General features: G+C 38.8%; 4 protein-coding genes, 3 long non-coding RNA genes and 1 pseudogene across 15 annotated transcripts in view; 1 reads left to right on the top strand and 7 right to left on the bottom strand.

The window, feature by feature from the left end:
• LOC149117266 (uncharacterized) overlaps window positions 1–5,695 on the bottom strand; it is a 24,589-nt gene extending 18,894 nt beyond the window's left edge. The window contains exons 1-5 of one of the 4 annotated variants that reach the window (XM_089276947.1): window positions 5,603–5,695; window positions 4,526–4,598; window positions 2,906–2,959; window positions 1,999–2,064; window positions 1,193–1,270 (exon numbers count right to left, since the gene is read on the bottom strand). In XM_089276947.1, the coding sequence (XP_089133073.1) occupies window positions 1,193–1,270; window positions 1,999–2,062 (142 nt within the window). In that variant the 5' untranslated portion in view covers window positions 2,063–2,064; window positions 2,906–2,959; window positions 4,526–4,598; window positions 5,603–5,695. The remainder of the gene's footprint in view (window positions 1–1,192; window positions 1,271–1,998; window positions 2,065–2,905; window positions 2,960–4,525; window positions 4,599–5,602) is intronic. The other 3 variants (XM_089276961.1, XM_089276968.1, XM_089276954.1) reach the window with 3 other exon arrangements.
• LOC110048234 (uncharacterized) overlaps window positions 1–10,116 on the bottom strand; it is a 150,747-nt gene extending 140,631 nt beyond the window's left edge. The window contains exon 1 of the mRNA XM_089276911.1: window positions 9,977–10,116. The gene's annotated coding sequence lies outside the window, so the exon portion shown is untranslated. The remainder of the gene's footprint in view (window positions 1–9,976) is intronic.
• A 23,463-nt stretch (window positions 10,117–33,579) lies between these two features.
• Window positions 33,580–42,584, bottom strand: LOC149117263 (uncharacterized). Of its 5 annotated transcripts, none has more exons than XR_016203579.1 (4): window positions 42,124–42,584; window positions 35,945–35,989; window positions 34,851–34,951; window positions 33,580–33,749 (listed from the first exon to the last, which is right to left on the bottom strand). It is a non-coding gene; the product is annotated as an uncharacterized LOC149117263 (long non-coding RNA). The 5 variants fall into 5 exon arrangements; XR_016203578.1 differs by having other exon boundaries at window positions 34,851–34,947; XR_016203572.1 differs by lacking the exon at window positions 35,945–35,989 and having other exon boundaries at window positions 34,851–34,947; window positions 42,124–42,157; window positions 42,198–42,583.
• LOC149117265 (uncharacterized) lies at window positions 37,636–38,928 on the bottom strand. Its single transcript, XR_016203600.1, has 2 exons — window positions 38,800–38,928; window positions 37,636–38,041 (listed from the first exon to the last, which is right to left on the bottom strand). It is a non-coding gene; the product is annotated as an uncharacterized LOC149117265 (long non-coding RNA).
• LOC149117264 (uncharacterized) lies at window positions 39,046–40,990 on the top strand. Its single transcript, XR_016203601.1, has 2 exons — window positions 39,046–39,405; window positions 39,847–40,990. It is a non-coding gene; the product is annotated as an uncharacterized LOC149117264 (long non-coding RNA).
• Window positions 42,585–46,940: 4,356 nt separating the features above from the next.
• LOC149117262 (uncharacterized) lies at window positions 46,941–55,829 on the bottom strand (annotated as a pseudogene). Its single transcript, XR_016203470.1, has 13 exons — window positions 55,597–55,829; window positions 54,880–54,956; window positions 54,086–54,266; window positions 53,479–53,588; window positions 53,072–53,209; window positions 52,804–52,945; window positions 52,151–52,277; window positions 51,321–51,393; window positions 50,859–50,966; window positions 50,266–50,349; window positions 49,611–49,722; window positions 48,870–49,127; window positions 46,941–48,130 (listed from the first exon to the last, which is right to left on the bottom strand). The product of XR_016203470.1 is annotated as an uncharacterized LOC149117262 (transcript).
• A 462-nt stretch (window positions 55,830–56,291) lies between these two features.
• On the bottom strand, window positions 56,292–63,250 carry LOC149117261 (protein mono-ADP-ribosyltransferase PARP12-like). The gene is made up of 5 exons (XM_089276986.1): window positions 62,531–63,250; window positions 61,560–61,769; window positions 61,027–61,183; window positions 60,323–60,559; window positions 56,292–59,955 (listed from the first exon to the last, which is right to left on the bottom strand). The coding sequence occupies exons 1-5, from the start codon at window positions 63,180–63,182 to the stop codon at window positions 59,541–59,543; spliced, it is 1,671 nt and encodes a 556-aa protein (XP_089133112.1). The 5' UTR covers window positions 63,183–63,250; the 3' UTR covers window positions 56,292–59,540.
• Window positions 63,251–65,585: 2,335 nt separating this feature from the next.
• LOC149117260 (protein mono-ADP-ribosyltransferase PARP12-like) lies at window positions 65,586–66,338 on the bottom strand. The gene has a single exon (XM_089281175.1). The coding sequence runs from the start codon at window positions 66,336–66,338 to the stop codon at window positions 65,586–65,588; it is 753 nt and encodes a 250-aa protein (XP_089137301.1).
• Window positions 66,339–72,089: the final 5,751 nt, after the last annotated feature.

The following is a 72,089-nucleotide window of genomic DNA, read 5'->3' as shown; positions in this document are numbered from 1 at the left end:
TAAAAATACCGTTTACCGTATGCAGATATCTGCATTAGTTCTGGTGATGTTTTTAAAAGTTTGAAAATGTGTTAACTACGCAAATGAGAGGACTGATGACGTCATACACTCAACCAAATATTACATCAAGTATGTAAGTAGAGCTATCTCGGTCCAATTGCAGCAAAAACCATTGAAACTTGGTAAGCTATTTGTTCTACATGCAACGCACTTATGACTATAATAGTTTCAGTTCCCACTGAAACCCACTCTTTTCCAGTTCCCTCCAGCCTAATTTCAATATTTTAGTGATTTTTAGTTCGAAAAACGTTAAACAAGGCCATGAACTCCACCTAAGATATTTATATGCCAGCTAGATCATATTGATCCGGTACCATTGGCAAATATCAATACAGAACGCTACAGATGGCCAGAAAAGCCTTCAATATCAGGGAGACCTGGAACCAGTATGTTGCCATGGTAACAAATATGTTAGGTTCATATTGTGGAGCACCTATATTAGAATCGTACTGCCAAGAATCAAACATTACTGATTAAACCTAGCTGAGATATCTTTGTTCAGCACATTTGATCAAAATATGGTTGAGTTTATGACGTCACCACTTAGCCAATTTGCATATCTTAAAAACTTGAATGTCTCTGGAACGAAAAGAGATATTTGAAAATAGTAAACAGCGTTTTTCTTCTCGCAAAGACTACTTGTCTAAGTTTTAAAAATAGCTTAAATAGGAAGGATGCGATTTTCTTCATAGTACCACTTAAATGCTTAATTGTACCTTTTTGGTACACTTCAGCTTCGGCGATATGGCAGCCCGTATGATCTCGTCAATAACTAATCAAAAAAATATTATTATTTTTTGTTATCCAAGGGTTCCCCCGGCGATCCAACCGCTGACCGCGGGGCTTCGTTCGTTAGCCATTGGCCATTTCCGCATCTCCCATAATACACCTTGTTTGCCCCCCAAATTTCTGCGTAACCTTTGTTTCCCCTCTCTCCTGGGTATTACAGTCGTCCCAAGAGAAACTGAAGCCAATACTTATGCAAAATTTTGGGGAGCAAACAAGGTGTATTAAGGGGGATGTGGAAATGGCGAATGGCTCAAACTCCCACCAAAACTTACCCAACAGGTTCGATTTGGTGTAAAACTACTAATGTGTTATATAATAAACTAATCGGCATTTATTTTCTTACCTCTTAGAGTATCATGATCAAAATCAAGTTTTTCATCAGAAGGGCCTGGGCCTGGAGCTGGGCCTTGGGCTATGACTGCTAATACGTCGGGAAAGGAAACTTCACTTTTTTATTGAAAAACTCTTTTATAGAGCGGTTTTCATTTGAGTGTTGAAAAGTAATTGGTTTTGTATAACTATACCCTACACGATTGGCTGAAGAAACTTGTGCCACTTTTACAGCCAATCAGAAGAGAAACCAAAACCAATCCTTATTCGTTCGCACACGTTTTCCCGCGCTTTGCTTCAGTTACATGTTTTTACTTAGTTTTGATTGGTTCACTGGATTGTCTGTGACCTTTGTAATTGGCTAGAGTGATTACTTTGGTTTAGGTTTAGTAACGATACTCAATTGAAAGCTGCTCTATTTCATAACTACCAGCAATAACTTAAAACACAATTAACATTAATGACAATTACTAACAAATAACGTTGCAAAGCAGCAAAATAGTTCTGTAAAAGAAGGTCTGGGGTCTGTCTTTTGTCTTGTTTCGCCTCATTACATCTTAAGTTATTTTTCTTTTTTACCGTTTCCAGGTATTAAGGGCATCCAAGCCTCGTAAATTACAGTGGATGATATTAGATTTCCACAGTCTGCATTGTAGACCTTGTTCACTCCAAGATAACATTGCGCTTCAAGTTCCACGACTATTTTAAAACCAGTTAGTTTGCTTTGAAATATTTCATACGTTTACACCAGCCGCACACTGAAACTGACGATAAATACTCCATTTCTTGTCAAATGTATATCCAGTTTTGCCTTCTTACCTGCTAAAACATCTTCATCAAAATTCACTTTTGCTTCACGTGACTTAATTTCACTTTCCGCCATGACTAAAATACAAAGGAAAACAAATATTCGTATTCTTTTTGTTCACATTATCGAATCTAGCCATATTAGTCTTTTTCTAAACCTCACTACCAAACACCATTTATGAACATGACTGTCTTGAACTTGCTTAAAGTCAAACAATCCCGTTTCAATAATCTTTCATGACAGCAGCCCGCCAGACTCGGTCAGTTACAAAGATGTCAATTTGCTTGTTAAGAGCGTGTACAAGGGAAACAATTCTAGAGCGCTGATTTCTACAATAGTAAAAATAGGTCAGGCGATAGGGGTGCACCTAGTATTTAAAACATCGATGTGCCTCGTGACCATACGAAAGTATGACCGTAGTACACGTGACAGAACGTTCTATAAGAGCACGATGAAAGTTTCCAGCAGAGCCGTCAAAAAATTGTATTTAGCCTTTGGCAAGAAAGGCCAAGTTTTGATTGTAACGGTTGCCTGACCTGCATAGAAGTCACAAGTAAGAGTTTATACTTAACTAAGGTGGTCGTTTTCAAACACAAAACCGAAATAGAAGTTACTTTTACCTTGATTCATAACATTTACATCGGCACGGACAATCAGGCGTAAAAGAGGTAAGATTAAAGAAAGAAGTCAAAACGTATTTCTTCGAACACGCAGAAAGTTTGCACCAGCGCCCCCCCACCCCCCCCCCCCCCACAAATTCAGTAAACACGGTTGACTAAACGTTTTGCATATGCATTCTTAATACCGGCGAAGGAGACTGCAATTCTGCATCTTCGCTGTCGTCCGTTGTATATTTTTTTTTATCTCGACAGAGGGTTCAAATCAGAGAGCTAAGCAATAATCATATAGAATACCTACCTCAGGCCTTCAGCTGGGCTAAACAGAAAACTATAATTCAGATGACTCGCTAGCCTATGGAGAAAAGTTTACAGCAATTACTGCACGGGTCCGTGAGAAACATTGAAGGAGCTTGAGTTTCTGAATCTTCGAAACTTCTGCAAAACGTACGTTACCATGCATTGTAAAACGACTGAACGTGAAACCAAAAGTTTAAGTACAAATAATCAAATAGGGGTTTTTCCCTCATTCCATGAAAGATCAGCACATCTGGCTCGTGACCTAAGCTGGCGTGTACACGTGATGAATAGTGTATGGGAAAGGATTCGACAAGTCACCTGTATGTTACTTACTTGATTACTTGGTATTTTTTGTTAGTTTTTCATCTTTGATTACGAAAACAACTTTATTGCACAAGTGTTTAAACACCAAATGACTATAAGCTATGTCAATCCGTGACACATGCTGACTAGTTCCCCTTGTTCTCCTCTCCCCACCCTGCTCAGAAGAGCTGTAAAGCCAGTTTCCTCGCAGGCTACTTTGCGAATATCACAAAAACCCCTAGAACAGCGGAAGTCTATCACAGTTTATGCATCAGTCAATTCCAGCAGTGCCCATCCCCCCCTGGGCAACCGCGGGGCATTTGCTCACGTTGTCAGTCTCGGGGGTGGGGCATCCGCAATTTTAACGCGGCCCGGGAGCTGGGCATTTGCTTACCCGGGGCGACCCCCGGGCATTCGACAAACGTGTTTTGGAAAGTGCCATGGATGAGTTCATTGGGAAAGACGAGGCATTTGTCGAACAATGGCTTGTCCGTCAGGGACTAGAGAAACTTGCAAATGTTTTTTAAGGTATGTTTTCTCAATTTTAGATATTTCTTCATTACTTGTAAGCATATAAATGTAAGCGACAAGGTGAACTATATTTTGTTTATCACAAAACAATCACTGCCGTGAACACGACTATTTCGCATTTCGCATTCAAAACTAGCCGCCGCAATCCAAGCTATCCCCTAGCAAACTGTTAAAAACAAATAAAGAAATTAATATAACCAGAATCAACTAACACGTACTGTTGTCCTTGACGTCTTACCGTTGCATTAAAATACTGAACAGTTGACCGTTTTATTCACTGATTAATTAAAAAACTGCAGAAGTGTTGGAAGGCGACGATCCCAGGGGCGGGACATTTGCCCTCATTCTTCGTCCCCACCCCGGGGCATTTAGACAGCTTATACATTAACACCGCTAAAAGTCGGATACGACATAGCTCCACTAAGATCACCTAACTTGGCTCCTTCCCTTTGAAAAACACACAGTCGCCCTTCGAAAAATGACTACGAAACAATTGAATCATCGGCTATAAAGTTGAGGCCGGAAAGCACGTTTGATACGGGAAGTTGAATAACCTTCAATAAACTTCAGTGAAATCAAGTGATCAGTGTCGCAATTTCTGGATATTTTATACATATGACTGAGTAACGTTGAGAAACAAGCACACACAACAGCAGCATTTTGAAATATTAAGCAAAATTTGAATACTTCATTGCCCACGAGAAACCAGATCTAAGATACAGACAATGCATATGGATTCAAAATGCGTCAACAAAGATTATGCATCTATTATGTATCGAATACGTACCTCAGCTCAGACCTTCACCTCAGCTGATCAGACAGAAAACTATGATTCAGATGGTCTCAGATGACTTGCTAGGCTATGGCGAACAGATTACAGCAATTACTACACGAGTCCTTGAGAAACATTGGAAAAGTCTGAGTTTCTGAATCGACTAGGTCCTTACCGTGTATAGAAAATGACTGACAGCAAAACCAAAAGTTGAATTACAAATAATCAAATAGGGGTTTTTCCCTCATTCCATAAAAGATCAGCGCATCTGGCTCGTGGCCTCATAGTATTAATCTGGTTTGTACACGTGATAAATAGTGTAAAAGAAAGGATTCGAAAAGTCGCCTGTATATTAATTACTTGATTTTTTGTTAGTTTTTCATCTTTGATTACGAATACAACTTTATTGCGCAAGCATTTAAACACCAAATGACTATCAGTTATGCCAATCCATGACACATCCTGATGCTCTCCCTTACCTCACCCTGCTAAGAAGAGCTGTAAAGACAGTTTCTTCGCAAGCTACTTCGCGAATATCACAAAAACCCCTACAACAGCGCAAGTCTATCACAGTTTACTGTTCTCGTTCAGACATTTTCTTTTTCACACTTGATTACTTTTAAGGATTAATATCGTGACAATGAGCAATTTTCTGTCACCAGCGAGTAACGTCATCAACAAAACACACATTACCACCGCTAAAAGTCACAGATGACATAGCTCCACTAAGATCACCTAACTTGCCTCCTTCCCCTTTGAAACACACACAGTCGCCCTTTTAAAAGTGAATACGAAACAATTGAATATTCGGCTATAAAGTTGAGGCCGGAAAGCACGTTTGATACGGGAAGTTGAATGACCTTTAATAAACTGCAGTGATATCAAGTGATCAGTGTCTCAATTTCTGGATATTTTATACAAATGACTGAGTAACGTTGAGAAAAAACACATACAACAGCAGCATTTTTAAATATTGAGCAAAATTTGAATGCTTTACTCCTCAGGAGAAATCAGATCTACAATAAAGACAAGGCATATGGATTCAAAATGCGTCAACAAAGATTATGCATCTATTATGTATCGAATACGTACCTCAACTCAGACCTTCACCTCAGCTGATCAGACAGAAAACTATGATTGAGATGGTCTCAGATGACTTGCTAGCCTATGAAGAATAGATTACAGCATACACGAGTCGTTGAGAAATATTGGAAAAGTCTGAGTTTCTGAATGGACTAGGCCCTTACCGTGTATAGAAAATGACTTAAAGCGAAACCAAGAGGTTTAAGTACAAATAATCAAATAGGGAATTTTCCCTCATTCCATGAGATCAGCGCATCTGGCTCGTGACATCCTAATATTAATCTGGCTTGTACACGTGATCAATGCAATAGTGTAAGAGAAAGGATTCGAAAAGTCGTCTGTATGTTGCTGACTTGATTACTTGGCATTATGTGTTAGTTTTGCATCTTTGATTACGAATACAACTTTATTGCGCAAGTATTAAACGCCAAATGACTATCAGTTATGTCAATCCGTGACACATCCTCTCTTGTTCTCCTTGCTCTCACTTACCCCACCCTACTCAGAAGAGCTTTAGAGACAGTTACCTCGCAGACTACTTCGCGAATATCACGAAAGCCCCTACAACAGCGGAAGTCTATCACAGTTTACTGTTCTCGTTCAGACATTTTCTTTTTCACGCTTGAATAGTTTTAAGGATTTTTATCTTAACAATGAGCAATTCTCAGTCACCAGCGAGTAAAGTCATCAACAAAGTACACATTAACACCGCTAAAAGTCGGATACGACATAGCTCCACTAAGATCGCCTAACCTGCCTCCTTCCCTTTGAAAAACACACAGTCGCCCTTTGAAAACTAAATACGAAACAATTGAATATTCGGCTATAAAGTTGAGGCCGGAAAGCACGTTTGATACGGGAAGTTGAATGATCTTTAATAAACTTCAGTGATATCAAGTGATCAGTGTCTCAGTTTCTGGATATTTTATACATATGACTGAGTAACGTTGAGAAAAAACACATACAACAGCAAGATTTTTAGATATTAAGCAAAATTTGAATACTTCATTCCACACGAGAAACCAGATCTAACACACAGACAGTGCATGTGGATTCAAAATTCGTCTTGTGTATCGAATACGTACCTCAGCTCAGACCTTCACCTCAGCTGATCAGCCAGAAAACTATGATTGAGATGGTCTCAGATGACTTGCTAGCCTATGGAGAGTAGATTACAGCAATTACTACACGAGTCGGTGAGAAACATTAGAAAAGTCTGAGTTTCTGGATTCAAAATGCGTCAACAAAGATTATGCATTTATTATGTATCGAATACGTACCTCAGCTCAGACCTTCACCTCAGCTGATCAGACAGAAAACTATGATTCAGATGGTCTCAGATGACTTGCTAGCCTATGGAGAACAGATTACAGCAATTACTACACGAGTCCTTAAGAAACATTGGAAAAGTCTGAGTTTCTGAATCGACTAGGCCCTTACCGTGTATAGAAAATGACTGACAGCAAAACCAAAAGTTTTGTTCACAAGAAACATTTTATTGACCGAAACCCGAATAGAGAGAGAGCAAAAATCTTTTTATACCCGAACGTAATAAACCTAAATTTACATAAATATCAAACAAAGAAGCGTGAAACCGAAACTATGCTAGAATAGAAAAACAAAAAGACAAAGGATACAGGATGACATAACCAAGGATGACATAACCAAAATCTCACGCAAACACACAAATCAATAAGCCAAATTCCCTCGTGTCCAAGTTTTAAGTACAAATAATCAAATAGGGAATTTTCCCTCATTCCATGAGACATCAGCGCATCTGGCTCGTGACCTCATAATATCAATGTGGCTTGCACACGTGATCAATAGTGTACGAGAAAGGATTCGAAAAGTCGCCTGTATGTTACTTACTTGATTACTTGGTATTTTTTGTTAGTTTTTCATCTTTGATTACGAAAACAACTTCATTGCACAAGTATTTAAACACCAAATGGCTATCAGCTATCCGTGACACATCCTGTCTAGTTCTCTTCGCTCTCCCTTACCCCACCCTGGTCAGAAGAGTTGTAAAGACAACTTCCTCGCAAGCTACTTCGCGAATATCACAGAAACTCCTAGAACAGCGGAAGTCTATAACAGTTTACTGTTCTCGTTCAGACATTTTCTTTTTCACACTTGATTACTTTTAAGGATTAATATCCTGCCAATGACCAATTCTCAGTCACCAGCAAGTAACGTCATCAACAAAATACACATCAACACCGCTAAAAGTCGGCTGATACGACATAGTTCCACTAAGATCCCCTAACTTGCCTCCTTCCCCTTTGAAACACACACAGTCGCCCTTTAAGAAACGACTACGAAACAATTGAACATCCGGCTATAAAGTTGAGGCGGGAAAGCACGTTTGATACGGGAACTTGAATAACCTTCAATAAACTTCAGTGATGTCAAGTAATCAGTGTCTCAATCACTGATTCTGATATTTTATACATATGACTGAGTAACGTTGCGGAAAAAAAAACATATAACAGCAGCATTTTTAAATACTAAGCAAAATTTGAATACTTCATTCCCCACGAGAAACCAGATCTAAGATACAGACAAGGCATATGGATTCAAAATGCGTCAACAAAGATTATGCATCTATTATGTATCGAATACGTACCTCAACTCAGACCTTCACCTCAGCTGATCAGACCACAGAAAACGACTTTCATTAAGATGGTCTCAGATGACTTGCTAGCCTATGGAGAACAGATTACAGCAATTATTACATGAGTGGTTGAGAAACATTGGAAAAGTCTGAGTTTCTGAATCGACTAGGCCCTTACCGTGTATAGAAAATGACTGAACGCGAAACCAAAGTTGAATCACAAATAATCAAATAAGGGAATTTTCCCTCATTCCATGACAGATAAGCGCATCTGGCTCGTGACCTCATAATAATAATCTGGCTTTCACACGTGATCAATAGTGTAAGAGAAAGGATTCGAAACATTGGAAACGTCTGAGTTTCTGAATCGACTGGGCCCTTACCGTGTATAGAAATGACTGAAAGCGAAACTAAAAGTTAAATTAGAAATAAAAAATAAAAATAAATAAATATACATTTATATAGCGCCATTTTCCACTAATTGTCCATGGCGCTTTACAATACTTTAAAATTAAAATCGTAATTCTTTAAAAACCTAAAATCCTAAATCCTAAAAGTTAAAATCCTAAGAATTAAATACGCTATATAATACAATTAGGCTACAAATAAAAAGTAAAAACTACAAATCAAATACACGCTTAAAAAGATAAGTCTTAAGATTAGCCTTAAAAACTGCCTCTGATGATGAAAGTCTGATCTGGAGGGGTAGCTTATTCCAGAGCCTTGGTGCCGCCACGGAAAAAGCCCTTTCACCATACGTTTTAAGATTTGCTCTAGGCTCATCAAGCAACCTGTTGTTTGAAGATCTTAGTGTCCGACCAGAAATGTTAAATCGCAGTAGGTCTCTAATGTAATCAGGGGCCAGTCCATTCATTATAATCAAATAGGGAATTTTCCCTCATCTCATGACAGATGAGCGCATCTGGCTCGTGACCTCATAATAATAATCTGGCTTTTACACGTGATCAATAGTGTAATAAAAAGGATTCGAAAAGTCTTCGGCTGTATGTTACTTACTTGATTACTTGGTATTTTTTGTTAGTTTTTCATCTTTGATGACGAATACAACTTTAAAGCACAAGAATTTAAACACCAAATGACTGTCAGCTATGTCAATTCGTGACACATCCTAACTAGTTCCCCTTGCTCTCCTTTCCCCACCCTGCTCAGGAGAGCTGTAAAGGCAGCTTCCTCGCAGGCTGCTTTGCGAATATCACAAAAACCCCTACAACAGCGAAAGTCTATCACAGTTTACTGTTCTCGTTTAGACATTTTCTTTTTCACACTTGATTAGTTTTAAGGATTAATATCGTGACAATGAGCAATTCTCAGTCACCAGCCAGTAACGTCATCAACAAAATACACATTAACACCGCTAAAAGACGGATACGACATTAAGCTCCACTAAGATCACCTAATTTGACTCCTTCCCCTTTGAAAAACACACAGTCGCCCTTTGATAAATGAATACGAAACGATTGAATATTCGGCTATAAAGTTGAACTCGGAAAGCACATTTGATACGGGAAGTTGAATGATCTTCAATAAACTTCAGTGATATCAAGTTATCGGTGTCTCAATTTCTGGATTTTTATACATATGACTGATTAACGTTGCGAAAAAACGCATGCAACAGCAGCATTTTTGAATACTAAGCAAAATTGGAATGCTTCATTCCCCACGAGAAACCAGATCTAAGAACAGACGATGCATATGGATTCAAAATGCGTCAACAAAGATTATGCATCTATTATGTATCGAATACGTACCTCAGCTCAGAGCTTCACCTCAGCTGATCAGGCAGAAAACTATGATTGAGATGGTCTCAGATGACTTGCTAGCCTATGGAGAACAGATTACAGCAATTACTACACGAGTCCTTGAGAAACATTGGAAAAGTCTGAGTTTCTGAATCGACTAGGTCCTTACCGTGTATAGAAAATGACTGAAAGCGAAACTAAAAGTTCAATTATAAATAATCAAATAGGGGTTTTTCCCTCATTCCATGAAAGATCAGCGTATCTGGCTCGTGACGTCATAGTATTAATCTGGCTTGTACACGTGATAAATAGTGTAAAAGGAAGCATTCGAAAAGTCGCCTGTACATTAGTTACTTGATTACTTGGTATTTTTTGTTAGTTTTTCATCTTTGATTTTGAACACAACTTTATTGCGCAAGCATTTAAACACCAGATGACTATCAGCTATGTCAATCCATGACACATCCTGTCTAGTTCTCCTGATGCTCTCCCTTATCCCACCCTGCTAAGAAGAGCTGTAAAGACAGTTTCTTCGCAAGCTACTTCGCGAATATCACAAAAACCCCTACAACAGCGCAAGTCTATCACAGTTTACTGTTCTCGTTCAGACATTTTCTTTTTCACACTTGATTACTTTTAAGGATTAATATCGTGACAATGAGCAATTTTCTGTCACCAGCGAGTAACGTCATCAACAAAGCACACATCAACACCGCTAAAAGTCAGAGACGACATAGGCCCACTAAGATCACCTAACTTGCCTCCTTCCCCTTTGAAACACACACATTCGCCCTTTTAAAAGTGAATACGAAACAATTGAATATTCGGGTATAAAGTTGAGGACGGAAAGCACGTTTGATACGGGAAGTTGAATGACCTTTAATAAACTGCAGTGATATCAAGTGATCAGTGTCTCAATTTCTGGATATTTTATACAAATGACTGAGTAACGTTGAGAAGAAACACGAACAACAGCAGCATTTTTAAATATAAAGCAAAATTTGAATACTTCATTCCCCACGAGAAACCAGATCTAACATACAGACAATGCACATGGATTCCAAATTCTTCTTATGTATCGAATACGTACCTCAGCTCAGACCTTCGCCTCAGCTGATCAGACAGAAAACTATGATTGAGATGGTCTCAGATGACTTGCTAGCCTATGGAGAACAGATTACAGGATACACGAGTCGTTGAGAAACATTGGAAAAGTCTGAGTTTCTGAATCGACTAGGCCCTTGCCGTGTATAGAAAATGACTGAAAGCGAAACCAAGAGTTTTAAGCACAAATAATCAAATAGGAAAAATTTCCCTCATTCCATGAGAGATCAGCGCATCTGGCTCGTGACCTCCTAATATTAATCTGGCTTGTACACGTGATCAATGCAATAGTGTAAGAGAAAGGATTCGAAAAGTCGTCTGTATGTTGTTTACTTGATTACTTGGTATATATTTTGTGTTAGTTTTGCATCTTTGATTACGAATACAACTTTATTGCGCAAGTATTAAACGCCAAATGACTATCAGCTATGTCAATCCGTGACACATCCTGTCGAGTTCTCCTTGCTCTCACTTACCCCACCCTACTCAGAAGAGCTGTAGAGACAGTTTCCTCGCAGGCTACTTCGCGAATATCACGAAAGCCCCTACAACAGCGGAAGTCTATCACAGTTTACTGTTCTCGTTCAGACATTTTCTTTTTCACACTTGAATAGTTTTAAGGATTTTTATCGTGACAATGAGCAATTCTCAGTCACCAGCGAGTAAAGTCATCAACAAAGTACACATTAACACCGCTAAAAGTCGGATACGACATAGCTCCACTAAGATCGCCTAACTTGCCTCCTTCCCTTTGAAGAACACACAGTCGCCCTTTGAAAACTAAATACGGAACAATTGAATATTCGGCTATAAAGTTGAGGCCGGAAAGCACGTTTGATACGGGAAGTTGAATGACCTTTAATAAATTTCAGTGATATCAAGTGATCAGTGTCGCAATTTTTGGATATTTTATACATATGACTGAGTAACGTTGAGAAAAAACACATACAACAGCAAGATTTTTAGATATTAAGCAAAATTTGAATACTTCATTCCCCACGAGAAACCAGATCTAGCATACAGACAATGCATATGGATTCAAAATGCGTCAACAAAAATAGCCTGCGAACAGGTTCCCAATGGGGTAACCCGAAAACACTGACCCCCGGTCCGCGGACCCCCACTACGGACTGGGTCCACGGACTACCCCTACGGGTCTCCTCTACAGACCACCCCTCCAAAATAGAATAAAAATAAGAAATAAATACTTCACTTAAAAAAAAGCCTACAAGCTTCTTTCAGCGTAAGGAGATGCCGATGGCAAAAAGAAGGAAAATTGTTACCTTCCATTCGTGGTTCCATCTGGCCGTGGAAGATGTGTTTTTAGGTCGTTCAAGCTTGCTTGTATCTGTAGCGTGGAACGAGCTCACAAATACACGGGAGACTGGGCTGAACAAAATGGTGGAGGGGAAGGAGTACAAATTTCGAGGTTTCCCGGAGGCTTCCTGGAGTCTCGGGCCTGGAGGCGTTTACGGTCTTTCATATACAGTATGGCCATAGCAAAGGAAATGGCAACGTGTAATGATATAGATAGACCACCTCTGCATATCTAGGAAGTTTAAAAGAACACTGCTAGATGTAAGAGCAATGAGGGGAGCAGATGCCAGCTGAGATCACCATCTCCTAGTGGGTAAATTACAGCTTAAATTAAAAAGATCAGTTAGAGGCACAGTAAGCAGGGCGAAGTATGACACCAACCTTATGAAAGACCCACTCATTTCGCAGCAATTTTCCATTACAATCAGGAATAAATATCAGATCCTCCAAGACATGCAAGAACCCGAAGACCCAATAGATGAAAGCTGGGAGAAGTTGAAGAAGGTATGGAAGGAAACAAGCGAAGAAACACTTGGTCGAAGGAAACAAAAAAATAAAGCATGGATGTCTCATCATACTATCTCTAAGATCAGCCTAAAAGAAAGAAAAAGGTGAACCTAAATAAAGCGTGTACAAGATAGCAAAAAGTGAGAGCCCATGCTGAGAATGCAGAAGCAAATAACGATGTTAGACGAAGCGTGAGAAACGACAAGAGGAAGTATATTGAAGACCTTGCAAAAGAGGCAGAGACTGCGGCCAGTCAACACAATATAAAAACACTTTATGATACAACAAAGCAAATGTCAAGTAGGTTCAAGGCATCTAACCACCAGATCAAAGATCTAAATGGACGCCTGTTAACAACAACAGAGGATCAGAACAAGCGATGGGTCGAGCACTTTCAACAGCTTCTTAATAGACCCCCTCCGGAGAACCCTCCAACATTACCACCTTCGGACCAAGAACTAGACATAAACTGCGAACCTCCAACTGAAACAGAAATCAAAAAGGCAATTAAATCACTAAAGAACAACAAGGCGGCAGGCCCAGACGACATCCCGGCGGAGTTACTGAAAGCTGATATTGACACCTCAGTGCACATGCTGCACGGCCTCATAGGAAAGATCTGGGATCAGGAATCTATACCATCAGAGTGGAAAGAGGGTCTTTTGGTGAAGTTACCTAAGAGAGGCGACCTAAGCTTGTGTAAGAACTACAGAGGAATCATGATTTTGTCAACAGCAGGAAAAGTCCTAAATCGCATTATCCTGGAACGCATGAGGGAAGCGGCGGATGAGATACTACGAGATAATCAGGCGGGATTTAGAAGCACTTTGTGGGACCTGATGGCCAGCTACGGAATTCCTGGAAATATCATATCATTAGTAAAGAACACATACGAGGGCACAAGTTGCCGCATTATGCATGATAGTGGTTTAACCGAAAAGTTCAATATTAAAACAGGTGTAAGGCAGGGATGTCTCTTATCTCCGTTCCTTTTCCTTCTTGCCATTGATTGGGCAATGAAGGAGACAATATCTGACTCTAGTAATGGCATACAGTGGACCCTTGTAGACCAACTCGAGGACCTGGACTTTGCCGATGACTTGGCACTTTTGTCTCATACCCACTCCCAGATGCAAGCGAAAACCTCAAAACTTGAAGCCATCTCATCAAAACTAGGACTCAAAATCAACACCGATAAGACAAAGATCATGAGGGTGAATAGCAAGTCAAATGAGCACATCAGTATAGCAAACCGTGACATAGAAGATGTAACATCCTTCACATATTTAGGTAGTGTCATAAACATCACTGGAGGAACGGACGAGGATGTACTGGCAAGAATAGGGAAAGCACGTAGCGCATTTAATATCCTAGGGAACATCTGGCGATCGAGGGAAATAACAACAGCCACTAAAATTAGAATATTCAATTCAAATGTTAAGCCCGTACTACTCTATGGTTCAGAAACATGGAGAATGACACAGAAGACCGTGTCAAAACTACAGACCTTCGTAAACAGATGCCTGCGCAGAATCCTCCAGATTTACTGGCCAGATACTATCAGCAATGCTACCTTGTGGGAGACTACAGGTCAACTACCCGTCAAAGAACAAATTAAGAAAAGAAAGTGGACATGGATCGGACATATGCTTAGGAGATCAAACACCTGCATAGCCCGACAAGCACTGGGCTGGAACCCCCAGGGAAGTAGACGGAGAGGAAGACCACGAAACACCTGGAAAAGAGACACAGAAAGGACCACCCAGTTAAAAGGCTACACCTGGAATCAGATCGAACAGATGGCCAGAGACAGAGGAGGGTGGAGGCGCTTTATCTGTGGCCTATGCTCCGAGACGGAGTAATAAAAGGCATCATCATCAATGATATAGCTTGCGCCCGAGGCTGAAACCAAGAATGTCACATTTGCAAAATGTAACGTTCGAAATTTCGCCGACCCGATCTATTAGACAACCCATAACTGAAATATTTATTTCTTATTTTTATCCTATTTTGGAGGTGGTCCGTAGAGGGGATCCATACGGGGAGTCCATGGACCGGTCCGTAGTGGGGTCCGCGGACCGGGGGTCAGTGTGTTCGGGTTACCCCTAAGAAATTCAAGACGGAGGTAACTCACTACACGGGTCGTGTGCTCGTCGCCATAATCGTGCGATCTTTTACATTTATCACCAAATTTACAACTTTCTTTGACAAAGAAAGGGCATAAATGTAACAGATCACATCTTCTTTTAGTACATCCACCGGTCTTTCCAACTTTAGGACAAAACTCTAGACGTACATCTAACTTCACAATCACTATCGTTTCCCCGGCCTGGTTTGACTTGAATAGTTACGGAAACATTTTGACGAATTCCAGCGCGCCAAACTCTAAAACAAATTTACGGTTGTTTTGGGAAAGAAGTAATACTGCACGGTCCAGATCCAGTTCTCCTCCATTTTCCAGAAGACACTTTACAAACTCTTCCAGTGCTGTTTTTCGTGTGGCCCCCTCCATGTTGTTTCCAAGAAAGTTTCCAAGAATTCCAAGACCATCTGTGATTTGAGCCTGCAAACGTTCCGTCCGAAAGCCATGAAACAGCGTCATGTAAGCATCATGTTATGTCACACCACTCTATAAGCCCCTTAAGCTGCAATTAAGGGTGTTTTTAGGAGGTCATACTGTTGCTATGGTAACCTATTGTGTCACGAAAATGATAACAACGTGTTCACCAATGATTGGGCAGTTTTTTGGATACCATGATTGTAGCATCAAGTGATAGAGTGGTTATAATGACCCATCAAATCTAAGTGTTGGAAACTGTTTTGAGTCACCTTTAAAGGGAATCCGAGCTTCTCATACGTATGCACTGAGCTTTGCTTCTGCACGTCTTCCATAAACTCACAGCTCTTGTTCCGGACACTCACCTTTCTCATGCTCTGGACATTTTTAATACTTTTTAATCGATTTGAAGTCAATAATTACACCGATATATCAAAATGTTGACACTTAAATTACACTTTAAAAAAATCCAACTCACAAGATTTTGGTTGGTCAAATCAAACAAAACCAGCAAAACACTTCATGTGATATATAGATGTAGCCAAGCCTCAAAGCAGAGCTCCTGGACCGGGTTGTTAAAATTCCGTTAAGCAAATTCCATTAAGCTAACCCAGGATAAGCAAAAATTATTTTGATATGAGTCTTGTAAATTTGCAGTGAGGTTTTCTGGGTTGTGTCCTGGTGTACTGGTACACAGAGGGAATAACCATTGTACTCCTCTCTTTACGAACCTTTGTTTAGCTGCTGACCATTGTTGGGTCTTTTGGAGTTTTATAAACCTGCGAGCCAGCGAGCCATGCGAGCCAAAGGGCGAGCCATGCGAGCCATGCGAGCCTGTAAGGGCCAATTTCCAATTCCCTCGGTTTCAATAGGCAAGATTCACTCTAGTTCACTGACTTTAATTCGACTAACACTCCAATAACACGCTCCTGTTTGCTTGTACATAATTCCATCAATCGTCCGCGTCTTTAGCCGTCTTATCCGTCGTTACTTCGAGTGAATCGCATACACGACTACAACGTTTGCCGACGTTCGCCATTACATGCACACTCGAAAAGATCACGTGACTTAAAAGCGGGAACTAAACGGCGGGAAAAATACATGAACAATACAGGGAACCCAGCAACAGAGCCCTAGAGCAAATGTTAAGATTTTTTATTTGTTACATTTATATTCACATGAGAACAAGAACAAGAGCAACGGAACAAAATGAATAAGATCGCAGTATTAAATTCTTGCAATATTAAATTCTAAGGGAAGAGACAACCACATGCAGCAGTCAGCCAGCCGACAAAGTTTTGATAACTCTGATTCACTAAAGAGCGAACCTGTTAAAATTACGCGATTCACTCACCATTCTTGACGCCAATACACGGAGTTGCCCTGAAGTACTGTTCTCTTTTTTCTTGAATGATTTTCAACGTGGATATCAATGAATGACAGGTGCCAATGGATACCATTCACCTACCCATTCGAGTAGCGGTGGGGCGGTGGAGCCGTACGTTTCTCTCAGAAAATTTTCTTTACTTTAGTCTTGAACCTTAATAAATTTTTGACGCATTGTTTTTATATTTTGCGGATCCTGGGCGATTTGAATAGACAAAATTTTCTCCAAACAACAAAAATATGAAACAGAGAAAAAAATTCATCACACTCAGGGCAGCCATTACTATGACGCAAGACTTGGCACGATGTACAGATGTTTAGAGCATTTTTCATATTTGCCGCACCAGCAATAGTTCTGGTAACCGAAGCAAGATTAGGAGTTTCTTTTGGGAATATTTCAATTGTAGGTACTTTTGTAGCTAAATTTAAGGTGGCTCGGACCAGTTTTCAGGTTTTTGACGGCTCACAACTTTGTAAGAATAGAACAAACAGGCAGACCAGGGCCACTGTAATATTTTTGTAGGTTTGGATTGTATAATTTATACTTGACCTAAGACAGCTGTTATTTTGTCGTCAGCAGTTACCATGGCAACATTCTAAAAGGATTTTCCAGACCTGATTTTTCGCTTATGACAATAATAACTAAAAAATTAACCCGGTGACCCCCAGTTTTTTTTTAATCAATATCTTTTGGCATCAGAAAATGAAAATGCACAACAATTTTAAAATAATTGTACGGAGCCGATTTCTTGTAAACTTGGAAAAACGACAATTTGCACAAAGTGCAAATTTCCTTCCGTAGAATTTTTTTAATTTTTTTTTCTGACGCTTCCTCTCAATAATAATGATATATTAAAACAATAAAAGGAAGGGGTCACCGGGTTTGTTTTCATGTAAAAGCCTTCGCGAGTTCCGTTATTCCCACGCGCGTAGATACGCATTAAAAAATCCAGACTTTATAAGATCAGCAGTTGCTCATGAGCTGTTTTGACTACCGCTGACTGCTTCGTGTGCCCGCGCGGGCAAGCGGGCTCCGAACAGGTGTTTTGTTTTGTTTGCTGCTAAAACATCATTTACAGTTGTAGTTGTCGTTAAAGACAACCTCCTGGGCTTACTTTGTAGGGTTTTTACACAAATTCTGGGTAGATTTGCTATGTTTTGCCAGTCCTTTATACGCTCTTTGTGGCTGTCACGATCGATCGAGTTTCCTTTGAAATTTGGGAAACGTTGAATTCCCGAAACAACTTTTCTTAAATACACAAAATTGACTAAAGTTGTTCCAGTAGGTAAAGCCTCCTTTATATGCGAATTTCGTCTCCAACTGTACAAAAGTGACCTTGCGCGAAAAAAGCCACGCGCCGCCATATTTGTTTTGGTCTTGCGGGTTTAAGGTTACTTCCCACCTTCGCGGGTGCCCTTCAGGAAAAAATTCGTACGTGCGCCAGTTTCAATAAAACCTAAACAAACTATATATCAGTAGAAAGCTTAATAAATGTAGTTTTTGAGAAAAATATAATTTAAGTGACTTTTTCTTTTGGGAAGTGTCAGCAGCCGGTAAACCGTGAAACGACCGAGGGTTGTTCTCTTGAATTAATCGGGTATCGAATGCCGCGGCACGAGCAAAATGGCTGCACGGTCTTATTCAACAGGCATCAATCAACAAAACGGTGTCAGGCTTTTTCGATATTCTGATTGGTTGCCAAGATATCCTAGTTCAAAGTTGAAGAAGCTAAAAATATACAAGTCGCGTTGCGTAAATGGTCGCCACGGGAAAAATATTTCAAATATGATAATTTCCTGACACCGTTTTGTTTGTTATTATCCATGGAATGCTTTGGCCAAATTTTACGAAAATCCGTGAAATCTACATACCCTATTAATTCGCTCAAAGTCGGCACATTCTACGAGAAATCAAACGCGAGGTTTTCGCTCAAAAAGGTTTGTAAACAACTCGCGCCGCCCCAGGAGATTGTGTCGCCTCTTGAAACCGCAAGCCAATGGCGTAACAGGACCTCCTGGCGTCAACTACAATGGGTTAGAATTTCCCGGGAAAAGTGGCATTACAGTCACGTTTTCGATCTGTTGACCGGCAAGTAGGCTCGATTTCCGCCGCTTTCTCGAGTCCGGTCTACGTTCCTCCCCGAGAAGAGACGGCTGGACGCGTGAGCGGCAAAGCATGTCTGTGACGTATCTTCATAATGTAATTCTTGCGGCGCTTCAGGTGGCCGGAAATGTCATCTGATGACAATGATAGGCAGGCACACATGACGCCTACGGCTCGTAAAATTTGTGGCGTTTTTTCACATTATTGTTGCGGAAGGGCTTTACATGCTGTGTTCTATAGAAGAGTTTTTTTTTTTTTTTTTTTTTTTTTTAAAGTAGAGCAGAGCTGTTTGACTATACTGTAGCAACTGTCATGTCAAAGGTCACACATATGTTGGTGTAAATGGTGTTGACACCACGTTTATGTTTTGCTTGTTCGGTTTGCTTTGGCTCATTTAAAAATTTAATTTTGTCTGGCTTCGCCAGAGACTGGTGTTGCTTCTCTTCAAGAAGACTAAGGTACACATCAGTTTGACTGGGTGTTTTGTTTCTTCAAATCGATATTTGCGTTTATTCCTTCCTTTGTTTACTTTGTTCGTTATCTCATATTCTGGTACCACATGATTCAAATATAGATTCTAACGTATAAGTCTGTTGACTATTTTTCGTGTTGTATATGCTACTATGGTTTAGATCAGGCAAGATTTCATCAGTTGACGGTATTTGGTTAAATATCCCACTAATGCGATCGCACTTCATATCGAACAACTCCTTTGCTACTGCGAGAAAGCTAATTTATGCAGCCTGCTCGATTCAGGCAGGCAGATTTGTTATTGGTTGGAATTAACAATGCCAAGTCCGCGAGTCCAGCCGTGAGTTCGGGGGAGGAGCGCGGGCTCTTTTCCCGAACAGCGGCTGGTAATCGAGCCTAACCGGCAAGACGAAAGAAAAGCAATCCTGGCAATGGGTAAAGTTGCCAAAGGCAAGGGGAAATCCCGCGTCAAGAAACGAAACGCGTCAACCGAAGGAGAATCAATCGAATCGAGCGAGAACATTCGGGCTGCTCTCATATCCGAAATGAGGTCTTTGGAATAGGATGTGTTTTGTTGATTTATAAATTATTGTAAGTCAAAGGAAAGCACATTTCCAAATCTATGTCTGACAAAATTTAGGTATGATGGTGACTTAATTCTTTGTAAGAAACCTGGACGTGAGCGTGGAGCGGAGTACTTCGTCAAAGTTTATTTCTTCACTTCCACAAAAACTGCAAGTGACTCGGCCAGCAAGCTGTCGATTGAGCTCGTCCAGATTGACAATACTCTGGTATTTCGTGTCGCTCGTTTCGAATTCTCCGTCATCAGTTTCGTCTGATTCTGACGATGAGCCTCCGTGGTAAGTTGCATTATCGAAAGCTTTGATTTTGAAACGACTTGCTCCAACGGAAGAACCTAGTGAACCAGCTGAATTAGACCGCGCGTGTTCATCGGTCGATGTGGACAAAGGCGCTTGGCCGAACCAAGAGCCTTTGTCGCTTTCTGCGGGGCTTTTTTTCCTTTCTTCCCCAAAACCTTTCCTTTTTCTCTTCTTTGGCCCTGGTGTTTTCGTTGATTGCGGGCGGGCGGGCGGGCGGTTTATAGCGATAGTTCTGATAGTTTAGTGATAGTCGGGCGCGAGATCTATGTTTCTTGGTGAAAAGTCGACGACCTTCCAGACCAATTGAAGAAAAAAAATACTCGCAAAAATGGCTCGCATTACTCGCATGACTCGCATGGCTCGCATGGCTCGCACCGTGGTTCGCATGGCTCGCACCGTGGTTCGCATGGCTCGCTGGCTCGCAGATTTAGCAGACCCGGTCTTTTGTATCGGTTCTTATGAACCGGTACACGAGGACAGAACCGTTTTCTGTTTATATTGTTTGGCTCTCTCTTTTGACTTCGAATGACGTAAAACTGCACAAAACATAAGCAGTGAAAATCATTTTTTACAAGAATAATTTATATTTCAGTCAACGTTTAATCCTGGGTTAACATTAACTGGCTTCCAAAAACCCAGGCCTGACCTTGCTTGAGCCTGCAATCCATCAGAAACCCAGTATTTGGTCAGCAGTCAACTTAAAAACATGACCTCGATGAGCTCTTAACTTGAGCCCGCAATATCACAGGAAAAAAAGTGAAATACCAGGGGCGGGGGACAGGTCTCAAAAACCGCTGAGCATGCGCACTCAGTTCCCGCCTTCAAATGTTTCAAAATGGCGGACGACGAATAAGATTTCGCACGTAATTCAGCCTTTCATCAGGCTGCTCATACATTTATTCAAACTTCCATAATCGGTTGAATTACGCCTTCGACGTTTCTAGTTTGCCTTGGCATTGTGTTTAGTGAGATCGGCGGTCATTTTCTACAGAATATTCACCCTTACCTGGTTCCCCCTTGTGTTAACGTTCGCTACTGGTGGAAGAGAAACTGGACTCTGATTTTCTCGTTTGTTAAGACGGCCCAGTGTTTGTTAAGCTTGAGATTTGGACTACGTTATCGTTGTTTCTTCCGCAAGGAAATATCAAAAATGACTTTTTTTTTCGTTTCCATGGTTTTGAGAAAACACTTCCCAAAGGCATTATATGGTTGTAAACCGAAAGGAGCAGCTCAGTGAAGCTCTTTAACGATGAATAATGGTTGGATTACTGACAATCTGACGGCAAGACCTCGTCCGAGCGGATGCAAAAAGTGACTCTGTGAGTAGAGACAAGTTGTTTTCTCATTAGGCGTTCCTTTCGTGTTAAATACCATCAAGATTGTAATTCCCATCATTTAATCAATGCTCTATTGTAGTGTATTGCACGCCTCTCTTTGTTCATGTGAAATAAAATAGGATTTGTTTAGAATATCAAGATGGAGTTGTAGTCTTTCTTCTCAGCGTCACGGTTAGCTGTCGAATTTTTCCCGCCATTTCAAGGTGCATCCGCTTTGAAAAATTTAGCTTACCTGACTCAAAACAAGCAACTGAATTTCTTTTAGATCTTGTTGTACTTTTTGTGGAAATCAATAATATGCGCCAAGGGACAACGGGCCCTTCGAGGCGGTAAAGAAAAGGATTGCTCGATCAGATCGCTGTTAATGAAATGAATTAGGGGAGGGTATTTTTCTGTTCTTTCGGCCCAAATGAAAATTCACGGAAAAGTGTTAAACGAGACAACTTGTCGCTTTCCGCAAAGTTTCGCTGGTGATACCTGTCGAGGGAGGCTGACTAAAGTACCCCTAACACCTCATTACAGTGTTCGAGAGCCTGGACCACAGCGATTTAGCTTTCTTTAAACCCGAGCATTTGCAACAAACACTTAAGCTTAAGTTAATTCAAGCAGACGCACAGGAGCGAATAGTTTGCAGCAAACATTATATTTCGCTGAAATAGGTAGGTACATAAGCTTATATTCAAGCTTACTTCTCAGAATTAAAAATAATCGTACACCGTAGTAGGATGCAAGGTTGGTAGCATAAGCACTTCACTGGCTTCTAATCAGGGCATTGTAATGGTTTCTTTTGTTTTTGAAGCAATAAAGAAAAATTATCTTGCACCATACAATACCTGCATTTACTTTATGGAGCATCCCTAAAAAGGGCTTTCCAGCATCAGTACCAAAAGTTTAACATACAGAAAATGCTTTACTAGTTGACACAACTCAACCTAAAAGACTCAACTTATTGATTTTTAATAAAAAGAGAGAGCCAGATTTATAAAGCACTCCTGGGTCAATGTGTGATCCAAGTATTGTTGTAATATAAAACCCAAAAAACAATATTTAGGATTTGAAGTGAAAAAATTACTTCATGAATCTGAATGTCAGAAAAAAAATGTATCATTCAATGAAAATGTCTGCAAGAAAATAAAAGAATGAAAAAATACCAATCATTATCAAATCTGGTTTCCCCACAGCTATACAGGTATAGTATCAAAATAATTACATTAGACCTTTTAAATCATTCAGCAGAATGCTAACTTAAATGTCGCCAGATTACAACATGAAAGCATACACAATGTAGTTGAGGAGCTTGAACAAGTCAATGCAAAGTTACTGGAGAAGACAAAAAGTAACTAAAACCCTATTTTGACTGGCAAGTTGTGCATCACCAGTCTCTGCCCCAACCATTCCATTCAAGTGAAAAAAAACAATTGTGACCAAACATGTAAATTTAATTTCTTATTTGAAATTGAAAACACACAAATAAGTCAGTTTTTGCAAAATCCAAAAGAAGCTGCAGTTTGAGAATGGGATCATTATAAACCTTTCCCCCTAGAGTCAACCATCACTCTGTAGTCAAGGCTCATTACAAATTTTAACTATATTTGAGCATGCATCAGTGCTAATAAACAACAAAAGGGTTGAAGTGCTAACCCATGTTTAATGAAGGTATCAAGATAATATTATCCTTGACTGTACTGAACTGTTAATACAGGTAGAAATTAAAGGAGCTCAGTCACGGTATTTTGAGTTATTTTGGCCACATACAAAATAACCTTTAAATGGTAGGAAACCTGAAAATAACAGTTTAATAAGATAGAAAAACACCAAAGACAATGATAAACCATAAAGGAACAAGGATGGCTAAGGATGGAGCAGATTAACATGGATTACAAACAACGAATTTGAAAAATTGAGGCTAAATTTTTCAATATGTGCAAACTGTGACTGAACTCCTTTAAAATGTTGTGAGCATTTGTAGCAGAACCAGAATTTGGCAAACATGTTCATCAGTTTCACAGAGCACTGACCAAGCACTATACACAAGGGTGGTAAACACCTCTATGATCTGACTGAAATGGAAGCTTTCTGTGATCAGCATTCTGCTGGACTGTTTGGTCAGTTGCAAAATACATGTATCTACAGTAGTTCAGAGACATGTTTACTTAGCATTTTATCAGGGATATCTGGCATAACATCTTTTTGTGTTTGGCTCAAATCTCAAAATGAAAGGAGCCAGTCACAGTTCACTGATATGTACATGGTTCTTGGGTTCAGCTGCCACCCACAGCCATTACTTAACTATGAAAAGACCTTGGTTGACAGACAAGAAGACAGAAGTACAAAAACAAAATTTGTTTAATAAGGGAGGCAATAAACGTGAGATCACATGTTGCTAATAATCATCAACTGGAATTAAATTAGTTAGTCTGAGCCAGCAATTTTTTGGTATTTCCACTTTGTGCCCAACTTAGAAAACAGAAAAATTTGTCGTGGATCATAACAAAATTATTCTCCAATCAATGATCGTAGACAGAAGATGAGTCTACTTTGCATTAATACAAGGAGGTAATACCAATAAGAGTTATGATAGAAGTTTCAGTGTTACTGTATACTCCGAGAGCAGAAATGTACAGTGTTTCACCCAAAATTTGCAGAATAGAAAGTTCACGCTCTTCATCAAGGAAGACATTTTTTCGTATGCCAAGCACTATCTGGTCCACAAGTTCTGTAGCAAGTACCACTTGGCATATATGCACTGCAGTTGTGGATGTACAAAGTCACAACAAAATGGAAGTAGTTGATTTGGGAGATGATATCACTAAGAGTCACCGCAATGTTCACGTGACCATGGAGGGTGGCACAGTCTGCCCTTGTCAAGGGGCTATTGACATTCAGCATCTCCTTGGTGTTGGACAACATGGAAAAGAAATTGGACATCCTTGAGGGTTTTGTGAAAGTGGTCGATGGAAAGGTTAACAAGTTACAGGATAAAGCTGAGCAGTTTGAAAGCTTCAGCAGGGACGCCACAACAAAACTGAAGGTGTTAGATGAAGGAATGTCGTTCGCAAATACAGAGATAGAAAATTTAAAGAAGAAAGTAAAGCTTCTGGAACAAACTATCCAAGAAAATACAGTAAACACCGAAAACAAATTCAAGGGAAAGATCGAGGCCTTAAGAAACGAGAAGTTGTATATGGAGGTGTATCAAAGACGGGAAAACCTTCGCTTCTACGGCATTGCTGAATCTTTCCACCTCTCAGAAGAAAATGTCAAAGAGGTGTTAATTGGCTTTATACAGAAGGAACTTAACATCAGCGAGGCGGATTCTTTTGAGTATCAACGAGTGCACCGCATTGGCAAGCGCGACCCATCGCAAGAAAAACCAAGACCAATAATTGCACGTTTTTTGCGATACTCCGACAGAGAGCGAGTCATGTCAAGTGCAAGAAAGCTGAAAGGAACTGGTTTCGGAATATCGCCAGACCTTCCGAAAGAAATTGTGGACCGCAGAAAGGAATTAATGCCTAAGTTCAAAAAAGCAAAAGAAGATGGAAAATCGGCGTTCTTCAAAAGATCAGAGCCGGACAAACTTTTTATTGAGGGTATACGAATCTTCTAATTTCTTTGGAACATAAACTCTCTATCTAGGTATTCATAACATGTAAGCCTCATTCACACTTGTTCTTAAAAATGGAGCTGCATGCGTGTCATCTAGTTAGCGCAATGCGTGCAAGACCTATTCCATTAGTAGCGCAATTAACAGCTTTTATCGCTGGCTACTGTTTTACATACATGTTCAATTGTAGTTGTAGGTGTTATAAATGTTTTTCTTTTGTTTCTTTTTCCTTTTCAATATTAATTAGTTTTACCTTTTTCTTGTTCAAGAGACATGCAAATTTTTTCATTAGCTCATCTACTAAAGATTACTATCTCATTCTCTGCAACTGCTCGCCTTTTCACTTAAATATGTCCTTAAAAAGTTACAAAACTTAATTTAAATTTTGGTATCCTATCCTTAAATGTTCGGGGGATAAGATCTTTTGATAAACGAAAAGCACTTTTTCATTGGTGTATGAAGGATAAAGCTGATATAATTTTTCTACAAGAGACCTACAGCACATCCGAGGTGGAAAACACCTGGAAATCCCAGTGGAGAGGAGACATGTTTTTTTGTCATGGTTCTGAACACAGCAGAGGTGTCTTAACACTAGTCAAAGAAGGGCTTGACTGTAAATTTGAGGTATGTAAACAAGATAATCTAGGTCGGTATATCATTCTAAAAGGTCTTGTTCAAGGTCAATCTTTTTTATTTTTGAATATCTATGCGCCAAATAAGACCAACGAACAATGCATCTTTTACGACGAAATACAGAACGAATTCGACAAATTGGAAATTGACACTGATTGCAAAATAATAATAGGTGGTGACTTTAATGTTATCCGCGACCCAGATTTGGATGGATCGGGAGGATCTCCAAAATTGAAAGAATCGTCCAAAAAGATAGAAAATCTATGTTTTTCTCTTGACCTAATAGACATCTGGAGAATCAGAAACCCAAAATTAAAACGTTTCTCCTGGAGACAGAAAACTCCAATGATTCAACGGCGGTTAGATTATTGGTTGATATCAAATAATATACAGGAAGAGGTTGATAAGGTCGATATTATCCCTGCTATTAGATCTGACCATTCCGCCATTACGTTGTACATTAATGGTATAGAGAACTCAACCTATGGACCGTCTTTTTGGAAATTCAATGCAAGTTTGTCAGAAGATAAAGAATATGTAGACCTAATTAGAAACAAAATCGGTGAATGGGTAGACGAAAGTAGAGAAATCGAAGACCCGCGGGTTACCTGGGATTATTTAAAATATAAAATACGCTATGAAACGATTGGTTATAGTAAGAAGAAAGCAAAAGAGAGAAGGTCAGAGCTGGTAAATTTGGAAATTAGACTAAAAGAGTGTCAGCGAAAATGTGACGAACACCCAAGTGCTGAAAATCTCTGCGATTTAGAAGTTCTCAAATCAGAATACGAACGCCATTATGATTATATAACACAAGGAGCAATCATAAGATCTCGGGTGAGTTGGTATGAAGAGGGCGAAAAGAATAGCAAGTATTTTTTAAATTTAGAAAGTGCTAAAAAGAAAAAGACATGTATACGGAAATTATCCGTGGATAATGATTCATATATAACAGACCCAAAAGAAATAATGAAAGAGATTCATGATTTCTATGAAAAACTCTATGATAGAGACTCGTATAATTTAGGTGAGAATTCAATTGATCGTTTCCTTAATGAAGTGGATACTAAAAAATTGTCTGATGAAGAGAAAATGACTTTAGATAAACAACTTACTAGATCCGAACTGTACGAAGCATTGAAGACATTTCCGAAAAACAAAACACCTGGAAGTGACGGTTTAACTGTGGAATTTTACTTGGCGTTCTGGCACGTGGTTGCAAAGTATCTCGAAAAGTCTCTAAACTTCTCTCACCAACACGGTCAACTATCAACTTCGCAAAAGCAGGCAATGATTACCCTATTGGAGAAAAAAGATAAAGATAGACGATTTATAAAGAACTGGCGACCTATCTCACTGATCAACGTAGATGTTAAAATTGCATCCAAAGCGTTTGCTAGAAGGCTGGAGCCAATCCTGCCAGAACTTATTCACCATAATCAAAATGGTTTTATCAAAGGAAGGTCTACATTTGATGCAGTTAGAACAATCGATGATTTACTTGAATTGGCAAAACTCACAAATACAACAGGTATTCTAATGGCAATTGACTTTGAAAAGGCATTTGATTCTCTGGACCATACATATCTATTTAAAGTATTGGAAAAATTCAATTTTGGACCGTATTTTTTACAATGGGTAAAAACATTTTATACAAACATATCCAGCTGTATCTTAAATAACGGCTTTACTACAGATCTTTTCTGTATCCATCGTGGTGTACGACAAGGTGACCCTCTATCACCTTTATTATTCATCTTAGCTTTGGAAGTTCTCGCATGTCAAATCAGGCAGGATAAAACCATACAAGGAATAATGGTCAAAAACGTGGAGATCAAACTCACGCTTTTTGCAGATGACATGACTTGTTTTCTAAAAGACATAAATGCATATTCGCGACTTTGTACAACTTTAAAGGTTTTTTCATTGCATTCTGGTCTCCGAATTAACGACGATAAAACAGAAGTTTTTGGTATCGGCCCACATAAACTAGTACAAAATGACTTTACTCACAAAGTGCGAAAATCAATCAAGATATTAGGTACCGTTTTTGACTATCACAAACCATCACGAGACAAAGCAAACTTCGACTCAATATTCAAATCTATTAAAAAAACGCTGAGTATGTGGAAGTGGAGGGGTCTTACCCTGATTGGTAAGATTCAAATAGTTAAGACCTTCATTATTCCAAAATTTTTGAGTAAAGCGACTGCAATCTCAATATCAAACGATCTTGTCAAGGAGATAAACAGACTGATTTTCGGTTTCATTTGGAAAGGTAACGATAAAATTAAACGGACCGCGCTTATCAATGATATTGAAAATGGAGGACTAAAAATGCTTGATATTGAATCCATGATATCGGCTCAAAGAGTGATGATCTTAAAAAAGTATCTAGGAGAGAGCAACAGCACTTGGAAAATTATTTTAGATGATTTCTTTTTTGGAAATATAGGTGGAAAACTCATCCTGTTCTGTGATTTTGAAACTAGTAAACTACCGGTTCATCTTCCAATATTCTACAAAGAGTGTCTAGAGGCATTTCGTAATTTAAAGAAATCCAAGGTAGCCACCTATGAGGATGTTGTAGACCAAATTATTTGGAATAATAGGAATATTGTGATACACGGAAAATCTCTTTTTGAAAAACATTTGTTTACTAAAGGAATTGTTAAAATTGGTGACTTGTTATCCGATACGGGTAAATTTCTTGAAAGCCCTAAAGTGTTGGAAGCGAATCTATCTCCAATCCAGTACTTCAAATTAATAGGAATTGTAGATGCCATACCAAAAGAATGGAGATTAATTATCAAAGAATCACATATTCAACATCAGCAACTATATCCTCAACAGCATTTGGATACAGTGTATATTTATATCGACGAAACCAAATCGGATCTGTTAAAAGCCTCTTCAAAACTTTTGTATAAAGGATTTAAAACAAAGAAACAAACTCCTCCAACCGCCAAAAGGAAGTTGAAGGACAAATATCCAGAGGTTACAGAAGACTGGAAAAAAATTTATTCTTTACCATTCACTGTCACACTTGAAACAAAAATTAGAGAGTTCCAATATAAATTATTAAACGATATAATTTTCACAAATGAGAGGTTATTCCGTTTTAAAATGATTGAATCACCAATGTGCACCTTTTGTTTGAAAGAGGTCGAGTCCCTCGAACATTTGCTCTTTTATTGTGATACAACAAAAGACTTCTGGCGGGCTTTTTCTTCTTGGCTTTCAAACCAGAATGTATCTTTGGACACTTTGACATTTGAAAATATATTGTTTGGAGTGTTCAACAACAACGAAGACTTTATTATCCTGAATCACTTGATACTGCTAGGAAAGTTTTTTATTTATAAATGTAAATTAAATAAAATTAAACCAACATTAACAATATTTTTAGCAAAGACAAAAACCGTTTATTACATTGAAAAAAAAATAGCTACCAAAAATAACCAACTTTATAAACATTACAAAAAGTGGGAAAAACTAATGCCATCTCTTAATAATAGTTGAGCTTAATTTGTAATTTCTCCTTCTCAGCATGTCACTAACTTACTTTCTTTTTTTTTTTTTTTTTCTGTATTTGGGTAGCTGCACTATTGTAAACAACGCATTGTATATTCTTTAGGTATAATTAGGCTACGATTAGTAATTATAATTTGTTGTATGTAATCTATTGTAGTTATGACGTATTGTAAGTATTGTAACTAGTGTTATGTCTTGTGTTGTATTGTATGTATTATAACCCAAAATGTTGAAAAAAAATAAAAATTACAAAAAAAAAAAAAAAATCTCCTTGGTGTTGTATCTGTTGAAAGAGGAAATTATCACTGCCAAAACTTCCTTCAACATCTCCCTCTGCAATTCAAAGGGTTCAACTGGTCAAATGCTGAAGAAAAGTTTTAAGGAATGAAAGTAATCTACGTTTGTATAAAATGCAGTGTGCTTTAAGAATTTAGCAAGACACAAGACATGAAATGGTTTGTGCTGCTAAGGTATGGCACATAAATTTCAGACCACCTTGAAGTTTTCACAGGGAAAAAGATTGAAATCCTTCACTCTAATTTTAGAAGGTAGCTAATTTTGTAACTGTGTAGGAAAATCAAATTTTCAAAAGAGGAGGCTTTAGAAGCAATAAATTGCCTCAAAACTGTAACAGAATCATTCAACCTGTGGTAAATTGTTGAAATTAACTCAAGAAAAACTTCAAAAAAAATTGTCGAAATAATTATGGTTAATAATCTCCTGGTTTTTTCCGTTTTCGAATTCCTAAGTAATGAAGACATTGCATGGTCAGGTGCTATGGCCACTGGTATGGAATTTTATTGAAAGGTGGAAACATCACAAACATGTATTGTGAAGTGGACATGATAAAATGAACTATTATTTTTGAAAGTTGTACAATGTAAGTTATTAATGACCTTCTTAACTGTATGTATACAGAATTCTGCTTACCAATTTCTTATTCTTGACTTTTACCGTATGAGCTGAGGTGTACGCCAATGACAGCTCAGCATGAAGAAAACAAAAACAGTGGAGATGAAGACGACCACGAACCAGAAGAAAGCTCAAATAGAGAATCAGAGAATCGAGAGGATGACAAGTTCGATGATCGATTACAGGAAAAAGGTTGATGACATCAAAGCACGCAAAATTTGCGCTTCTGAATTTACATACCCTGGTCCCAGAGATTTTTCTTGATTTTTCTCCGCACGAGAGAGCTACGAGAGAGCCGCGAAGTGGTGAAAACACGAGTCGCGAAGCGGCGAGAAAGAAAAACGAGGTTTTTCTTTCTCGCCACTTCGCGACTCGTGTTCGCCGCTTCGCGAAAACAAAAATCAAGAAAAACCTCTGGGACCAGGGTAGAATTTAAAAGGAAACGAATCCATCAGAGATCCTTCCATTATACACAAATCCCAAACAGAAACCAGTGCAAGGATGTAGCAGAATTTCGCGCCGAATTTGCTGTGCTCCTCCAAGCGCAGGCTAACATCGTCGTTGTCGGCAAACATCAACTGCAATCCATTGATTTTATGCTCATCCTCGACAACCCAGTCTTTCTTCATAAATAACCATTAATAAAACTGCAAGTATACTGACAAACTGGCCAAGCAAAAAGCACCAACTTGTGGTGAAAAGAGCACAATCGAGCGCAGTTCACACAAACTACCGTTCAATGGCCACTCGATCGCGCTTCCAATCCCCGCAGTAAGTCAGCGGTCAACGTTCTGCGCACGCGTCCTTAAAAAAAGTCCCCAGCCAATCAGCGGTTTTTGAGACCTGTCGACGCCTGGCACTTTTTTTGTGTTTGGATCATCCATTAAAAAGTGACGTCACATCCGGTAAAAAAGCGGGCTGAGCGGCAAAATCAAATTTGAATGCGACATAATCGTTGTCTCAGTAAGTAAAATGGTTATATTTCGTAATCGGCGGGATATTTCTAACGTTTTATTTGGCCATGACAAACAAAATTTTGTCGTCTTCCTCGTCATATCGTTTGATTGAGGAAAAGAACGATTATTTATTCAAAAACACGCTGTTTTGAAGGCGTGTGTTTTTACGAAATGTCGTCGTTTCTTCTTCGCTGAATTCCACCGGAGCCATCGTTTGCGTGGAAATAATGATTTGTAGGTAAGTTGCACTCAATTCAAATATCCTATTCTCTTAGGTAGGCATTACACTAAGAGAAAAGCGCTGTGTCAGTTTTCTAGACGTGGGAGAGGCTATTTAACAGAAGCCCATTTTTCAAATTTTCCCTTGACAAACACTTGAGAGTAACGTAGAGGTGTTAATCGTATCACACTGTAATAATAGACCCACACACATAACGCGGCGGAACTTTCTTGCTGACCGACACTAACGCAAATTCATGTTCTTGCTTGTGACTCAAACTGGTGTTATAAATTCTGTTACGATTGGTTAAGAACCTTGAACAAGTAATCTTAACTTTTCCCTTGGCAATTCCTTAATTGATAAACGCTTCCTTAAACATAGGCAGGCCGTGAACCCCTTAAAAATAAACAAGATATTCTTATGGGCGATTTAGTAATTTGGGCATCTCGTGTTTTTTTCACTTATCTAATTTATTTTTCCGTTTCAACAGTGTTGAGTGTCAGCGACACTATAAAGTTCCAATACTCTCCCCCTTCGGATCCTATGAGGTCAAGCATGCATGCACCTTTCATTTCTTCAATTCCTTTCATTTGCCTTGTTTGCTGACCAAGTTCCTTATCTTTTAACACCTAACTATCATACTTGCAGCTTATTTTGAATGTGCTTTCTCTATATAAGCTTACATCAAGACATTTCAGTCCCAGGGAATGACAGAACACTAGCAATTCTGACAATTCTCTCTCATAGAGTTCAATTATTTTAATTCATCACACTTTCAATGTGCGATCTTAACAAACTGTTTGCAAACAGTAATGAACTATCATGCCCCAACATCCAGCCATAAAAGGAAGTCTGTGAACAGGTAGTAGGAACAATGACACTGCCAGGCTGGTGAATGTTACAAGCTATTATGAACTCATGTCTGACAATGATGAGTGACCATGAAACATGGTGCGGTTAAACTGAACACCCAGACTGCGAGTGACATTGCTAGTGTTAGTGTTATGAAAGTGATTGCTAGCTAGTAGTGTCTGTGAACTTGGACCAGACCAGAAAAGACAAGGTTCGATACCAGAAGTTGACTGAGAGTAACAAGTTTGTACTCAAAAACTGAAGCTGCCTGATAAGACCAGTCTTACAGCCAGCTTCATCACAACTTGTCAAAAGTTCCTGAATTGTGTATGTGGGAGGACTCCATGTAATGACATATATGGGGAAGCTCTGCTCAAAAGTTTTCAGGCTTCAGATATAACTATTAAAGGGTAAGGGATTTCTGACAAGTTGAATTCAGGTGTATGAAAGGGTATGGAAATCTCTCTTTTACGGATTTCCCTTTTTCTGGTTCTAAAATGTTGTTGATAATCTCTCATTTACTCTCCTGAGCCAGAATGAGGGGATTCTGATAAATTGTACCGTTCAAAGAGATATTTTAAAACCTCTCTCTACGGGTTTAGAAAACGGATACAGTATTAAGGGGTTGGACTTTGAGATGGAGCTTCCCCATTAAGAACTATGTAGAATACCTCCCCCGCCGCCCCTCCTTGTGTAACAAGGATGTTCAAATTGTTTTCTGGAAAAAAGCAATTACCGGTAAAAAACAAAACAGTACCAATTGAAGGGATTGTGTGATTATCAATGTAAGTTCCCATTTGTATTTTGAATTAAAATGGGCCTAACGTTATCCACAACAGCATAAAATAACCATACTTTGCAGCTTCATAGAGAGTCAATCTGATAATGAAAACATTACTTTTATATTTCCCCTTCCTTTGTACCTTGTGATATTTTTAGGGAAATTCTCAAAAAGTCCCTCTCCCAAAGAAAATAAAATATATAAATAAAGATAACTTTTCTTTAATCTTGAAAATGATCTCCGCAATAAAAATGTCATTCTTATGGCTCTTTATCATCTTGAAGTGTGTTGTGAAGAAACTGCTTATTAGGAAAATATAAATGTTGAACAGAAAAAAAACAACAAACTCTTCTTTCAGAGGAGCTCCTATATTGTATAATTTTTGTAAACCTCTTACAGAATGCAACTTTTGGTTAGGTTGCACTTCACTGTCAAGGAAGAAATCACACCAGAGAGGCTTTGTATCTTTATTATGATTTGCATTATCACTAAAAAAAATTCACACTTGGACAGGTCCACTGGCACTCTTACATGTATGTTAAAGATGGGAAAAGCAGGTTCAGCATCATCTAAATCAAGGGATTGTATGCCAGTGTGGGGTGTATATGCCAGGAGGTAACCACCTAAGAAAATACAAACACTAAAATTAAAATTAAACAACAACTGAGAACTTTTAGAGACCTCCATTAGTCACAAAAAGACCAAGAACCAGATCTTTTCAGTTTAACAAATTGACATCAGTTTTTCATGCATCTGTCTTGAACATTATTGATCATGAATTCTGCTGTGGATCCACGGGGCGATAGTATACACTCATCCACAAACACAGGAAAAACTGACATTGATTTGTTTTTTTTAAATAACAAACTCATTGCCAAATTGTATGCTCTCACTCATTGACACCCCTCTTAAATTATAAATTTATGTGCCTACAGGTCCGCTTATTGATGATGAAAATTAGCCAACGAGCGCACAACAATTTCTACAGTTATCGTAAAAAGTATAATTTTTCTTAATAATGATTATTTTGTTAATACGAGTTTCAGAGGAAAAGTCCAGTGTAAAAATGTTATCTCAACAGAAAAGAATAATTTAGTTTAACAAGAGGAATTCAGAAGAACACTGATTAAGAAGAGAAATAAAGTGCATCTCTTGTTTGCATTTCTCTTGTGGGTATTTGCTCATTTACCTGACCTATGAAAAACAAGATATAATGTATAATTTTTAACTCTGCTGTAAATTTTTCAAACCAGTTGTTTTCACTTTCACAGTGGTTCTTAAAAAGAATCACAAGCACACCACCCAGCCCCTCAGTCCCTATTCCTACCCTACAACAGTTCAGCCAGGATCCCATATCAACCCCTCAACATAACTCACCATAATACTCCCATACTACAATACAATCTTTTTTTATTATTTGTAGAGACATACCTAGATTAAACCATCAGATCTCTGACCTTTTGGTCCACTTCATCTCCACTAGGCCACGAGAGCAATCAGTGTAAATATTTATATTTGTTGGTCTAATTTATTATTGCTCTCAGATTTCCCCTTCCCCTTTGATGACATTAAATTGGTTTTAAAAAATAAACTGCTGTAAACTAATGAGAGCAGAGACAGAAATTGAGCCATAAAATTACTACAATTTTGGTATGAGGATATTAAAATAACTATAAGTTATTAATATTCATATGTTCTATTGTAAAGAAAGTGTAACTACTTACCGGTAAATTGAACTTCATTGTCAGAGACAAAAACCTAAAAACATCTAAACACAGGTCAGTGAAGACATTGCCAGTTTTGCTTTTGCCAACAACCACTCTGCCTCAAAAATATAGAAGATAATGACAAAATCAATAACAAAACCAACCTCTGTTAATTCAATAACCACACCAAATTCCCCTCCAAAATTCTCTTCAACGTCTTACAGTAAAATTTTGCCAACAGCATAAATTCAACTCAATGCTTTAACATGCTTCTCTCATTAAACTTTTACCCCAGAATTTGTAGGTGTATCACAGAATTTCACAAAAGATTAAAAATGCTGTTAAACTTTTGCAAATATCTGCATCATGTGTAAAATATGCAAATGAGCTGACTGATGATGTCATACACTCAGCCCAATATTACATCAAGTTGGTAGGCTTATAGTTCTACTGGAAACACACCTATGGCTATTAAAATTATACACAGACTGTATTTTCCCATGGCAACTCACTCTTTTCTAGTCCCCTCTAACCTGAGGCCACAACTTCGACCTTATAATATTAATATGCTTGCTGAATCATGCAGATGAGGCACCATTGGGAAATAGCAAAATGGAAAGCCAAAGGTGGCCAGAAAAGCCTATATCAGAGAAGGTTGAAACCCAGTATGTTGCCATGGTAACAAAACTGTTAAGCTCATATTATGGAGGACATCTGCGCATTTCATCATAATAGCACTTTTAAAGCACTGTCCCTAGGAGCCTATGGTCCTTTGTATCTGGACAATAGTTCAAAACTTGTCTGGGGGACTGGATGATCTAAATGGTAGGTGGGAGACTCCCAGAACATTGAGGAGAGTTGCAAGAAAGATTGTAAAACTAGCTCCTTGCGGGCACTCATTAGACACTAACACTACTAACATGACTGAGTTTGGACAATATATATATTGTTTTTTTGGATACATGTAAACAATGTACTGTTACTGGTCATTCAAGAGGTACCTTGCTACTGAGTTAAGTCTTAATGTGTGTATTTAAAGGAGGTCACTCCAAAAATGTATATTTTTTGTCAACGCTATATGAAAACCTTGCACTTTAAGGTTAGCCACTCACAGAAGTTTCAGCCTCTAAAGTGCAGGTTTTCCTTATGAAGTTCACCTACAAAGAATCCCACAATTTGAACATTGTTGCCACAATTTCAAACAGTACTCAACAGCCAGGTCCCATTTTCGTGTCCTAATGGCTTCCACAGTTTTCGCTGTGTGCCAGGATTCCAGCGTCTTTCTTATACGGCTTTCTTATTCTTACGCTGGAATCCTGGCACACAGCAAAAACTGTCAAGGCTGACAACAATTCATGCCCTCTGCCGGGACAATATAACATTCTTTTAAACAAACGCTAATTTTACACTTTTAGCATTCTCACATTCTTTCACATGTATTCTATTTAATATATGCCATTTCCTTGTTATATTCAAAATTCTTAGGTCCATTTTATCATTTCATTTTTGTCCGTCAAAGACAGCAGACTGCCTGTTGGAAGCTCACAATTTTAAACAATTTTACCAGAGAACGTTTTTTACCTCTTTTATAATGAATCCTGGTATCGGATCTTCAATATTTTAAGCAGACAATCACTTTAAGATCAAACCAAGCTAGAATTTTCAGCCCACCCACAATGAAGCAATCCCACCTGACCTTTGTGAATTATTTGATGCATGCATATGAGACAGCCATTTTTCATTTTTTCTTTATGAGATGGAAGGTAGATGACATTTAAACATTGATCACATAATAAACAAAAGTCCTGTTGCTACAGAGCTACATTGTACCCCCACCAGATTAACAGAAGATGAGGTGCTGAAAACAGATCTTTGGAAGAACTAAAAAAAAGCTGTGTAAACAACCACCAGAGGCCTGTGTTCCCACAGCATCTCTTGTTGAGTTAATTTGATATAGAACATAACTTTAAAATCTCAAAATGGTTGAATTAACTAATTATGAAGTCCTACAAGTATGAGAATTTCAGATTGTATGATTGCAACCAAGTATGAAGTTTGATAGAGAAACAATGGTAAATCTTACAATTCTATTTAACAATATTATTGAATTGCGAGGTCAAGATTCCCACCAGGTGATAATATGGTTGATACAGCCTCAAACTATCACCTCGAAGAAGTCTGGACCTCATAGTCCAATTCTTGAAAAGGAAGACAGAAGATGTTCTCTATTTTATTATTAATAGATAATAATTTACAGGTTAAAGCCAATTACAAGATAAAATCTGAATTCTATCCAGCATTTAATTATGAACCACTTTACAGTACCTGGGAGGGGGGGGGGGGGGGTACTCCCAGAAAAAAAACCCAAAACCCTTACTCTATTGATCACCAAAATCTGAGATTTTCTGTTAACCCTTGTGAGATAACTTTAAGAATTCCTAGGAATTCCTAGGAATTTCCCAAGAATTCCTGGGAAAAAATTCCTAGGAATTCCTAGGAATCTAAGGTGTGAATTTTCACAGTAATTTGGACTCGGAATTCCTAGGAATTCCAAGTTTACATAGAGCTGACTTGGAATTCCTAGGAATTCCTAGGAATTCCAACTGAAATATACTCACCTTGAAAATTCCTAGGAATTTCTGAGAATAACTTGGAATTTGTAGGATTTTTTGAGAATAGGTTGGAATTTTTGGGAAAATCTGAGAAAAACTGGGAATTTTGTATCATTTGTAGGCCAGACAAAATTTTGATGATAAATGCTCAGCATTAAAATAACAAATAAAGTCACTGATATCACATCAAACAGGTTTTAAATGAATGGTTTATTACATTGGCTCTCATGAATTTAAACATAAGAATAATCATCCTGTTTCTTTTTCATTACATCAAGAATCAAAAGTAAAACTGAAAACAGATATGAAGGTCAAACTTTTACATGTTTGATAAAAAGAGAACTTTTTCAGATAATTTACTTACTTTTTTAGTTTGCAAATCCAACAATTTTCCATACACAAGATTTTACCTTAAATTATTGTTATTGTGTGGAACATATCTGGATTTTCATGATTGTAAGGGATCAATGATAAGAACAAAACTGAGACATTCCTTAAAATTAAAAAAGGCTGAGTTTGGGCAAACTTAGCTGCTGTTCAGTTATTTCTGTTGATTCTGCAGCTAGCCTCTTCATCTTCATCTTTGTTGTATGACACCTAAAACAAAATTTAAAAAAATACATTACACTGCGATATATATGAGGTACTGTAAGACTGAGATCCAAATATTTATGTGCTCACAGTTTAATACATGCAGCTAATTAAGGCCTGACTGTAAGCTGGTTGAAATGTTAAAAGAGAAGACTTGATAATATTATTGTGAAGGTGCTTGTATACTATTGATAAATATGTTACATAAATCTTGAGCTTACAGTAGACTAAATCAAGGTTTTCCTTCTTCTATAAGTGTATCAACAACTCTCGAATTGGAGGATATATATCACGGTTTTTAGCCAAATTTAGACATTAGAAATATTAAAAAAAGACACTTACAACATTAAAGGAACATTTAAATAATAGAGTAAACGCAAAAGAATATACGGATGCACAAAAATTGAAGATCAACACGGATTGCCATACAGTCAGGCTGAAACACACAGGAGACATATCAACCTCATGCAGACTGTGGCTGCCTCGTTGGAGTTTTTGTCAAGAACTTTGACTGGGATCAGCGAGAACTGCTATATTTGTTTCGTTTGAACAAGTGTGGCGAGAGAAACGACTTGTTATTCGCAAATCAAATTGTTTAGGCATGCCCTCTGGGCAACCTAAATTGTTTCAACCTTGCTTTAGCCAGAATTCATTTCATGCCATGACTGAGTGACCCACTCGTGTATGATTCGTGATGACAAAGTTCGTTCAAAAGCTTTTGTCTAAATAAAAGAAGTTACTTTGTATAATATTCGATTACTCACCAAATAATTCTGTATACAGCTAATCTGCCCTTTGAATTTTTCCCCGTTGAAACATCCACAGTAAGACTTTCTTTTAGCTCCAAATCTTCGCCAAGAATAACATGTTTCTCGTTAATGACACTCACGCTGTTTTCTTCTAGTCACAGGACCGCAGCAAAAACCATTTTGATATAATTTTGGAAGTGAAATCTACTAATACGCACGAGCGATCAACCGTTAACGCTGAATTCAAAGATGGGCGCCAAAAGAGAATGACTAACGTGATCTTTGTCACGTTCAGTCACCAGGATAGTCACGTGAAAATTCGCGTGTTGTGATTGGTTCAGTTGATCAGTTGAGGAGAGAATGGAAACTGGAGAAGAAGGAGAGAGAGACTGGCAACGAGGTTGCCAGACCAGTCGCTTTCGATCGTAAGTCTGCTTGCCTTTCCACGCTGTTTTGGTGGTCTTTTGAAAGATGGGTTTTGCTTCAAAAGGAAAAAAACTACACAAACTTTTTACGAAGAAATCGAGGAAAATGGAACGTACTTTAACTAGTTGATCTGTTCCTGACGGTTGTCAAGATAACAAAGGATCGTGAGGCACTTAAATCAAGTTCACTGCAAAGGTAAGGAGTCCAATTTTATAGGGATTTTCTGTTATGATAAGCTATAATTCTCAATAAATCAAACTAAGCAATGCATTGTGTGCTCTTTAAAAACCCCAAAAGCCGAAATTCACCTAAAAGGTTTCAGATCGACCTGAGAAAACGAGATAAATTCTGCGAAATAAGCTTAAGCTTGTTATAAGTCCACCAAATCTATTTTGAGAGCTCACGTGTTTCAACACCCAGTCAGCACAATGCAGCAAGTAGAACTTTGCAATGCTTATCATTTTTTTCCTTTGAATTATTTATAAGGATTAACATTATATGAGATCTATAGTCTTTTCAATACATCAAGATGTAGGTTTTTTTTATTTGTCATTTATTTATGTCAGTTATTTATTTGTTTCCCACTGACTCGTAATCTTTTTTATTCTTTTGATTTTGTTGTGTCATGAATTAAAGTGACTGCGAGGACAAGGAAATACAAGAAACATATTGATGATCCCACTATACCCATACCAAAATCTACAAGATTTGACCACATAAATTGCTTAAAGCAGTCTTCCCAGGCCAGTTGATGTCATCTCCCTCTCTTGCATAACTTTTTCCTGGAAATCATTTCCAGCACCATGAACAGAACACCTCAGAGTTTTCGGCTCGCCTGAGTGAGATGGCTGTTGGCAGAAATGTTGTGGATGACTTTGATGGACTATGGAGTCAACCTTTATGCAAGAATTGAAGCTTCACAGAAGCATTTGATGAAATTGAGTTGCCTATACACTGTACTTGAAAAGACTACAGAAATACCAATTGATGTAATACACACAACAACTCAGATTTGTCCACAGACAGTGATTCAGATAATGATGTTGAAGTTTCTAGTTCTGACTCCTCTGAAGAAATTGAGAACTCTGACACTGACGGCCATTCACTGGACTCCCCTGATGAAAGTGAAACTAATTGTTCACAAGAAAAAAACATTTTCTGCCAAAGAATATGCCTGTATGGCTATTCTGGCCTTAATTTCAAGACATTGTATGACAATGAGAGGCTGCTGAAGATATCCTTGTTTTAATGAAACTACGGGTTATTTGTCCAGAGAATGTCACAGTACAGTTTTACAAATGTACAGCAAGTGTGTGGAAACTGTGAGCTTTTCATTTCTGACATCTGTGACAGATGTCTTCCTCTTTTTCCTAAAGTCATAAAGGATCAAGTCAAAAATTGTTCAACAACAGGCTGTGATGGGTATGTGTGTGAATGTACAATTATATTAAATATATACATGCATATATATACTTTTGGTTTTATTGAAATTGTAAATAATATATACATGTATACATTTATGCTGACAGGAATTTTTTGCTTAATCTATCTATCAAATCTGAGAGCATCCATTTTTCTATCAGTTAAACTCTGGGTGTTTGATTTAAGGGTCCATACGGGCACATATACACTAACAAATCAGGTTGAATCTAACAAGCAATGTTATGAGTGCTATAGTTTTATGTTGAGTTGTCAGACTTAGACTGGAATTAATGTAGTAACATTTGTTTGGAAATAATTACCTTGGAGCTTGACAAAAATAAAAAGGTATGGAACTCCAGTGAAATGATCCTGTTGATTTTTACTAATTCACAGAAACTGATTCATGCACTGAGTTCATCTTTAATTTTGACATTTTGGGAAATTTGTAGAAATTTCAAACACAATATTTCATGTGTTTTAGCTGTTCCCAAAAATTCCTAAATATTCCAAACACATTTTTTAAAACAGTCTGGGAAATAATAGGAGTTCCTAGGAATTCCCAATAATTCCCAGTCATACTTTTCACTATTCCCAAATATTCCCAGAAATTCCAAGGTCTTGGATTAAGCATAATTTGCATGGCTTGGAATAACTTGGAATTCCTAAGAATTCCCAATAATTCCCAGTCATACTTCCACTATTCCCAAATATTCCCAGAAATTCCAGGGTCTTGGATAAAGCATAATTTGCATGTCTTGGAACAACTTGGAATTCCTAAGAATTCCTAGGAATTCCTAGGAATTCCCAGACTACTGGGAATTTATTTCGTAGGTATGCCCGGACCAAAAATTTTACAACCTAGTTACAACCGTTGCCACTGACACAGTTGCCCTAAACATAAGTTTTGAAGCCCTTTTGTTTATGGTCTTATCAATAATGATGAAAAAGCAGTTTCTTCTAAACAACATTACCCAATTCAAGACTACAGTAGAGTACAAACCTCATACCCTATTTAAGACCAAAGTGGCCAAAATCGAGACCCTATTTATGACCAAAACAGCTGAAAAACCCTACCCTTTGGGGCCACACATACCTATATAGTGCATATAAGGGAGTAACCTTAACCCCCCTGCTCCGGGTCACAGTAGAAGTGGGTACCTGTCAAAAGTGGGGGTTAAGTTAAGAGGTAAGGATATACCATACCATTGGGAGCTAACCCTAAACAGGCCAACCCCCTCTTTTTGAACTGCCCAAAGAAGTTGATCCCCAGGCCGACATTGCAGTTGAGACAATACAGAGGAATGTACAATTAACCACTGGATGACTGAAGGAAAGTTCTACTCATCTGGACTGCTTCATCCCTTTGCTGATCTTTTCGGGAAATCTGATATCCCCAAAGTACGCATTTACGATGAACTCTAGCTCTCAACATAGATTATTTCTTACAGAGAAAAAAGTATTCAACAAGAGATACGGAAATAGGATACTAACCTTGAGTAGACGATTTTCCACCACACGCACGTGGATACAGAGCTTCAACTATGTTCACTTTTAGAAAAAACCGGCTTCTGTTAAACATGTTCCCATAATACACAGTGCAAACTATGGCCAGCAATACTTCATCCAGGTTGTTGTTAACATTATAGGCTATTGCACTTAGCGTTATCACCGAATCACGAACAATAAGAACCAAAAGTCGGAACAACCCCAGTTTTGCAAATGTGTAAAATCCGCCATTCGATGACAGAAGGCTCTCCGTTATTTTCCTTCAAAACAATACTAAACTGTTTTCTTTTGCCGAAAGTTCTGCTTAAAAAGTCGAAGAAATGTGCCTACAACATCTTTCTATCCTCAGTATGAAAGGACACGAACCTGATGGTTTGCAAATAGAGGAAAAACTTCCCCAATCGAAACGCCATTTTTTCCCTTTGTGAAACGAGCTGCGCGGCGCAGTTTAAACCGGATGTGACGTCACGTTTTGGCGGATGGTCCAGATACGCAAATTTCAGGAGTCTTCTACCCCACCCCTGGACTGCGCCAAAAAAAGTGACGTTATCCCGTCATGCATTGCTGTGCAGCCATACCGAATGAGTTTGAGAAATGTCCCTTAGGCCCAGTTCGGACGCAGAACTTTTCATTAACCGAACCAAATACATTGAATTAAGTACATGAAAAGTTCGGCGTTTGAATCAATTAAGAACGGCTATTTGAATTTGGAACGGCCCAGCCGTTCTTACCGCCTAGCTCAGCCGGGAATTTTGGCTTTGGAACGGCTTTGATTCAGACGTCGAACTTTTCATGAGCCGAACCTAATGCATAAATTATCATAACGTATTTTACAAGCAGTTTTCACTTTGCCTGAAAATCGCTGTCATTTCGATGTGATTTGGTTTAAACTAAATAAAGTTCCGCGAATTAAGTTCAACGTCTGAATCAACAGGTGTACTTTTGGTAATTTGGGTCGGTCCAAATTCGAATTAAGTTCGGCTCATGAAAAGTTCGGCGTCTGAACTGGGCCTTACTAAATCCCAGACAGAAACCGACAGGAATCAATTGCTCTTCCCCAAGGTTTGTGCCGGGAGAGCATCCTGGCTCAAAAGAGTGCGGTTTTACAGCCGAGATTTGCTGGGTAGGTTAAGCTGAAACTGAGTTTTCGCGGGCTGGTCACGGGGTATGGTGGACTGTACAAGCGAGTTTCTTTCGCCCAAATTCATTTTTTGCTTTTTCTTCGTGATGATAGCCCAGGTTATGCGATTTCCCTTTAACAAGGCGAATTAACCGGGATAAAACCTGTCTAAATACAAACACTGAACCTTGAGTTTGAATTTGCTTCCCTAAATATTGCTATGAATGAATGAATGAATGCTTTATTTAACGTGGATATACGCTTAGCTTGAGAGCTAGTTTACAGGTATTCCACCTAATAACTAATGAGAACCTAACAACTAAACAACGCTAATATCACAATTCATCAGGTAAAAATCACAAACTATATAACAGCTATAACAGCGAAATGTTAGTCACAGCTTATCTATTTGGACAGAGTTCTTGAATTCAGAAAGCGTATTTTCTCGTCGAAAATTGTTACCACCGGCTTCCCGAATGAAGTTCGACGCAAGTACGCCGTCTGAACCAGCCGTCGCTCCAAAGTCGCTCTAAAGTCGAACTTAATCAAGTTTGGTTCGGCACACGAGTGGAGCGGCGTTTGTACCGGGCCTACACTTAATAATAGCGCTGTACTTTGTATTTAATAATGGAAATAAAAATGTGGAAATAATAATAATAATAATAATAATAATAATAATAATAATAATGACAACAACAATAGTAATAACAAAATAATAATAATAATAACAAAATAATAATAACAAGAAAAAGAAAAAAGAAAAAATTGCACTCAGCGAACGGGACTTGAACCCGCACAGGGTTACCCCCACAGACCTCCATTCTGCGCGTCTACCAATTTCGCCAGCGCTTCATGCCTGAACACTTTTGGCAAAATATGTATGGGTTATTGACCAAGTGTGAGGTCAAGATGGCTGCATATTGACCAAGTTCTTTTTTTGCGTGTTTATGGACCGAGACGGAGTCGAGGTCCAAAAACACGCGAAAAAAGAACGAGGCCAATATCCAGCCATCTTGACCGAACAAGCTTGGTCAATAAAGGATTTATTATATGGCTTTCGGGGAAATTTTTCTTGCGGGCCACGGCGGGTAGTCCCGAGCGGGCAAGATAGCTCCATCTTGCCCGCTCGGGTAGCCAATCACAGCGCAGGATTTGATTCATCTTGCCCGCTCACGGAGCTAGCCATATAATAAATCGTATTAACGAGTTTCTTTTTCAGCGTCCTTAGCAACTTGTTGTCAGGTGTGATCTTCCTCAAGGGATTTTGGGCGATTGTTTCGCCGGCTCCGAGGCTTAGGGGAATAAAACAAAATACATTAATTATCCATCCTTCAACCTCGATGTGATTTCTTTTGTTTTATTCCCCCAAGTAAGCCTCAGAGCTAACATGGTATTGGCCTATTTGTATGAATGATTACTATACTGAATTGGAAGGGTCTATTTCACGGCAATTTATAACTAATAGCCAAGTATGTCAGCCGCTTTTCCTAACGACAGTTTTCCTCATTTCTTCTGTTCTCTTCATTTCTTCTTCTTCCATTGAAATAATGCATGGATGCAAAGAAGCTCAAAGAAGATATTACACGTCGGTGCGAAGATAGAGATTGATTTTATTTTCGAGTGGCAGAAACAGTATTCTTACTCGCTGCACTCGTTGGTAAAAGATTTTTACCACTCGAAAATAAAATTTATATCTTCAAGCCACAGTGTAATTTTCTTTTTATTATACTGACAAATTGACTGTTTGCACAAAACAACCGTGAAAAAAAGCAAGAAATGACGTCATCAATATCTACACTTGTGAGAATAAGGAAAACACCCCGGAAGTAGTTTCGTATAAATTTTAGGAGTGGTGTATTTTTGACTGGCCTCAGAAGTCCTCAAGAGCGCTAAGGGGATAAGTAAGTAGTATTTTCCAGTGAAACACTCGTGTCTAAATAATAGTCTGCTACGATTGGCAACTGATTAGTGCGCCGCGCTACTCAGACTCAGACAACAGACGCAGTTGGTGATACCGTAAATCCTCGAATTAGCGCCCCCCCCCCCTGGAATAAGCACCCCTCCTATCAGCCAAAATTTAAAATGAGTACCCCCCTCCCCTCCCCCCATTTTGTGGACGAGTAATTAGACAACAAAGGATGTGTAGTTTCACTTTCGTCCAGCCCTTTTTACACAGTCATTAGTAATTGACATCCTTATAATACAGGAAACATCAGTTCTTTTTTTTCTAAGTTGTATCCTACAATTTTTTGTTTCAGTTTGTGTACACGTCAAGTTTAGAAAAAAAAATTACAAGTACTAACGGTGCGGCGATCTAAACTTTAGGATCAGCTTTTTATGTCGATAAACAGTTTATGTTCTTATTTACGTGCAGATGATGTATTTAAAAAATGATCATGTCAGGCCACGATTTGGGAAAAATTAAATAAGCGGCCCCCTACCCCCTCGATTAAGCGCCTCCCTCCAATAAGCACCCCCGTCTTCTCTTAAATTTGAAATAAGCACCCCGGGCGCTAATTCGAAGATTTTCGGTGTCGTATTTCTGTGTGCTCTGTTTGGTGGAAGCATAAAATTTTAATTTAATAATCTTTTCATAAACTAAGGCAAAGCTACGTAAAATAGGCTCAACATAAGCTTATATGTCACACCGGATTTGCCGCATGATTTAGTGTTCTATTGTAGTGTTTTTAAAATATGAGTTAAAAAGTATAAATTTCGAGCTTCGCTATGTGACCGATTAACCGGTCCCTTAATAAATACTGAAAGTATAAAAGTTGTCTCCTGGGCATCTCAAAACTAAGCAAAGTCTGCAAAATCCAAAGGGTATTATAATGATCATATTTGTTTACAAAATGCCATTGAAGAGAACATGCAATGTACATCGACTTTAACAATAAGCCACTTTTAGAGCGAGAACGGACTACGTTTAAATATAATTATACTAATCTGCGTGCTAAGTGTCCGGCTCAAAATTCAGGTGAATCTGACAAACTGATTTGTTGTTCTGCGACTGAAGAGGTGATTATCTCCTCAGGTAAACTTGTGTCGCTGGTATCCGACACTCGTAGTTCTTTCCGTATACTTGCGATGTCCTCATCGATTTCGTCAATTTGAGCCTGAAGATCCTCTAAAAAAGGATAGAACAAAATGACAGGTTTCATTTAAACATTCGTATAAGTAGGAAGAAAGTGGGAAAAGCATAACTGGATGGGGTATTGGACGGGGAAAATATCTTAACATAGGAATCTTTACTATAGACACTTTACTGGCCTTTACTGGGATCACGCGGGCTACACAAAACTTTCAGAATAAGTTCCGTCCGCGAAAGGTCCGGGGTAAGTGATTGTGGTAATGTTACGTATTTTAGTTGATTCGTAACCTGTAGATAAGAACATTTTACACCAAATTTTAAGCCTTGAAAATATTACGTCACTCTGAATGAGCTATCTTTCTCTGATTTTGTTTTATTACCTAAAACAAACATAAAGCTGAATAAAGAGAGACAATTGTATTGAGTTGAATAAATCAATGCTCTTTTCTACTTGCCTAAACGACAGCAACGAGCTTTAAAGTGGCTAAATGTATATCCATCACATACCTACTAAACGTAGGAAAAATCTCGTAGTTTATACTAGCCACAACCTTAATTATTTAAGCGGACAACAAAACCGTTGAATACTATTCACAAACCCTTACCCTGGCAGGATGTTGCTTCCTTTGCCTTCTTTGATGCGCTACCTGTAGATAACTGATCCTTGCACTGTGCTTTTCTTTTCAGTGACAGTTTTTTTCTTGGGAACAGTCTTCTGCTCGAAAGCATCTGAACATGCGACACTTTTGGGCATCTTTTCTTCACGCGCTTCTTTGGGAACATCATGATTGTTATCAGGCTTTACAAGCGTCGGGCTAACAAAGTTAGGCTTCAATAGTTTAGGCATTTTAGCCCGTGCTTTACCATTGTTATCTCGCTTTGTCGCAACGGGAGGTTTAAAAGTAGCTTTCACCAACTTTGGTAAAGATTTCTTCCGAGCTAAGCTGTCTTCATCAAGGGCTACACGGACATCTGTACTTGCGGCCGACCTTTTCAGTGCAAACTCTAACTTTTTAGGTATTCGTTGGTGTTCACACTCTCCATTTTGAGCTAACACGTCAGAACTTGAGGTTCCTTCCCCATTACTCTTGGCGGCTCTCTGGATTTTCGGTTTCTTCATTGTCGAGTCTTCTTCCACAGTATTATCTTGGGAGATGTTCTTTGACTTCCTGGACTTTTTTCCTTCTTGTTTTTGTACTGGGACGCCTGACTGGCACTCGCTCGTCGTCGAAAGTTTGGAACTGTCTCCGCTACCCTTCTTTCCTTCTGAGTTTGTTTGAACCTCCTTGGCATTTTTAACTGGCTGTTTACCATCATCAGTCACGTCCTGGTCCTTATGTGTTGCTTTTGATGACCATGACTCCATAGATATCACAGCACTTGCGTTGTCTTTTTCTTACTCCTTTTGTTTAGAATCTTCCGTGAGACTGTTTGCTAAGTCGTTTGGGACACCCTTGCTCATCCTTTGTTTCTTTCCGACACTTTGTGTTTCAGTTGTACTTTGCCTCTTTTTAACAACTTTTTTTCTGTGCTTTTCTTTACGGATGAATTTTCAACACTTGTTTTTCGCGGTTTAGTGTTAGTAGCTTTACAAATACTCTTCTCGTCTGTAGGAATGGCTCCTGCAGAATCGGTTTCAACAGTTGAGACACCTGGAACTGGAGGCTTGTGTTCTTTTGTGACCACCACGGTTTCATCATCCCGTTTTTGGATTCTCTCTGTCTCATGGATAGTCTCACTAATCTCGGTACATATGCCATCATTGTTCTCAGGCAATATTTCTGCAGAAAAAGTGAAAGCAGTAAGATCATCAGTCAAGATAACATTATACACATATGCTTCTCGTGGCAATTTCCCCCCGTTTTTGTTTAGTAACAGTATCTCCTTCTCTCTACTGACACTAGTTTGAATTCGACTGTCTTGTGTCTAATCCTCGTTTCTTACTGGCTTATCAGAAAAATCTTGGTTTGAAAGTGTTTATGATAACAGAGAAAAGGGAGCAGATTCTGTGGGGAAGAGGAGGTCAGAGGAAGTCTCCGCCCCACCCTCCGCGCACGCATCGACTGCTGCTTCTCTGTGTTTAGAAGCTAGAGAAGCTGTGAACAATACGTTTAATTAGACCTGGATAAAATGCCGTAAATATGTTCAATGCTCCACTATTAGTTCGTCTAGCGAGAGAAAAACCAAAATATAGCCCCGAGAGCACCGGCCAGAGAGCAAGACGTGCGGAAAAAAAAAACATTCGCTAGCTAGTGTTAGCCAGCCACTATTTCTCCGTTTTCTGTTTTACTTGTCGCTAGATGAACTAAAAGAGAGACTGATCGTAGTGTGACAACGGCGTTTAATTGCTAACTTCAATCCGGTATTATTTGGCATCATTTTTTTTCCTTTTGATTACAAGTGATGTAAATGTCGGGTACAAGGAGAGTTGTTGTTGTAACCAACTTTTGTATACCAAGCCAGATAAGTTGTAATCAATCATTGGTTCTAATGAACAACGTAATAGACTTGATACTAAACCATTGCTGTTACTGCTGGTTATCACTGAGGCCTTTGAAGTGGTCCCCTTTGCCTGGTCTTTTTTCTTTCCAGTTTCTCTCTGAAGACTACTTGAACCACTTTCTTTAGTCGTTGCCTTGCTTTTGGCTGGTTTGTTTGTAGGCTTCTTTTTGGAAGTTTTAGGTTTGGTTGGGGTTTTTGGTTTAACTTGCTTAATATCTTCTGTGCCGTTATAACTATTTCCACTACTGCAAATTTCCTGGCTCGACGAGTCTGTAACTGAAGATATGAACCAGCATTAGATATCAAATAGAAACACTCGCTCTCTCGTTTCTCAAACTACCACTGCTATCAATACCTCTCGGGCAAGATGATACGTAAAAAAAACAACTGAATAGTTAGTCAAGATAAAGGTAGGTGTCGCCCAGCATCAGTCACGATGCTGATCACGTTTAAATGAAAACACTGATATTTTTTGCATGCACGTTCGTATTTGATCAAGCTTACTCAGCTCTTAGGCGTAACGTGTTTAAATAAAGTATTTATTGGTTGATCAATATTATCTGACTCCGTTTATTTTTTCGTCAAAATTTGTTGGAAATTGACTTTAAACACTTGCAGCACAATCAGGTGTCAGTACAAATTGAAGTCCTCCCGCATGCGCATCTTGGTAGTGTTTTATAAATGCTGACGTGAATACATATCGATTTCTGGAAGCGGGCTTAGAGAACTGGGTTAAACTGAGTTAACCATTCTTCTCACCTGAATCAATGAGTTCCTCTACTTTCAAGTTAGCTAAGCGCTCCTTCTCCTTAACCTTGTCACCAATAGTCCCTTCGTAGCGTGCTGCAAAGCCATATTCTGATAATCGAGTCTGCTGACAGAAAAGATTAAAAAGTTTGTTGTTTTGTCTGTTTGTATCTCCGGAGATCAGGAAATGACCCAATGTCCTTGAATTGAGGAGCAAATTGATGAGTACAATATATAGATTTGTAGTATTATTAGATTAGTTAGATTTATTTAATATTATTTCTCGTAAACCTAGCTCGTTAATTCAGTCTAAGACTTCCAGAGAGTTTTAATAAACTTCTTATTATTAGTAGTATGAAACGAAAGCTGTAACAAAAGGAAACTTGTGGTTCGACATCGTCTTGCCATTGAAACTAGAAGAACATGGAGGTAAAAACTGTCTAAATGAGAACAGAAAGCGATCTCTTTCCTGTCCCAAGACTGAACTGCATGTGATTAAGCCCGCTTCTGACCTGAAGAGGCAATTGCGCTGCACTCCGAGCTGCCAAAGTAGCTGAACCTGAACCTTTTACCTGAACATGGAGCTAAAAACTGTCTAAATGAGAACAGAAAGCGATCTCTTTCCTGTCCCAAGACTGAACTGCATGTGATTAAGCCCGCTTCTGACCTGAAGAGGCAATTGCGCTGCACTCCGAGCTGCCAAAGTAGCTGTTGTGAGCTGTCTCCTGTAGTTCTTTCCTCTAACGGTAATCTGAAAGGATCCAGAATAGATGAGATGCGCTGTTCGAATTTCAGTGTCTTGGAGATTGCTTAAAATTCCACACAATCAAAAATGCAAGGAAAAAAAAACGAGCTAGTGAAAAACGAGCATAAAATGCTATCTATAATCACAATCACTCTGTTTGAGAAAGTAAAAGAACTTCGTTATATTCTGTGTTCATTACAATCAATAACTTGTCCTACAAACGCCAGAGATGGTGTAGTAAAGTTAAGATCAGTTTGTGTGAAGTAAATGGCTAAGTATGGCTTTGATAAGAGTAAATTTCTGACTGAAACTAACCAAATCTTTTTACCCGAATTGTTTTGCGGTAAGATAACATCAGTAAACCAGTGTGTCCCAATATTTCTTTTACTTTGAATATCGCCATTACCGGTGAAAAGTGATCGCTGGCTGGAGCGGAAAGTCTAATCTGAATCAGTGAACGCATAAATTACAGATCAAGGTTTGACTTTAAAATAGCGTATCACGTGTCAACAAACCTTTCCCATATCGTCAGGGTTGTCATCACAAGAAAAGTTACGAATGCAGGCAGCGTTGACCCAAGCTCTCGATACTTGTTTATCGAAAAACACCACGTGGTACGAGATCTGAAATACATAAACTAGCCTCATATCGAGCACTGTGCGTCATGTGAGGGAAACTCTTATTAACACTTAGGGAAGGAAAAGTTCAGCACAGTCCAGCGACTCACAGAAAAATAAAGTATATACCTATATACATATGACGATAGCAAAGCCTGAATATCTATTCAGTGTATAACTTTATGATAGATACTACCCACTATATCAAAAAATTATTGAGGTAAAGCAAGAGATTATCATCTCTTGGGCAAAGCTAAAGAAATTGTTGCGCTACAGAGTCATTGTAAACAGGATGATATTAATTCAATCTGATTTACACACTTACAAACTACACGTTACTGTTGTTATATATTATTTTACCGGAGTAACATTATCTTCACCAGTTTCACAATAATAACCGTAATCTGGGTCGTTCTCCATCATTGCTGGCCACCTGTTGGTAGACAACGAGTGCAGCTGAATTGTCAGTGAGTCATCAGAAGTACCTCAACTGGCGGAAAGCTGACTAGCATATATGAGGAGTTACAGTAACCACAACGGCGTGAATCTCTACTAATCGAATTCAGTTTGTACGTGATACCACACCTACCCTCTGGCTAACTATGAAGTCAGCGGTCAAGCCCAAATAGATTGAAATAAGTAAGTGAGAACTTTATGTAAGTGTCAATGTAATTAGCCCATGTGGGCTAACTGGGGACACTGTATTGACTCTACCTAAAAATTTTCCTTAATAGTATTATAAGGTTCTCTTAAAAAAAAATTAAAATTGACATATTGGCAAACAATGAAAGGAAATAAAAGAGTATATGTTGTACTAGGAAACGCCTATGGAACATTCGCTATCTCGACCCGCGTCCTCCAAAAAGCCGAAGCCGGGGTTGGCCATTCCCTTTGAAATGTGCTTAAATATGTATGGCATCAAGGGCAGATCCGTCGTTCTATTCATTTAACCTTTCTTTGGCGACTTTCTTGTTTCCTCTGCCGTCGTGATTTATCATGCATATGCCACAATTTCAATTAAAGGGGTAAGATTTCCGGATGATTTTGTTTTCATATCAAGTCCATCATCCTAACCAACCCGTGTACCTCTGCATCCACACCCATGAGAAAACTAAGGAGAGATTATTTACCAGTCAGAAACGGCCTAAATAGTGTAACTAGTATCGTTCCTATACGTAACGGAAACTCACCACGGGTAGCCGACCATCTTTGCCCACACAACTGCCCCACTTGGGTAAGGTGTGTACATCACGCCTAAGTTACCTTCTTGGCTATCGAATGTCTCTTGTGAAACACTACCTGTATTGTAATCATCATCTGGACAAAATGATAACAAAGCAATAATCATTATTTGGACAGAAAAAAAAAAAAAAATCAGTGTACGGGTAACGACGAATCACATGAATAGACCCACACTCTGTGCGTGTTTATATATGGACCAGGTTTGACCCATTATTGGAATAGATGTTATGTGTATCCGCTGGTGTCAGGCTGTAGCTGGTCATATATTTTTTTTTTCGTTTTTGCTGTTTATAGTGATCATTAACATCCTAAATAACTAGGAAGAGAATTTAACCATACATTAGACATTGCCTCACTCAGTCATAATAGACCAATTTCGTTACATTAAAATTCAACCTAAAGACTTTGCGGGGTTTATTCCCCCGAGCCTCGTGCTGAGATCTGTTATGATAGGATGAATTTTAATACATCGAAATTGGTCTATTGTTTCATGGGCATTGCCTCAGTCATATTTTCTTTCTGGCTGCGGCCCAGGGTGTATCCGGCTATTGACGTTCTTTTTTTATTCTACTGGAGATTTACAGTGAGAACAGTGCCTTACTTTTGTTCATTGAACAGACCCATCTTTCAGGTAACTCCTGTGGATCGACGTCATTTCGAAGGAATCTCCATTTTCCACAACTGGGGATACTACACTGGGCCCACGTTCCTTGTTTTTCTGTGTCTTGAGCCAGACCAAACTTCTTAGAATTCTGCAATACCACCCATAAAAAATCACTCTGAGAAAGCGCAATGCGCTATTTGGCAAAGGTAGATAATTAAAGAAAATAATAATAATAATAAAAAAAAAAAAACCTGTGCGCTCAAACCTTTCTCGTTGTATCTTGTACATTGTCGGCGTCATTTCCCTTCCTGATCTTTTTAGGCTTTGCAAGCTTTCTCTTTCTCTTTGAGTTGTTCAACGTGGTTTGATTGTTCGAATTTGATTGTTGGGAATCATTTTGACTCTGAAATGGTTTAAAAGTTGACTGTGTTAAAAATTGTCCAAAACAGCAAACATCTGTCGAGGTCATCATCCAGGAAAGCAATGTTCCCTTTAACAAAGTCAGATCAAACAGCACTTCAAACTTTAGCTTTGTTCTTTTTTGACGTTTTTGTTTTTCATTTTGAGCATATTTGTGTTTGTTCGTTATGTTTTATTAAAATCATTTTGTTACATAAAAACCAACACCTAACAAAAAAAAAATGCACACACTGAAGAACTGGACGCCGTTACCTGCTGACTTGTGCCAGGATTGTTATGACTGTCTTGTGAAAAGTGATTGTCGTCAAAACTGGTTGGAACACACTGAACATTTTCCTCACTGTCGCTTTGACTCTCACATACTGACAAACAATATCCTATACGAAGAAAAATGAATTTGCATCAATTTCACAAAGGACAGGTCAGTGGAAAAAACTGGAAACTGTGAGAAATGCGGAATATCATAGCGGAAAATTCTGGCCTCGGGACTCTGTTACGAAAAAATCATGCTTATACGGTATTGGTTTTAACAGTCAAAATAATAAAAACCCAATTTCGCATGATCAGTACAAACTGTTGCGGTATTAGGACATAATTGGGTATGAAAGCTGTTATTTCGCTGATCTTGTAGGTGCCCATAATATTTATTTATTTTTTTATTATTATTCATGACTACTTAGAGTAAAACATCATTGTAAGGTATTTCCCTGTTGAATGCATGAAATGGAAAAATATGCAAGTTAAGATTGTAACACTAACCTTTGGTTAAATGTTAGAATCTGGCTTGCCCATAACATTATGGGAATAATAAAATATAATAGATAAAATATGAACGAATAATGAAATAGAGAGAAATTGCCTTTTGCTCTGTCATCATGTTCTGTGTCACTTTCTTGCATTTTCAGCGAATCTGATAGCTCAGGATAGAGGTCTGGCACCAGTTCACTATATTCGATCTCCCACACTGCTTCTGGTACAGAACTTTCTGGCACAGGGCTAACCAAGGACTTTGAGCAGGAAAGCTCTGACGAATTGCTCTCCTGTAGAAAAGGGAAAATTTATGTCACATCTATCATATAAAGGCAAATGTCCATGTCAGGTAAAAAAGGTACAGTCTGCAAACGAACCAAAGGGCCTAATCAGGCTGGCGCTTATCTCCGGCTTCTGTGTAGCATGAAGCGACTGGGAGTATTTCTACTCCCCCCTGTATGGGATGCTAACCCATCGCAGGTTTACCCCCAGCATTAAATTCGGCGGTACCCATTTATACACGTGGTTTGAGAGAGAGTAATGTGTCTTGAACAAGAACAAAACACAATTTTCCCGGCCAGGGCTCGAACTCGGACCGCTTTTGGAGGTGCCAGGTTCAAATCCTCATCCCTGCCACTAGATGGACTTGCCTTCGTTGTCCCGAATTTTGTTCTTCAACGTCTTGTAAATTGCCAACTGGTAAGCCTCCAGTCAGTTGCGATTTTTACCAAGTTTTCAGATCTATTTACAATATTCGCTTCATTCATAGTGTCCTCAATTAGCTAAGCAGTTCTAAATACCTTGCCACTCAATAATTGATTTACTTATTATTATTATTATTATTCATTTACTCGTTGCTTTAATCCCAGTTTATATAACTGTTGTTATACTTCTATATCATACCTTAGGTAATGTTTTCAACTTTTTCTTTGTTGTCAAGGTTTTCAGTTCTTTTTTAGCTTCCTTGTTTTTACGTTTTCCTGTGAGAAAGTAACATTTTGATTTTGAGGACAAATCTAGCTTACATGTTTTTCTACCTATTGAAAGTAACACAAACAGACTTCACATCCCTTCTACAGTCAAATCCATTGGTATTAAGCTTAAACTTATTTATTGCCAACCATAATTATTCAACCATCTCATATAAAAATAGCCAAAGCTCTCCCAAGATGAGCTTCAAAAACTGCCAATGAGGTTGAAACCTCGCTTAAAGACATTTCAGAGAGTCGATAGCGAGAAATTCGAGAAGCCTCGAAACTGCTGAGATACGCTTCAGGGAGGAATAATCTTATTTCAAGTAAGGCGAACCGAGGCACTTGAGTCGGTAAAAATGTGGAATTTATTTGAGTTAATTTATTTCAAGTTTCCGTAAGAGGCTATCGAAATAACTCAGTAAAGCATCTTTTTCTGATGTTGTCTCAGTAGCAATTTTTGTCTGTCTACGACCGCGCTTGAAATGAAAAAACCGGCACTTGAGACATCTTCAAATGACCTACATATAAGCTTACCTAGAAACCTTTTTGCTTTTATGGGTTTACATTATAGAAATCATAAAAATATTTGCTCTACTTCAGCGTTATTTACCTAAGATGTTATATGATCATATAGGTGAGTCCTTACCTCTTGAAATCTTCCCAAATGCTGTCAGTTCACTAACGGACGGAGAAGTGGTCGCCATTTCGCATTTCTTCATCGAATTTTCCCGCCAATTTCGTTTGGCAGCCGCGGCAATAAAGAATCACGTGATACTCTTCAAAGGCAAAACTTATTTTAAAAAGTTCTTCGATTCGAGTTGTTTTTAACTCTGAATAGTTTAAAGACGCAAAGTTCTGTCTATTTCTCGTACAAGGCTTGGCGTCCATTGTGACGGCATAAACAAAAAGCTTTCGTCATAATTAAATAGTAATTGACAAGAACGAGCGCGCGCATCCAGCCAAAATAATGTAAGTGAAAAGGTTGTAAAAGTGGTTAGTCAGAGGGGAAAACAAATGAAGAACCTTTTTTGCCCAAAATCGAGAAGGGGTAGAGTGAAGGGACAAAATATTAATCTGGGACGGTCTCGAGTGCTTATTATTTTCTGGGTAATACAGTATAAATAGGAATTGTTTGACATTCTCAAGTCGTAAAAGTTTAGGACAGAAAAAAAATCTTGAATGGCGCATGGCGTTATAAGAATTCGGGTTGAAAACTGTTCATCAGGCATAAATTCCCGCTTCTTTTGATTTAGCGTAAATTGAACTGGAGAGTCCTCGAGCGTCCTCATTGGCCCGATGAGGATGAGTGAGTGAACTCGATACATAGTACAACGTCTACCATTTATAACACGAATTAATTTTATTGACTTTATTGTCATCTACACGGCTATAAATGAGTATTTCGTTGTGTTTTAACACCAAAAATACAATTAAAAACTAGCGATACAAACCAACGTTTCTGTGTCTTCATGACGCCATTGTCAAGTTATTGGAAAATAGGAAATACATAAGGGGCGTAGCCAGGATTTTTCAAAGGGGGCTCACACTGTCAAAGTGAGGGTATTCACCAGATTATGATGTCGTTTTCACCACCTGTTGTAGGTTGTTTGCTCAAAAAAGGCTAACAAAAGGGGGGGTCACGGGCACCCCAGGACCCCCCTAGCTACGCCCCTGTACATACACCTTTAATAACTCGCAGAATTTGCATTCCTTATTTTTCATTACCTCAGTCTACAATGGCGTCATGAAGACACCCAAACGTTGTGTTTTATCGTTAGCTTTTGCTTGTTTATGCATGCTAAATAGAGATATAAAACAGACATCTTCATCAAAACTTAAAAAACCCTAAATCTATCTACGAGCGTAAAAACAAAACCCGTTTTACTAATAGGACGAAATGCCATGGATAAAAGCAATAAATGTTCACACCTTCTACAGTATATCTACAACCATGGACAAATTGCGTTGGAAAATGAGCAAAAACATGAAACCATAACCGTAATACCTTAAGAATAAGTGTCAGCACCCTCATTTCCCCTTTCAATGTTGGAAAATGGTAAAATACAAAAATTGTGTTAGATGAAAGTGTTATGTCATCATTGCACGTACAGGAGTGGGGAAGGGGTGGGGTGGGGGGGGGGGGTGCAAAATGCGTATAGAATGACGTTTTCTAATTACTGTGACCAAGGCTGTAGATACCACTCGTAAAACTGAGAGAAGTTGCCCCCAATACCGGGATGATTCCATTGTGTAACTGAACAGGCTCTTGGGCTTTCTGCTTTGAACAATAAGCCAGTCCAAAAAATATATAAACGAAAATGCGAATATAACTTCAAAAAGTCTGAAAGAGGTAAAAAATAAGTCATTGCCTTTAGACCGAATCTTTTCAATATTGGCTTTTGGGATGGACCAGATTTCGAAAATTTCATACCAATCCTCTAGAGTCGCTACAAGTGAGACGGGTTTTACTTTCTGGTTCTATTCTGTGTTGTCTAATCAGACTTAAACTATATCATGATACCCAGTATTTGCTACAGGAGGTACGTCTTACATGCCATAATGGCTCAGTTTTAATACTACCTAATTTTCCTTACTTGAATAACTATATACCTCCACTACCGTTTTGACGTTTTTCTTCGAGTTCCTACAAGCTCTACGTAATGTTACTCAGTGGGATTTCTTTTTTTCTTTTTAATTAAGCTTTTTTTTTCTTTGTCGCATTTGTTTTTTGTTTGTTTGTTTATTTGTTTTCTTTTTTGAAAGGGGCATTTAACTCAGGCTTCGGTAGAAGCACTCCCTGTTACGGGATACTATAGCCACAATCATTAATTAAATCACCAAGGGGCCTGTTTCTCGAAAGTCCCGGTAACTTAACGGACCCGTAGCCAAATTTTAAGATATAAATCTCAGGAATAGTACTGCGGGTTTTAGCTCAAAAGCCGGTCAATTCTGTTTCGTTTCCTGACATTTTTAGTGTGAATGTCAAAACTATTAATACCTAGATCTTGGATGTAAAAACAGCAAACAAAAAACAGCTTTTCGGGATCACTAGCTACCGGGACTTTCGAGAAAGGGGCCCCAGATGCTAGTCCATCACATGTCACTATCTCTAACATTTTGGTTAGTTATCCCAACCATACCCCAGTACCCATTGGCTCTCTTGGGTGGAGACAGGTACTGTGAGAGTTAAGTGCCTTACCCAGGAACACAACACAATGACCCGACCGGGCTCAAACCAAGATCTTTGGATCCAGAGTTTAAAGTACTGATCACTAAGCCATTGCGCCTCTCACTCGAAATGATTTCTGTGTAACTAACACTTTTTGAAAGCGTTCATACAACATGAAATCTGAAGTCTACTGTACTCATGCTGCTGCCTACTAATAAGTGTCTTAGGGCCTCAACACCGAGACTTTCCGCAAAAATTGCTATCGTTCAGTTGGAAGTCCTAAGACTGATCATAAAATGTTATCCGGCGACTGTATTGAACCAATCAACTATTGTGTGCAGCAAGTGTTTGACGACAAGTTTCCAAAACTTGAAAATTTAGTTATCGACAATAAAACTACTAGCGCGCTTGCATGATGCACACAACTTTCAAGCCAGTAAAGTGCATCGAACAAGAAACGTAAATTTGGTTCAACAACAGGTGATGCATGACTCCGTCCAATCAAAACATTCACCCACGACTGATTACAGCCCACCGATTTCCTTTCCATTCACACAGACAGCTGGAGTGAATGGTAGTTACCTTTTTGCTTTCACCTCTTACCTAAAATTTCTAGTTCATAAATGTAGCAAGCTGACAACTGAGACCTTTCTTTTACTGTTTTTGGTTTTAGATTTGTTTCTTTTTTGTTGTTGTTTTTTTTTTTCTGCTTTTTTCATAACTTTTCATTTTGGTTACGTTTACGGGGTAATGTTCAAATGAACCCTAAGACATCACAAACACAAATATGTACGATTATGGATAATAGCAAAAATAAATTCTTGTTTTTCGACAACTTCGACATTTGAAATCTTTATAGTATTGATAGATTTAGAACACGGTCAACTAACAATCTGCGCTTACCTACCAAGTGTCCTATCCCTAGCTATATAGCTATCAACTAGGCTAGCAGGCTAGCAACGTTTGTCAATGGAATGTCTTTTCAAGTACTGTCGCACGTTTTTCTTCAATTTTGCTTCATTTATCGGTGTTAAATACAATACCAGAGTTGCAGTACACGACATGAATATTTTTTTCCTCTGGAAAATGCACTTATTATATAACCCGCAACTCAGTGCGCCTTTTCCCTGTGTTAGAATGAAGTTACGCAAAGAGTGGCCTTTATTAAGGATTGTCTAAAACCTAAACCAAGAGTTGTTCTCTCAGGTATATTATCTAAACTTATCATAATTGGTAAATTTCTACCTAAAACTAAGAAAACCTAGACTATGTGAAAGTTCTTAGAAACATATGAAAATAACTTCAAATACTGTAAAACACGTAACGTAAGAGTGGTGCGTTACAGTACTTTACGGTATGATACGTTACGTTACGCTATTGTATGGTACGGTACGGTACCGTATGACAGCAAAAGGTCCAGATCACAGGTATGTGATCAAGAACTCAGGATAAGACTGCCCGTTTTCAAAGATGACAAACAATGCTGGATTAGCTGTGTTATCGCAGCACGAATCGTGCAACACATTTGGCTTCGACGGATCCTTAGGTGGAGGTCGAGTCAGGGAACTGTCACCTCTAGCGTAAGAACCCACCACTACTCTAGCCAAGAACATTTGCTTACAACCTCGAGAAACACCGTGATTTGAATAACGGTGTGAATAGTTGGGTTTACAAGCAAAATAACTTCCCTTTCCATAAGATGTGCCATGTTTTCCACACATTCGCCGGTCAAACCCTTGCTGGCAGATGGCCTTGGCAGTTTCGGGGTTTGTGCCATGGAAAAGTTGCCGCTCCTCAGGTTCTTTGCCAGATTTCTTAGCCATGCGGATTTTTCTTCTGCAAATTGCAAACGAAGAAAAAAGGACAGAGAAAGCATTTTATCACACTAACTATTAATACTGTATGTTAATGCAATAATGTTGCGTTAAGTTCCGGATCGATTCCGAAAGTAACGGTTTCATTGTTGTATGTGAATCTCCTCGAAAATAGCGGCGAACCCTGCGAAAGTAGTTGCTCTGTGGAAGTAGTAGCAGGAGAAAGCTGCTAAGTCCCTTTCGAAAAGTTTCCTCGGAAGAAATACTTAACCGCCTTATGCACCTCTTTGTAAACAACTGAAAGAACATGTCCTGAAATATGAGTATTTTTTTTCTGAACATAAGCTAATATGAAAGCCTGCAAACTGACCGGCCCTTGACCGACTTACTGTACGTATGGAATCCACAAATCCGGGTTCTGCACTCGCTCGATCCTGATGATTTCGTGACTTCCATCCATGGTCTCTTGAAATGTTTTCTCAGTCTTCTTGTATTTATCAGAAATGGTTTGCAAAACCACACAGGAGTAGTCTTTGCCTTCAGGAATGGGCGTCCAATGGGTTGGTAAACTTTCTGATTCAGTGGAAGCTGAGCTTGTTGGAACGGCCATGACGGCTGCTCTCCGTCTGATTGAAAAACAAGAGATCATGATTATCATATTCTTTTGAGAAATAAACCATTTCTTATTTTGTCTGCTTATTTGTTTTCTTTTCTTGCAACCTACGCAACACTGCCGCCCTCCCTGGGAGAGTTTTAGTACCTGTTAGGGAGTTCAGGCTCAAAAGGTCCAATTCGAGAGCTTTTGCAGTACCTTTTAGGGTATTGTGCGGAAAAAACAATATGACAGGAGATATTTGATAATCAACTGTACGAGTAAAAGGTATTCGAAACAATCGTCTTTAATGCTATTAAAAATTATGCAAGTGTCAGTTAATGCGTTGTTTTAGAATTGGTACCTCTTAGGGGTGAAAAAAATTCAAGCCACGCCCACGAAAGAGGATCTTGGTATCTCTTAGGGGTTCTTTTCAAAATTTCCGTCGAGCACCCCTGTATATTTTAGATGGGACTTCCCTCGGGCACTGAATTTAATTACCTTTGAACAATGTCTTTCATGTTCTCTTTGGAAACAAACTCTGCAGGTCTTCTTCTAACGGGTCTTTTGGTTTTATGCACATTGTTCTGTTGGCGCCATTCTTTAAAGTGCAAAGTGTAGTGGTGATGGCCTGCACTAAATGCATGAGTGTCCTTTCCTGCAAATGAATTGCAGCGATGATATGTTGGATGACTGACACATTCAAGAAAGAACAAACTCATCTGGCACTCCCTTCCATATACTATCGTTAAGGTCATGTACTCGTTTACTCCTTAGTACGTAACTCATGGTGCCCTCGCTTAATTCTTACTTAACACATAGTCCATTCTGATTCTTACCTACCACATTCTTTTGTGTTTTACCTAGTAACCACAGTCCTTTTTGTTTTTGTTTCCTATTTATCAAATGGTGCCTGATACTTCTTTCTTGTAACTGATAGTCCCAGCTCTCATTTCTACCACACAGTCCCTTTTGCTTCCTAGCTGCTTTCACTGATCTTATCCACCACTTTCTTACCAGTACAGTTGTCGTACCTGCTACATAGTCTGTTTCAAAACACCGACTGCTTGTAGTGTTGACAGCATGTCCATCACCAGGAGTGTCATATGACTGCCACTTGCCAGTCTCATCTTGCCAATACCACTGCCATCTTGTGCTAAAAACATGGCCAGCTGCAGCAATTACTGATGATATGGTGGAAAGTCTTCGAACCCTTGGAAACTTAGCATTTGAAGCTGATATAGCTAGAACAAAGATGAACTGGTTAGACATCGCCTCTGAGTGGAAACTACTGTCTACAGTTTGGGAGAGCTTCTTTAAGGGGACACTGAGTTTTTATCCTGGTGGACATAACATGAACATTACATTATTGTGCAGTTCCAGGAAATATCTGTATCCACCCAAAGAAGCTCACTGGAAATTTTAATGGGGAAGGGTTTTTTCTTTCTGGAACGACACATTACTAACTTTAGACAGGATAATAATGTCTCCCAAGACCTCCAATACAATTTTATTCAAGGAACGACAGGTAGAGTTTGTGGACACCCTCCTATAGAGAGGCAGTGGCCTACAGGTTAGCTTTACTCCAAGTTAAGTGGCTCAGGTTTGAGTGATGGCCCTAGGAAAGACACTTCACTCTCACAGAGCTTCTTCTCTCCACCTGGGAGTAAAAATGGGTATTGACAAATTTACTGTTAGGGTTGGGGTAACCCTGCAACGGACTTTCATATCATACAAGGGGAGTAGATCTTCTTCTAGTCGCTTAACTTTCCCTCCCATCATGATCAGGAGGTTTTATATGGTCCTTAATAAGTATTTCCTTGGGAGGTCAATCATGATACATTTGTGCTAAGGAGGGACTTGCTTAATATGTATTCAGCTGGTCTTAAAACCACATGGATACTGGAAATAGGGCCAAGATATATAGCAGTCTCTATAATGCAACCCACTCACCCACCCTGAGTCCCCTCTTTGCTCTCAAATTTACCACGTAGCAGATACATACCAACAAGCGCTCCAGAGCCGAGTGGAACAGCAGTCATGTCTTGAAAACGGACATGGCAAAGAGAACCCTTAATTGTCACAGTTTCCGAAATGTCATTTCTGACATCACAGTAAGCACGCTCCAGTGTCATGTTCAGGTCAGTTGAAAAGCTCTCCCATTTGTCATCACCCTGTACAGCAAATTCCCACAAATAAGGTAGTTCTGTGTGACAGTGGATGCAGCTGTTACCATAGTTACATTTGCCACGTAAGTGAAATCCACAAATTTCAGTATCCTTGCCAGTGTTATTATTTGCTTGAATGGAAGGAACACCAATAGCATTTGCTGATGAAGACATTAACTGTTCTGGCCTGTCACCATCAGAACTTGTGCACACAGTTCGCTTCCTTTCTCTTGTTTGGAGACGTTCCAGGACTTTAAGTTCACTAATGTTGCCCATATCATGTTCTTTTAAAATTCTTCTATTGTGTGAATCGGAGAAATCGTGTTCTCTCTTACACTTTTCACCAAATTTGCAATCACCATTAATGAAATGCTCACACACGTGTAGGCAGTGGCACTGTTCGCCTTTTTTGCAGGTTGCTTTGCTGTAGAATTTACAGATCTCTGGTAGAGAGTGAGTGGAAACTGATCTCTGCGATGGTGGTGGCATCGGAAAGTTACCACCAGTATTGCTCACTGGGCTCTGTACCAGACTTCTTCACACAGGGGTAGCATCTCCTGCTAATCAAAAAACGAAGAGAAAGCATAGAAAGAGGTCAACAAAATGTAGAACAAATAGTTAATTAATGTTGAATTATCAATAAAATGATGTGCAAAATGAAGAGTCCCAGAAAATAATGAGGGTTGACAAATGGAAAAAAACCCTGGTGGGGGGAGGGGGGTGGGGGCTTCCATGTGTTTGGGAATGCTCAGTGGAAAATTTGAATTACACCCCTTACACAGACCAATCTGGGTGTGGGTGTGGCTTTAAAAAGCTTTATTGACCGCTAAACCATACTACTGCTTTGAAATGGACAGAGAGCCAGAGTTGATGGTGTAAACCAGAACAGTTGACCTGCACCACGTTAAAACCTCTTTTATCATTTGTTTGTTATGGAATCGCGCCCATTGAAACACGTCGGCTGAAAAAAGTGGGGTACCCGAGATGCTTTGCTCACCCATAAAGCTTTGCCGCCGTTTTCAGTTCCCTTTGACTTCAAAACCAGAACTCCCAAAAGGGAGTTAAATAATTCTCCCTCTCAGTCCATTCGAGACAATAGGAGCAATTAGTATTGTGAAAAAGTGTAAAAATGTTCTTTTCAATCATTGCTAGCTATGAACTAAGGAAACAAAGCAGGCTTATGCAAAACTATGCGAAAAATATTTCACTACAAAAGACACGACAATCGACTGCCGCGTGGAAATAAACACAAGCTGCGTGGAAATATACACGGTACTGAGAGAAGTTTAAAAAGCTGTTTTGATTTTGATGTTCAAGTAAAGAGTGAAGTGAGAGGGATGGATTTTTTCTGCAGTGGCCATCACTTAGAAAATCCCGCTGAGAAGGAAACCAGTGGTCACTTTGGTTTGCCGACACCATTTTGTCAAGTAGCTTTAAGTGCTGCGTTTGCCAGTTTTTATCACGCTGTTTGGTAAATAACTGGATCTCACAAAAGGAGTAAGGCGAAAAGGACGAGTAAATTGTAAGTTTTTTTCTCTTATTTTGTATAGACTATTTTTGAAGAAAGAAATTAGGTCCACATTTGTTTGTGCTTTCTGTTGTTTGTTAATTTGGTGATATCGTACGTGCATTTGAACTGATGGATACGTTCACCAAAAGCTCTAGACAAATTGAAAAGTTTATTTGTTTGCTCCAATTGACAATTATTATGGACTTGTTTACGCAAAGCTCTTGCGTTTGTTGAATTTAAATGATGACACCTAAGATGTATTTCTCAACAATAGTAGTTAAATCAAGATGGCCTTCCTAATTAGCACCTACTGTTATACGATGAATAGATTGAGGCTTCGCCAGCAAATTTTAGGAACAATGGTTTTGACATTGACATATACTTGGGATTTTAATGATTGACATCTGTCAGCATCTCTGCATCTAGTTGCACATGCCCTGTTAACTTTTTTGGAAGCTAATTTACATGTTCAATTGACGCGTTTCAATGGGCGCAATTCCGTAATGTCTTGTTAAGGTAATCTGCATGGTCTCTTTTATTCTTGGGAGAAGAAAATTCACAAATGGAATAAAAAGGCAGCATCATCATTGATAAAATATTTAGTCATTGATTAGTCAGTTAGGCCCACTTCATATGTCGCATTTCTGCTCTGTTGAATTCAATTCAACCAATTAAATTGGACAGAAATTTGATGTCTGAATCGGCTGCCGCATTTCTGCTGCATGTTCGAGTGGGCTTTGCACATTATCCGACAGAGATGCGACAGCCATTCAAACGTTGAATTTCTGCTGTGTCAAATCTAATTCCACATTATGTTAATGTATTGAGCATGCGTAAATTTGGTCCCACCAAAGAGAATGAAGAAACTTGGCCACTCTCGTCCCAACGCAACCTGAATATATTGCAAAACAAACTGCTGTATTGTCAGCCTTCTCCTTCTCGATCCATTGGCGGATAATTTTTCACAAAATTTAAATCCTTCGTACCTCAGTATCTCAGTCCGCCATATTGAATACTCTGCGTCTGAAACATTTTCTGCTGACTGACATACCCGACAGCATTAATTCTGAAAAAAAGTTCGAAACAAGTGTGACGTATGAAGCGACAGTCGCATTTCTGCCGCACTTAACTGAATTGAATTCAACACGGCAGAAATGCGACGTATGAACCGGGCCTTAACTAATTAACTTAATTAAAATTGTGATTTGGGAGGAAAGGGTACAAGATGAAAGAGAGAAGAGTACCAAAGCAAACAATGTTTGGCAACCCTCCCCCCCCCCTCTCCCAATGATAGTCAAAGGGTTGATCAAAAACTGGGTTATTTTCGATAGAAAATGAAACATCAAATGAATCAACATGAATAAAACATGACATTGAAATTATCATCGATTCTCACCATCAGAACTGGCACTCAAAGTCCTCTTTCTCTCTCTCCCCTTCAGGCACTGAAGCACTCTACAGACACCAATGCCATCCATATCATATTGTTTTAGAACTGTTCTATTATGCTCATCAGAAAAATCATGATCCCTCTTACATTTCGTGCCGAATTTACAATCACCATCAACAAAGTGCTCGCAGACATGCAGGTACGGGCAAAGCTGGCCTTTCTTGCACACCCCTTTATTGTAGAATTTGCAGATATCTGGTACAGACCGATTTGCTGCAGCTCGCTGGATTTCGCCTTCGTCTACGGTTATTTTCAGAATTTTCTGCAGAAGGGAGGAACTAAGAAAATCAAGACGGAAGTGCCTCACCACACGGATCGTGTGCTCGTCGCGATAATCGTGCGATCGTTTACATTTATCACCAAATTTACAGCTTTCTTTGACAAAGAAAGGGCATAAATGTAACAGATCACATCTTCTATCAGTACATCCACCGGTTTCTCCAGCTTGAGGACAAAACTGTAGAGGTACATCCAACTTCACCACTACTTTGGATTTCTTTTGTCTAGTCTGACTGAATAGTTGCGGAAACCTGTTCACGAATTCTAACGCGCCATAATCTGAGACAAACTTGCGGTTGCGTTGGGAAAGAAGTAATACTGCATGGCCCAGCCCCAGCTCCCCTCCATTTTCTAAGAGAAGCTTTACAAATTCTTCCAGTGCTGTTTTTAGTATGGCCCTCTCCATTTTAGCTTTAAGGCCTAGCTTTGCTTTATAGATTGTTTCAGAATTTAACAAAATAGAAAATACTTCCGGGATTTGAGCCTGCAAACGTCCCGTCCCGTCACGGTTGGTGAGCCATCAAAGACGTGAAAGCGCGTCATGTAACCATCGCGTTATGTCACACCACTCTGGCCATATCCCTGACACTAATGTGCACTGACCTTTGTTTCTGCACGTCTTCCATAAACTCACATTTCTTGTTCTGGACACTCACCTATCTCATGCTCTGGACATTTTTAGTACTTTTTAAATGATTTGAAGTCAATTACACAGAAATAACAATGTTGACACATTACACTGTAAAATATTCAACTCACTAGATTTTGGTTGGTCAAATCCAACAAAACTGGCAAAACACATATTGTATCACATAATTGAGGTTTATTCCCCTCATCCTATAACCTCTGACAGTAATCTGATATGGATTGTTCTACTATCTCCCAGGCCTTAAAAAAAATGAAATTTCCAAGGCAAAATCAGGAAAAAAATCATATTTACATATTTTTAATATGTTCCTAATTAGGATCTTGAAAAAAAAAAAATTAAAATTTTCCACTGGACAGAGGTAAGTGTCTCGGTTCATGTTACAAGCTATGGCCCTGTCTCCTCTAAACTTCAACTTTTACAGGTCACTCTTCCTTTTCCTCCTTTTGGCCTTCTACTGGGCTTGCTTGTTCGAGAATTTCCGAGAAAGCATCATCGAAACAGCGAATTCTTACCATGGAGTAGCCAAGGGATGAAAAAGGAAATTTTACCCGAGTTTTTCACTCAAATTTCTAAACGTTTTTCTACATATTTCAAGCTCAATTAGCACAATCACTCCGATTTGGGTATCATTGGAAAGATCTCTTCCTCCTGCAGATCTTAGGTATGAGAGGTGCCTTTTCATGTAAACGCTCGGAGAATTAGATGGCTCTGGTGATGGCCAGGCAAGGATGGCACGGGGTAATCCTTCTACAACGGCCAATTTTTCTCCACATATATACAGGCCCTTAGTTAAATTAATTCCACTCCATGATAGGTAATACAAAGTGTTCATTATCAGTAGTATTTAATATTCAAGTACAGTTTATTTATAGATGCATGGTTCAAATCCAAAAAATTCGCCGTAATATTTCCCGTTTTCTAAAAAAAACGAAAATGTGCATAATACTTTAAAGCACTGAGCTGCAAATGAATGTACCACATTTTCCTCGCTTTTAAGGGCCTCCACAGACTAAACATTTAGTTGTTGACAGGAATTTGTTATTGACAACTAAAAGTTATCTACAAGTACTTCTGTCTGATCCAAGCGTTCCACACATTGGAGTGTTGGTTGGCGATAACTAAGTCAGGCCAGCGAGAGCTTGGGAACTAATGTTCACCACACATGCTCATATAATGCAGTACACTTTAAAAATGGCGGGCGTATTTACATGTAAAAATGATTGGTTTAGTTGTCGACTACTAAACCAATCATTCCCACACACGGGAAAATCGGTCAAAAACGTAGTTCTCGATAACTATTAGTTGTCGACAACTAAGCAGTTTTCCCTTTTCGAAAAGGGAAACTGCCTAGTTGTCAACAACTCGTCTCACAAAAAGACACAACTGATATCCCACCGACATTTGACCGATACTCAATTGAGATGCGTCTGCGCAATAACAGCCGATAGTTGACCAATAGTTGGTCGGTATATCAACAGACCACTGACCGACTATTGACCAGCTAGCGACCGAGTGTTGAGCGACTCTCGACCGACTGTCGACTGACATATCAGCCAACACGAGTGATATTTGCGTGACAGTTGACTGATACATCACCGACACTTGACTGATATCCCACCGAAATTTGACCAGTACTCCATCGAGATACGTCTGCCCAATAATGAGAGATAGTCGGCCAATAGTCGGTCGCTATATCAACTGACCACTGACCGACTCTCGACCAGCTATCGACTGAGTGTTGACTGAGTGTCGACCGACTATCAAACAACTCTCGGTCGACATATCGGTCGACTATCGACCGACACTCGACCGATATACCGACCGACATAGCGGTCGAGACTACCTACAGTAAACATGATCCCTGCAGGCTACTAGGTCCTCCCCACGCAGGGAAGGATGAGTTAAAGGTTAAGTCTGCATATGAGCCAAGTGGCTAATTAAGCTGGAGCTTATCCCAGTTTCTGTACCGTGTATATCTACTCCACCCCGGATGGGATAATAGTCCATTGCATGGTTACCCCCTGCATTAAATTCGCCAGTACCCATTTATACACCTGGGTGGAGAGAGGCACTGTGAGAATAAAGTGTCTGGCCTAAGAACACAACACAATGACCCTGGCCAGGGTTCACACCTGGACTGTTCGATTTGGAGCCAAGCGCACTAACCATGAGGCCACCATGCTCCATGATTTTAAGAAGCCTACTTTTAACTTTACTCTACATGTATTAGAAAATAATGAACACAATGTCAGACTAAAACATTTATTTCAGAGAACCATATTACAATACAATTACTAGAAGTTACAACGGTAAACCTGTTTCATTTAAATCTACCCATATTAATATAGGTAAACCAGTTACATGAACTAGGAACAAATGTAAATTGAAAGTTAATTTTAATATGTTGACATTGAATTAAGCAGACACTCTTCATTAAGTCTGGTCCAAAATTAGCATCTTATATTTCCCTTAACAAAGAACTCTAATTCAGGGGGGGACCCCTATTAAGGCAGCCAGTGAACACACATGGATTTCCGGCTTATGAAAGCCGGAAATCCATATGTGTTTTCAGGCTACTATTTAGGGGATGTAGGATTGTTAAAACCTCTATAAGCACATACCAGCCTAAATTTACAGTGCAGTATTGAATTAACTGTTTAGCCATGATGGATGGAAGAGTCAATTGAAAATTGACAAGCCCATACAGAGTTTGAGAAGACAGATTACAAACAACATCAAAGTTGTTCAAGAATTGAATTCAGGATAGAGATAGCTAGGTAACAGCTAGTGCAGAAGTTTATTTCACTGTGCAACCTTAGTGAAGGTCATGTGTGTCTGCTAAATAGAGGTTTCACTGTAATATATAGATTTAGCCAAGCCTAAAAGGGGAGCTCCTGGGCAGGGTTGTTCAAAACCTGATTATGCTAAACCAGGATAAGTGAGGATTTTCATTTGAGTTTTGTAACTTTGCGGGGAGGTTTCTTGTATATTTTTAGACTGTCTGTTTTGAGTTTCAGTAATATAAAAATGCACAAAACAAAAGCAGTGAAAAGCATTTGTATAGAAGAAAAAATTTATTCTTTGGTTAACTTTTAATCCTGAGTTAGCATTAACCAGCTTCTGAACAACCCCACCCTGTTTACAACAAGTTAACCTGACATGAGCCCGAGATCCAATTGAAAACCAGCACTTAGTCAGTGGTCAACTTCAAAAAAACATGTGACCTCGACGAACTCTAAACTTGAGCCTGGGATCTCGTCACGTGATACTGGTCAGTGGATACCTTATTTTAGCAGATGTCAATTGACCAGAACATAGATGTCCAATATCAAAGAAGGATGCCATAAACTAAGGCTGCATGTCTCTGTCAACCTATTAGCTGGAGTATGGCTGCCATCTTACAGGACTCTGTCATAGTTGCCACCGTCGTACATACACGTCCATTAGCAATACTGCTAGCCATGATAACCATGAGAAAATCAACTCATGGGTTTCCTTTTCTTTCCTATATGAGTATGGGGCTTCGCTTGGCGGCCCTTTGGGCCACCAGAGCTCCGCTATTATTGTCTTAAAGATCTCACAGCAAAACGACAGAGGATATGCCTATATAGCTATCAGTTAGGTTAGCTAAACTAGCAACGTTTTAAATCAAATACGGCAAATTCTTTTCAAGTACTGTCGCACTTTTTTCTTAAATTTTGCTTAATTTGTCAGTGTTAAACATACAATGCGAAACCAGAGTTGAAGTTCACAACATGTATATCTTTTTTTCTTTTGGAATACTTAACCCGCAACTCAGTGCGCCTTTTCCCAGTGTTTATTGGAATGAAGCTACCCAAAGAGTGGCCTTTATTAACGATTGTCTAAAACCTAAACCAAGAGTTGTTCTCTCAGGTGTATTATCTATACTTGTCATAATAGACCTTTTTACTGATACGGGGGCCATCTTGAATAAATTAATTGTAAAGTTTATTATGGGATGCTGAGGGGCAAACCAAAGTCTGTGTACTCTGTTTAATCAGTATGTATGTAGCTTAGTAAGCTCTTCGACTCTTTAATAATGTCATTATTTCTGTATGGATTAGAAGTGTGGGGCTCCGCTTATCAAGGCAAATATTTAGATCGGATTGACACTTTTTTTCGGCGAGCCTATCGTTTTGGCTATACAAATAAGATCATTTTGATATCTGATGTTATAAAGAATAGGGACAGTGATCTTTTCAAAAGAATCACAAGTGACACTGGCCATGTATAATATGACTTGCTCCCACCCAAACGTAACAGAGCTCTTAGAGAAAGGGGCCATGACTTCATACTCCCTAATGTAAAAACGGAACGATTCAAACGGGCTTTTGTAAATAGATGTCTTTTTAAATTTATTTCTTAAAATCTTTCTTGTAATACATATGATAGGTTTTTTCTAGTTTAGCTTAGTTTGTTATTGATTGTAAAGCCACAGGTATGTTGTGACTGATTTCTTAATAAAGACTTCTAATAAAGACTTCTAAAGACTTCTGTGTCTTTAACCACATACTTTTCGGGAAATCTGCGATCATTATCTCATCCAAATACGGCACAATGATCACCTTTTGCCATTTTTATCTCTGCATGTACAAGCTAATACTTTCACAGAAATATTAGACAGTATAGATAGAATTAAACACCCAGACAGCCTTATGAAACTATATACTGGCTGTCCTAATTAAAGCACTTTTTTATTTATTTTAAACAAACTAGAACCCAAAGTTTTCCGGAAAGTCATTTCCACAAGGGGAAGATAACAAACAGTGATTTAAATACAACAAAAAACTACCAGCAAAGCCCCAGCAAGCCTGGCTGTAGGGGAAAACCTGGTCCAAATAGTGAACTTTACATTGTCAAAGTGGCTGTGGATCCACGAGGCGAAAATCAGTTGAAAATCAGTTGCTTATGATCTTGATGAAGATTATATGGCTAGATTTACATATTGAAGAATTAGCATTTAGCTTTGGTGCAGCATCTGTTTCCCATATTATTTCAACATGGATAGAATTTCTTAGTAGGGAACTTGAACCCCTTATTTACTGGCCCACTGTGGAAGAGACATTATCTCACAATCCAAAGTGTTTTGTTGGAAAAAGTTGAAGGTATTATAAACTGTACTGAGCAATATATAGTAAAGCACTCAAATGCAAAACTACAATATCAGACCTACAGCCAGTACAAATTAAAAGTGCAAATACTCTTGGTTGCTTGCACCAAGTCTCAGGCTCAGTAAGTTACATATCAGATGCATATGGAGGAGCAGCCTCAGATCATTTCATAACATATCTGCAAGTAATATCCTAGACAAAGGCAATGAATTTGTATCTATTTCACAAACTTAAGGACAGGTCAGTAGAAGAAAACTGGAAACTGTGAGAAATGCAGAATATTATAGCGGAAAATTATGGCCTTGTGATTGATTATATTTTCCATTACGAAAAAGCATGCTTACCGGTATATTGGTTTTAACAGTCAAAATAATAA

This window comes from Orbicella faveolata, unplaced genomic scaffold (genome assembly GCF_042242905.1).
Source record: "Orbicella faveolata isolate gen_17 unplaced genomic scaffold, um_ofav_v1 contig_12, whole genome shotgun sequence".
NCBI lineage: Eukaryota > Metazoa > Cnidaria > Anthozoa > Scleractinia > Merulinidae > Orbicella > Orbicella faveolata.
The sequence above is the reverse complement of the archived record's forward strand: the minus strand, read 5'-3'. Positions and strand labels throughout refer to the sequence as shown.

Coding starts and splice junctions, on each gene's coding strand:
- LOC149117261 (XM_089276986.1), bottom strand. CDS start 63,182: ATGCCACCACCATCGCAGAGATCAGTTTCCACTCACTCTCTACCAGAG. Junction 61,770..62,530: donor CGGCTCTGGAGCGCTTGTTG/GTATGTATCTGC, acceptor TCTTTGTTCTAG/CTATATCAGCTTCAAATGCT. Junction 59,956..60,322: donor TTGTGGATTCCATACGTACA/GTAAGTCGGTCA, acceptor TGCAATTTGCAG/AAGAAAAATCCGCATGGCTA.
- LOC149117260 (XM_089281175.1), bottom strand. CDS start 66,338: ATGGAGAGGGCCATACTAAAAACAGCACTGGAAGAATTTGTAAAGCTT.